Source organism: Ptychodera flava, chromosome 17 (assembly GCF_041260155.1).
Source record: "Ptychodera flava strain L36383 chromosome 17, AS_Pfla_20210202, whole genome shotgun sequence".
NCBI classification, from domain to species: Eukaryota; Metazoa; Hemichordata; class Enteropneusta; family Ptychoderidae; genus Ptychodera; species Ptychodera flava.
In genome coordinates this window covers 29,440,000-29,512,088 of record NC_091944.1, presented here as the reverse complement: position 1 = coordinate 29,512,088, position 72,089 = coordinate 29,440,000, and the positions used below count along the sequence as shown (strand labels likewise).

General features: G+C 37.3%; 2 protein-coding genes across 4 annotated transcripts; both read left to right on the top strand.

Annotated features, from left to right (window-relative positions):
- The first annotated feature begins 45,418 nt into the window (after positions 1 to 45,418).
- On the top strand, positions 45,419 to 53,307 carry LOC139116009 (short transient receptor potential channel 4-like). 3 transcript variants are annotated; one of them, XM_070678502.1, is made up of 9 exons: positions 45,419 to 46,123; positions 46,979 to 47,088; positions 48,737 to 48,844; positions 49,510 to 49,689; positions 50,254 to 50,490; positions 51,095 to 51,282; positions 51,762 to 51,952; positions 52,531 to 52,623; positions 52,960 to 53,115. In XM_070678502.1, exons 1-9 carry the CDS (start codon positions 45,952 to 45,954, stop codon positions 52,974 to 52,976), a joined length of 1,296 nt encoding a protein of 431 aa, XP_070534603.1. In that variant the 5' UTR covers positions 45,419 to 45,951; the 3' UTR covers positions 52,977 to 53,115. The 3 variants fall into 3 exon arrangements, with proteins under 3 accessions (XP_070534603.1, XP_070534602.1, XP_070534600.1); XM_070678499.1 differs by having other exon boundaries at positions 45,421 to 46,123; positions 52,531 to 52,670; positions 52,960 to 53,307; XM_070678501.1 differs by lacking the exon at positions 48,737 to 48,844 and having other exon boundaries at positions 45,420 to 46,123; positions 52,531 to 52,670; positions 52,960 to 53,307.
- LOC139116010 (short transient receptor potential channel 4-like) lies at positions 53,296 to 58,482 on the top strand. Its single transcript, XM_070678503.1, has 6 exons — positions 53,296 to 53,619; positions 54,257 to 54,452; positions 54,946 to 55,128; positions 55,548 to 55,586; positions 56,706 to 56,830; positions 57,571 to 58,482. The coding sequence occupies exons 1-6, from the start codon at positions 53,456 to 53,458 to the stop codon at positions 57,749 to 57,751; spliced, it is 888 nt and encodes a 295-aa protein (XP_070534604.1). The 5' UTR covers positions 53,296 to 53,455; the 3' UTR covers positions 57,752 to 58,482.
- The last annotated feature ends 13,607 nt before the right edge of the window (positions 58,483 to 72,089 follow it).

Sequence of the window (72,089 nt, the reverse complement as noted above, 5' to 3'; positions counted from 1 at the left end):
GGGCCTGAAAATTACCCGAAGTCCCGGACCAGTGATTTTTTATCCCGAACCAGTACTAATTACCCCTAAAAAGTCCGCAGACCAATACAAAAAAGGAGCCAATTTATTTTGCAAGGGAATGTCCAGTGCTTTTCCCAGATTGTGTTTTAGTGTCTTTTGACGAAAAATTAGAAACTACGTCCCCCCAAAATACCGAAGTTACTGAAACCAAGGAGGTAGCAGAGACGCACTAAAGCCAGTTACACTAAAACCAAGAGGCCCATTCCATTGAGAGACTACGTCTTTTAGCTACAAAATTACAATAATTATCGCGTCTTTAGTCAATCAAACATTTAAAATTTAGTCTATTTCTTTCATCACAACATAAACTCCAAAGGAAAATCAGTTACTCTATTACAGTTTGCGATTCATGATATGAGCCAAGCGATGAGCGTCCACTAGCCACTGCACTGCAAAAATCAAATGACGGGCCACGTACTCATTTTACATGTAAAATTTAATGTGGTAAAAACCAGACCATAGCCTCAGCTAAAAATATCAGCAACCCCAAATTGTGTGAAAATATTATATCTCTGTCTATCAAAGTAGTATTTTGCAGTAAAATTCTCTGGAAGGAGTCTCATTACAACTTTCCGATCGTCCGTGGCAAGCAAGCTTCTGAATTTAGAAGGTCACCATGCTGAATTCCTTATATAGTCAAGACCCCCTAACTCGATTGTAGTTGACCTTAACAAGAACCGCCTAGCTTGTCAAAACAGCGTTATGGCAATTTAATATTGCTATCAAAGGAAAAAGAAGTCCCTCTCAGATATTTGGTGTTTTAAACCTATTTTTACAATTTAAATTGGAAAGAATCAACCGCTGGGCAATTATAAAAATGAAGTGAACTTTATAGCAATAGTAAAAAAACATGTTAAGTATGTGGTGCAAGAACTTGAGAAAATTACCAAGTAAATGTTTATGCAGTGTGTCTATATTAAAAAGATTGGCAGTTTATGCTGTATGTAAATCCCAAGCAAATCTGATAGAAATGCATATATAACATGAGTATGAGAAATGAATCATTCTTGTATTGTTATGCAAATTTTTGAGGACAGTGGATTTTACCTTTGGACCAGTGAAAAAAAAACCAGGTCACTGGTCCTGGGACCAGTGGGAAAAACAGAAATTTTCAGGCCCTGGTAATGGTATGTTGTTGTTCAGAGCGGTAGCATGGCGAAAGGTGGCTGTCAAGGCCATGTGGGCCGGTAAGCAGCTTTTCAACTGGCTATTGATGAACGCGATGCAGCAATATTCAGAGGTGTGCATGAAAGTATATTTGTGATTGATGGCTTAAATATCGATAACTAAATAAATGATTTTCATCCGCCGTGTATTCTTATTTTTTGGAAAACTGAACATACCATACGCAAAATTTCCCACATTTTCCCACGTGAGCGTGACATTTCGGATGTTCACGATGCCTCATCGACATGGTCCAGCACTAAAAAGACCTCCGGGTCAACTCTATTTTTGATAAAGCTTAAAGGGACAAAGTCAGCCATTTTTCATGAATTTTGTTTGATGCGATATACTACTTATTTTGTTTGACATGTTGAAAGATACTGAATGAATGAGTGACCATACATATATTCGACCCCAGTTTTAGGCCAAAAAAAAAAGAAATGTTTCTGGTCAGGCCTTTCTTTCAAAAATGGTGCGGCGACGCGGGGATTTTTTTTCCCCCTTTTTTCTCCTCCTCAAGGGAGGGAGGAGGGTCAGATAAAGCGCCAAAGCGTAGCGGTAATTTGCATAATCATTTGCATATCATTATTTTATATTTGCATATGGATGTAAGCTTGCACATGCATCCACACATACATTACACTCACAACAAAATGCAATGGTAACACACAAGTGTGCAGTTTGAACATCATGGAAACTCTTTATTACACTTAAATAAATCACCACAGTATTGTAATTCCAATTGCAATTAAAATAGAAGATTCAGATTGAAACTTTGAGAGCAAGAAATGGTTCGTCTGATTAGAGTTTCATTATAAGCTTACATATATTGCTCATAAATTGTCACAAAACTTGCCAACAAAGAGGAAAATTCACAAGTTTAAGCTTTACACAATTCAAATATAATTGAGTTTATATCATTTTTGAATGACAAACATCGCGAATAATTTTTCATCACGGGGATAGATTTCAACCAGCGGCCCCCCCCCCCCCCCCCCATACTTCAACTGCCACTGGACATCGTCGTTCGATTCATACATACAGTATACATACAGTATTCAGTATACATACAGGTTCGTATTTTAAAAATACCACCAAGATGATCACAAGACATGAACTAAGTACGACTAGAATCCCTCGAAAATCAGGTGTAAAATATTTCAGAGGACGTGTCAGAGTGGCACCACACGCGACGCCAGTATCAATGTCAACAAGTTATAAACCCGTCGACCAGCATGGCCGCCGCCATATTGAAATTTATGCAATGTGAACTCGATCGCGATCGTGATCGTACTAGGACAAAACTCATCGTTGTATCATGGTTGTACAATCATAATCAACCTCACCAGTTAACTCTTGTTTCTTTTGCGATCCATTTCGTTGATCAAAGCATGAGAATGTGATCAAAGGACCTGCTAGTGCTACACCGCCTACCTCTGTGAACACTTGTCCGCGATGTATACTGAGTATTAAAGGTCTTTGTTGGTCGTAATAGTCGTTCTGGAATGAAAATTTGTGAACAACCCAGCCGATTCTTCTATTGTTTTAAGGTTCCCCCTCAACACTTACGGACAACTTATCTGATGCATACCATACTTCACACCTTCCACCAGGTTGAAAGTTGCAGCGAGCGCTAATGTGTAGACAATGCATGCATCAGCTGGTAGCTACGCAGAGCGTGTGAACTAAAGGATGGCGGGACTATTTGAAAGCGTAACGGGGAGAATCAAAGCGTAGCGGGGGGGGGGGGGGAGGCGAAAGCGTAGCGGGACCGCTATGGTCTGGGGATAACACTGAGTTTTATAGTTTTATCGATATATTAACATTTAAATTGTTCATGCAGTCACTGATCATGTGCCCCAAAGAATTTTCTCTTTCTCTTCAGCCGTTTTGGTTTGGTGTTACAGTAATCAGTATGTAGTTTGCCACAGCCGCCGGCCACAAACCAGGAAAAAAAAGGGTGACGCGCTGTTGTTCAAGTGACGCGCGCGCTGACCAGAAACATTTTTTTTTTTGGCCTTATACAAATTAAGTAAAACCATCGCGAAAACGAATTAATGGTCATGACCATTAATTCATCATTTCGTGATGGTTTGCATGTATCGTGTCTAAAACCGGGGTCGAATATAGCAGGGTCACCCATTCATTCAGTATCTTTCGACATGTCAAACAATATAAGTAGTATCTCACATCAAACAAAATTCATGAAAAATGGCCCTTTAAATTGCTTGTGTATTTGGAAAACATGTTCGGTCACGACGGGATTCCTTTTTATGTCCGCTAAATGTATTATCAAATTTATTCATGATGACCCATATAGCTAGGGAAACAGTTCTGTTTCATCAGTGTGATCATTCTGATCATCTGTTCTGTTGAGTTTTACACAGTATCTTTGTGGTGTGTTTTGTGATGAATAAACACGGACCATTGTGAATTTTCATTCCTCTGCTTGTTTTAAATCAGTGCATGACTGATGTAGAATGTGTCATTGTGCTTGTAGCATGAGAGCGAGAAGACAAAACTGCACTTGTGAGATTGGACATCATGTATCTTGTTTAATTATCAGCTTTAATTAGTTTATTGAGGCGACAGGTCTTGTATGATACATCTGGTGTTTTGATCTAATTGTTTATGCCTGACAACATACAAGCAAACTAGACTGAAAAATATTGTAAATTTTTGCTCCAAAATAGGTGACGTGACAGTGACACCTAAACACTTAAAGTCACAGTATAAGTGGCTGAAAAACAAATGCGAAAAGTATGTCATTATCCTGGATCTATTTGTGTTGATTGTGATAGACATTTGTGAACAGCATAAATGTCGCAAAACCCTGTTTTAAATGATTAAAATTGTTCTGAAGTCGAACATGAACTTTTTATATTGATGCAGGTTGTTTACGACATGAAAATTCCAAAGAGTGGTTGTGTGTAGGAATTTACAAATTCCCCACCCCCGTATGTGGGGGATTTACTTGGTTTAGGTGGGGATTTTCCAGGTTGTCTTGCCCCAGGGGGTGGGGCATTTGGCAGATTTCACAGGACTAATTTCCAAATCCCCCACTAAACCCCGAGGTGGGGGGTGGGGGTGGGGGTTTACATTGACTGGCGCATAAGTTGCCGTATCACGCCCAGGCACACTTTGCCCAAATAAGGTAGTGTGCGCGCTTTTTCGAACTTTTTCGTTGTCGTTGCCACGTCCGTTGCTATCCACGTACATTCCATTCGAAAGCACGTCAGCGCGAGATTCGAACCCGTTTCTATGCGCTTCGCTCGTTGTTTTGAAGCAAATTGTAGACAGTTCGAATCTTATTCCGATCAAAATTGGTTTAAAACAAGTGCTTGATAGTCTCCTCTCAATGTTTTGCTGAGAAAGTGTATTTTAACGAGCAGGATCAACTACTCATCTGTGCTCATTCTGTAGTGACATTTGCGTTCGCATAGAACAAGCTCGTGACGCGTTCACAACAGAACAAATGGCAACATCGTACATATTAATCCGCAAAGTTGCGTGGCTCATGTTTTTTTTTAATTTACGCCCATAACTTTAACAAAATTTTATTGATAAATACTGAAACATATCACAACCGTTCAATAAGGTATATGATAAAACCTTTCGGTCCTAATACGGGTTTTGCGGACCTCCGTCGTACGGCGTACGGGCCCTCGCATGCTCGGGCCCTTCCGCCGTACAACCTCGGTCCGCAAAACCCGTATCAGGGCCGTAAAGATTATTAATGCATGGAGATCATTTTCTGTTCATTCGTGGCTGTTGTAAATCTTCTATACATGGACTATTAACGGCAATGCCAAGGTCCTGCCCAATATAATATGTTGAATGTTGTGGATCATGTGGATGATAGCATGATAACTCAGAATGTTTTTCTGCAATTTCACTGGAATCTTGTGTTTCTTGATGTTGTGTATTAGGAGCAACAATTGTTGATGAATTTGCATCATTGTCATTGTTTTCTAAGTCCTGCATTGCTTGATTTAGCGCTTCAGCATTATGTTGGTACTGAGACTTTTTTGTATCAATTTGTCTTTTCAAATGTATGTAATGTTCTTGGGATGAATCATACTGTCCTATAAGATCATTTTCAGATTTCCATGGTAAGAACAGCATGAGTAGTTGCCTATTATGTTTTTCTTTGTCTTTTTCTTTGTGGAAATTCACATATCTGATGATTTTTGACTTTGATCGTTTCTTGTATATTAGGCAAAAGACTCTGTATATACCTTTAGGTGTATTTGTCATTTCGTTTAGACTGCTCGGTGGGTCATTAATATCATCTGTATTGTCTTTGTAGTTGTCATTTGAGTGTGTTTGTTCGTTGTTATCCCAGTAAAAATCAAACCAAGCTGCAAAATCTGCAAGACACCATGACAGTAAGGCTTTGGGCCGGCGTTGGTACTTTTTGATCAGACTATCACTTTCAATATTAGTACTTTGAGGTGGCATACCTTCAATCTCAATTAATGGTTTCAGTAGACGTATACCATTTAGGACATAAATTTGTGTCCTAAACCCCAGCGTCGCTCACGTTGATTGGTAGGTCTTATGTCCCTATGTCCCATCTGCGTTCATTCATTGGCTGCCTTTATGTCCTCAAGTCTCATTAATATTTACTGTTCCGAATGCAACTCATTCATTGGCCGCCATATGTTCCATGCCTCACTTTCGAGTGTTCCTTGTCTCGTTCTGCCATGTGCTCATTACTGTAATATACAAATGTATCTGCGCGCTTAGCAAAGCAGTCCCAAACTCCAGGTGTTTCATCCATCACTTTCGAACAATGACTGACAGTAGCCTTTGTGAAGCCGCCAATTATGATGGATTCAAACACAACGTATCGCCATGACGATCTTAGGTCAAATATAGTACCTCTTTACGATTGCTAAATGGTCATATAATCCATCCCCGTCTTTGTTTGTCTCTGTGGTTACCGCAGCTCCTCTACCAAAAGCATGGTTAACATTCGCCAGAAATTAAAAAAAGAATTCCTCCGTTGAAGGTATCGTGTTCTTTTTAAAAGTCTCGTTTATTCGGGAAATGCGCGGCATCTAGCAGGGTTGTTTCTGATTGCCCGTAATTTTGTCAAAGTAACTTCAAACAGGTGCACAACAGGCGCATGAATTGCCCTCCACAGCTTATGTCTTGCAATTTTTGTTTCGCATCGATTGGATCAAAAGCAAATTTACCTTGCTCATTTCGATGATATATGTACACCAACATTGGATCTGTGGACGATTGCGAAAATAATCATCAACAGACGTGAATGTCCGAACTAACTATTTTTTTAAAGAGCTAGTCTTATTAAAGATGCTGACTACGTTATACAATCATGTACATGGATCATCTTGAATCAATGATGCAGTCCTTTACTACCATTTTCAGTAATAGAGCGCGAAGCCACTGCAGTGAACTGCAATAAAACTGCTCACACTAATTAGTTTCCGCTGTAGCCAGCTGGCAAAGTCGACAACATTGTATGTCCCATGCAGACAGTTTGTCTGGGGAAGTTGAAATAAAAAAGATTTGTACATGGACCAGTGCATGGTAATGTTACATTGTATCTTAATCTTGAACACAGGGTGCCAATCGTAAACTCTCATTTACAACTCGAGCCTCAGACAGAGCTAGTTTTGCCTTTGTACAAGCAGACTTTTTGGTCTTTATCAAGTAGCCTTGTTCAACACCAAAGTGGCCACGGCTACAGCTGAAACTAATTAGTACAAGCAGTTTTATTGCAGTTCACTGCAGTGGCTTCGCGCTCTATTACTGCAAATGGTTGTATTTTATCAATTCGGAATTAAAGAGACGTGAGCTGTAACTTCTGACTGTTTTTTCAGTATTATAGTTCTGTAAATCTATTATAGTTTCTCATCCTAATACCAGTGCTATGCTTATTTAAACTGTCCATTACTCTCAGACTGCTTGTCAACACACCCAGTACATGTGTAATGACCATTGTTGCTGTTGATAAATGAAATCTAGTCCGGAATTGAATACAGTATCAACAATAACGCCTGATTATATCCATTTAGACTACATCGATAAGAGATGCATTTGGTATTTATTTAATCATAGCCCAGGAATTAACACCAGAAACTGGAGTCAAAACGGAGAACAATACTGAAAAAGCTAAACGGGACAGCTAATGGAGCTTTAATACACAATCCGATGGCAAGCATTTTGTTGTACAAATGAATCTGTAGCTGAAGAGTGTAACTCCAAAGTTGTTTATTTGGTAAGAAGCAGCATATTTTTACTGAGAGAAATATTGACATCTAATAAGGACAATATTTCCACGTGTTGCATGTCCACGTGTCAGGGGAATGCAGACAACTTTAGATATTTGATGCCGGGGCTTCCTGACAATGAGATTAAGAGCAGCGCAGGTGCAAAGACAAATTTGTCTTCACAAACGTTGCGACTACGTTCTTAGCTGTCTGGTAATGATTGGCTGGGCTCGCAGATGCGTTACAGTAATGAGCACATGGCAGAACGAGACAAGAACACTCGAAAGTGAGGCATGGACAAGAACATATGGCGGCCAATGAATGAGTTGCATTCGGAACAGTAAATATTAATGAGACTTGAGGACATAAAGGCAGCCAATGAATGAACGCAGATGGGACATAGGGACATAAGACCTACCAATCAACGTGAGCGACGCTGGGGTTTAGGACACAAATTTATGTCCTAAATGGTATACGTCTAATAGGACTGTTCGCTCTTCTGGTGGTGATGTGTTTATGAATACAAAGTCTCGACTTGCTCTGCGTAAAGACATTTGTAGAACTAAATACACAGCCTCTTGAGCACTAACTTCAACATGATTGAGAAATGTATGTACACAGCAGTTGAGCTAGCTTTGCATGGGGTCGGCTGCTGCTGGTAGGTACCAACACTGTCACTCAACACATTACCCTGCCATGCAAAGGAAAGAAAGAGTCGTGCTCTCATGGAAATATCTCTAGATCAACACCAATTTGAAGGCGCATATGTAGACTAAAACAATCTAGGTTTGTGTTGTTACATCCCCAAACCGCCCATCTATTCATCATAGCGAGCTACCTGAGATCTTCTGGTTGATACCCAATGCGTTGACTACTGCTCACAGGGGATTGCTCTCAAAGGTGAACTACATCTGACGTCGTGCTACGTGACAAATACGCGGCGGATATGAACTGACAGGGTGAATTTTTCATAAGTTAAATACACTACTGTAGAAACAGTTGCCAATACAACGTTATGGATTTTTCTATATTAATGAATATCATTTTATGCGATTCAGTTACGTAAAGACATACAAAAATAGGTGAGATATACACTTTAACATCTAGACTAACACTTCTGACTTACACGTCTCTGCTTTCCAGAACGAAGAACTCATTAAAAACTGTACAGTAAGCTTTGAATTGATGAGAGTGGTACAGTGCATTTTCCTGATTTAAACATTGGTAAATATTCCCGTAACCAAACACCATTTTCTCTTATAATACATAATTTGTCGTCGCTTATCTTTGATGGCTACAATTCGAACAAAAATATCCAAGAAAGATGTAAAAGATATCGATCCTACAATAAATGTATAAATGTGATTTCTCGGTAAAGAGTACAGTGAACATCAGCATCAAATCATTACCATCTGGTTTAATGAAAAACCAAGTCTTATCCAGACGTTTGGTCATTGACAGGTAATTTGATGGTGTGCTGGTGATCCCTTCCATTGCTCTCTTCATCTTCGTTGCGTCTTTCAACTGATTTGACACAAAATTTCCTTATGACAACGGCCATCACAAATACTCCACCAATTACAGCCAGGGGTATTCCGATGAAGATGGAGTTATCAATCTTACTACCTGAAAAGTGTCCATTTAAAGCCATTAGTCTTTCATAATTACAAAACACACAGCAAAAATTTCATGTTATCATTTACCTATGCCCTGTATTGTGTCTGTACTGAGTTTAATGACATGATATATCATGTTGATTTGTACGTCTATAAAGTGTTACGCCCTGTTGGTTAGCATATGAAAGAAATGATTAACGCGTTTATCTTTCTTTCAATTGAATATTTGCATAATTTATGAAAAAGTGATAGGACCTGTTAATTTGCATAAGAAAGCCTGATGCAGCCGGTTGATTTGCATACCGGACTACTTGCACGGTGACGCCGTAATCAAAACAAACCATGGTGCCCGTCAATGATTTTGATTTTGACTACGATATTGTGTCCGATCTCCAAAAATGGGAGGGTTTTGAAGCATAGGGAAATGCGGGGTAACTAAAGAAAACACATGTATCGATAAAAGATTAAGGGGGCGCTGCACCCTACACAGCGTATTTTGCTCAAAAATTACATTTAAGTACAGACGCGTAAAAAGCAAGCAACAGTACTATCGTAGGACCGGCAAATTCAAATGCACAACTTTCATATATACCATGTATTCATGGTAAATGCGTTCGGAAAAATAATAACAGACACAACATTTGCATTTACCGTACCTATTTGGAAGTAAAATGAACTTTATCTTACATAATTTTCATCATCTGAAATATTTTAAGATTTGCATGAGACACCGGTATAAGACGGTCACTATAACAACAACCTTGCCATTCCACCATGTCTTTCAGCGAAAACCTATAAAAACTTTTTAGTATGTCAGATTTATTTGCTGCAGATGATGTTTTTGAAAATTTACCACCCAAACCCGAACAACATCATAAACGGTATGTAGAGTGTACTGATAGTGACCGGGAGGAGTTCGTCAATCTTCAAAAAAAGAAAAATACCGTGCGAAACACCAACACGGCTACCAAAGAATTTAAGCTATGAGATCTTTTGCTGCATGTATGTATGTATGTATGTATGTATGTATGTATGTATGTATGTATGTATGTATGTATGTATGTATGTATGTATGTATGTATGTATGTATGTATGTATGTATGTATGTATGTATGTATAATCATAGGCATATCAGTAAACTCAGTGGAGGAGCTGGGTGCGGAGCTTTTTGGATTCCTTATCAGTCTGCAGACAATAAAACAGACACGTTTAGGTAACACTAGGTCCTATAGCAAAGTGTTCATCTAAATTGGTGTGCCAATTACTGTTGTAAAACGCCATCTCAATCCTGGCAGCAGGGTGCCGATAGTGAACCTTACATTTATTGCACCGACCACAACGAATTTTCTGTCATACAAACAGAATCTCAGTTCAACTGGGCTTAATCAACAACGATGTCATCTTCTTCCATCGGAAAAGCTACATACAATCAATACTGCTTCAAACAAACGATCTACCTTGGCTTAAAAATGTCGCCACCATAACAATTATCATTAATCGAATTTCAACACCACCTGAGACGGTAGCAAAATCGTATGTCTGAACCATATAGATTATACGTGATCGATGTCTAATTATGAAAGCTTTCAATTGGATACCCAATATTTGGAATGTGTATGTACACAAAACACTAACAATGTGCAAAAAGCTTGGAAATGTAATAAAATCAATAAAGGCACGATAAAGATTTTTAAAGATTTGTAACTTAACCCCCAGTTTGAATGTTTCCTCACACAGTCAATTTATCTGAAAGATCCGGATTAAGGCCCATGTCCAAGGCATCACCTTTATTTAAATGTTCTGTTTCTGTGATATTTGTGCGTGTTTTCTCCACAGCATATTCGGAGAGGATTGAGTTTACTCATTTGAACAACATTAATCTGCAGTCTATAACCTGGACCACAAACTACAGAAACTCATATTCACTTTCTAATCAAAGGCCTGGCAGAGCACAAGCTACACTTTTAACATCGCACGATTTCTTCGTTCCTATTATTCAGTTTTAAATTCGTCTGACCTTCATGTTTAATTAACTGTTGAGATGAAAAATCTCTTTGGCAAAATGTTGCAATCGAAATATGTCCGATTGTAGACTTAACGCCTGCAAAGCCTCGAGGCTTTACGCTTTGTTCGGCGGTTGATTTTGTATAGTGGTGACAAGACTGCAAGTAGAGTGTTATCAAATTTTGCCGTTAGGCAACGAGTTCTACACGGGAGCAGGTTGAGGCATGGATAATCCTGGGACAAGGATGCCATCTAAATTTCCCATCGTTGGCTTCGGTTTTCGAGCGTTCCAACATGTATAGACCTTAGTCCATAAACCATTGTTCCAATCAGCCAATCTTTTACCAATAACATACACTGTAAAAATAGCGGACGCTAGACGCGTCTTTACGCGTTCAAAATGTACATGTCGGTGTTCAAATTTGAACGGTTAGTGTTCATATTGTTAACACCAGTGTTCATATTATTAACAATGATGTTCTAAACCTGAACACGTAGTGTTAACAACTATCTCCTTCAAGTGTTCAAAAACTCAGCATCACAGAAAGTTTACAATACTGTGAAACAATTAACAATCTTTTGTGTTTTTTACTTTACAATGGCTATATTAACTTTACTACTGCCTCGCTGTCCGGCATACGTACACGGATTTCGGTGTAACGAATTTCACAATAAGTGGAAAATATTTCCGGTCTACAATTGCTGAAAGCATGTTTTTTCTAAAAAAGGAAGTATGAAAAATAATTTTACACGTTTATTTCGGGTTGAAATTTTGAAATTTTGAAAAGAAAATCAAAAAACCACCATGAACGTTTTAATTTTAACATCGGCGTGCACGAGGCGTTCTACTTCTTAACACTTGGTGTTCAAGTTTGGTGCCTTTTCTTATCCCATGATGCATTAAAACGGAAGTTGCGACATTTTTCTTGTAAGCGCACGCTGAAGTCGTGATCGTGCGAAATCAAGACCAGAAAGGGTAAGTTTTCTCTCCAAAATATTAAAAGGTATTGGATTTTGAAGCATCTGTATTATTATCCTTCGAAATTAATTGTATTGTACTTTGAAAAAGCTTAACTACGTGAAGTCTGAAGAACACCTTTATTTCTTTCAGTGGCTGGTGGACCATACACTAGCTGTGAATACGCAGCAGTGTTTTGGGCCATGGGGTATCGATCGCACTCGGGTCAAGGGTCATCACTGGAGCGATGACCCTTGACCCGAGCGCGATCGATATGCCACATTACCGCTGCGTAATCACAGCTAACACATGTCTTTTAGTAACCACAATCGCATGTAAATTTAAAACTTTAGTTAAACATCGAAGAATATTGTTTAGCATATGAGAGTTGGCTTTGCTTTTACTTTTCATCAGTTGATGACACGAAGAAGCCAATATTTTGTAACATTGACGAAAAGAGGCACTGTATACAAAAGTCATTGTCTTTCATTGAAGTCTCATGTCGCCATATTATCTATTGTTGCATTATTTTCAGGATGTGAAAAGTTGGATGAACGTGAAATCGAAGAGTTATTACAGAAGCTATTGGTACAGAAATTGAAGAATATGATTGTACACATAGCTGTCTGGAAACAAGCTTGAGAACCTTAGTTCATCTCTGATGTAGATTTGAAATTTCGAGGGTTAGTAACTGAATTGATAAGTTTCTGTATTTTTGTTCTGAATTTATCTGAGCTATGTCCAGAACGCTATGATTAACTAAATGTTACTGGAGAATAAGCTTTCAAATACTTGTAGTCGCCCTTATCAGATGCAATGGTGGAATGAAGAATTAAAGCAGAAAGCCACAGAAAATTCACAGTGAAAAATGAACACTCTAAATTTCGGAATTTTCTGAAATTTCCACTCTGAATTTTCTGTCGCTTTCTGCTTCAAATCTTCATTGCACCCTGGCATCTGATGAAGGAGACTTCACGTCTTTGAAGGCTTATGCCAGTAACATTTAGTTGATCATAGCCTGCTACCAAATCTTTGATTATTTTATATTTTAGATCAAGACGTCTTTGTTCTCGGTTTGTTACTGATTTTAGCTTTGCTGTTAAGGACGCAGACCGTATATCATAGATGAATGTGTGGCATCATCCTCAAATGTTTACATCCCAAGCGTTTTCTTCAAAACGGCCAGTACGATTCATTTAATATTTGGAGTACAGGTTTCCGGAGATTTTCCTAATCATATATCTACAAGTTATGATGAAATACACAAAATTGTATTTTGAGACATTAAAGACATTTCAGACATTTTTAAGAAATAAGGAATTATCAAAATGTGATATATTCAAGTAAGCCAAATTTTTAACTTTTTCAAACAGATGTTTTCGTACGTTTTTGCAAGTTTGAACAAATATCGTAATCCACAATAAGAAAATCTGTTTTGTCACTACTTTGTTCATATTGTTTGAAAACGATCTACAGTGTATATGGGGATTTTCTTTGTTTATGTTTTGATAGGAAGGTGTTAATTAGCGTTGGTGTTTTCCTCTGACAAACTTTACAAAGTGGCCATATGGCCACTTTGTAAAGTTTGTCAGAGGAAAACACCAACGGTGTTTATGTGCCTAATTGACACTAAATAATTGTATTTTACTAAAGGAATTTTTGTGTATTTTAAATAAAATAATTTTACTGAATATAAGTGGTCTGTTTTGTTATTTCCAGGCTTGAACACCCCATGAACGCCCGAAATTAAAGGTGTTCAACAAGTGCATATCATGTGTTCTAACCTTTAACACACTTATCGTTGAACGGCGTCCATGCGTTCAAAAAGTGTTACAGCCCTTTGAACGCGTAATTGCGTTCAATTTTTTGAACGCATTTCATGTGCAACGTATGTTCAGATATGGAACACATGGTGTTCAATATAATGTCTGATGAACACGAAGTGTTCAAAATCTGCACACGTGTGTTAAAAAATTGAACATTGGTTGAACACGTAGTGTTAAATTTCTGAACGTCTAGACGCGTTCAAAAAGTGTTACAAAAAGGCGTTTAATTGGTGTTCTATCCTTTAACACTTAACTTTACAGTGTAGAATTTGCATCATAAGATATGTCCTCGCTGTATCCGAAGTCATTAACAAACTACCGATGTAAGGATTATCTTTACCTGTTTGCTTCCCTAAATCATTGTCACCATGGTCATTCTTACTCTTGAAAGATGACTCGTGATTGTCTTCCGGTAGTTTTATACCAGCAAGTTTCATTTTACCTACACGAATGAATGAATAAATAAGTCAAGAATGAATATATTAAACATTGAAGGATGGAAAAGGAGTGGATGTATGAATGAATTGTGACTGAACAGCTATAAGTTCTGGGTTTGAGGATGGGCGTTGGACGGTCCTGGAAAGAGATTGCCTTTTAGGTTTACTCTTGTTGGCTTTGACCAACGAGCGTTCCAGTGTGCATTGGCCGTAGTCCACAAAAACCTTGTTTCCATCAGCCAATCCTATACTAGTAACAAAGACAAGGGAATGCGTATCATAAAATATGTTCCGTTGTATCCAAAGTCATTAACAAAACGTACCGATGCAAGGTTTATCTTTACCTGTTTGCTTCCCTAAATCAGTGTCACCATCATCATTCTCACTCTTGAAGGTTGACTCGTGATTGTCTTCCGGTAGTTCTGTACCAGTAGGGTTGATTTTACCTACACAAATGAATGAATGACAAATTTAAAGAATGAATAAACTGAACATTGAGGGATAAAAAGCAGTGGATGTGTCCTTTAATTGTGACTGAACAGCTAGTGCTGTACTAGCAAGTTTGATTTCACCTTTAGATACGAATGAATCAATAAATGAGTCAGAAAGTTAACTACAATAGCCCGTAATAAGCGTGTGAACCATCATTTATAATTTTATATAAGGTCCAAGGTTGACCATTATATTTTTGATTAACCCCTGTAAGAGACATGCTTGGCGTTGCCGGTAGATATGTGCGGCCCTGCACTTAACATTCAACCAGTCAAGCGTTGATAAGTGTGCAATTGAGAAATAATGAAGCTTAATTCCACATTTTATCTGACGCCTCGACAAGATTTCTTTCTACCTCATAAATTATTGTGTAAAAATCAACCTATTTAATTCATAGTCGTCACGTAAAGGATTAATTTTTCTTACAAATTTACGAAATTCGCATGTTTCTCATTTGATCCTGCACTTCAATTCACCGTAGTGGGAATATTGAATTGTGTGAAAGTATACAAATGCCTTTCCCTAAAAAGCTGCCAGTCAGATTCATTTCAATTTTTTCATCAGCTACAAAGCTCCAACTTGGTCTAGTGAAATTTGTAATTAAAATTGAGACATTAACGAGACCCTGGCTGCAATATCAGATTTTTTAAAGTGCTCAAATTGAATCTAGGAAAATCTCCTATTCTAGAACCTAGAGTCCATTTCAACTGAAAGTTTGCTCATATTGTCATCGATGGGGGCATTTGAAGTTTCTAAAAGGCATAAAAACGGTCGCATGGTTTGACAGCCATATAGGCATTTACAAAATCAACGATAACTATCGAATAATAGCAACAAATCTTCTTCAAGAAAACAAACACACCAAATAGACAAGTAAGGCAAAAACATTTCTTGCCAATTTTTTTATTTCCTTCATTGAGCTTTGACCTACTTTCATGTAGCTCAGTAACCGCAAAGGGCTGAAGGTTCAGTTTTAACTTGAAGAAGACCAGTTTGAAACAAATGTTTTTTTCTTGAAAAGATGGAGCCACTTTCTTGAATCTCAATAACTACAAATACTACAAGTTTGATATGTTAATATAAACAAGTATTACGTTACATTTTCCCGAAATTTTTTGATGACCTTAGACCTGCTTCCCTGCTTTTTGCAAATTTAAACAATTACAGTTAAATTAAATGTAATTATATATATGAATTTAATGAATTCTTACGCTATAGAGTAGAATCTATCAGGAATTCATCAATATCCGGCAGTGGGAATCCAACAAATCAATAAACAATGGATTCCCTCTGGATTCCAAAGTGAAGCAAAACCGAAGACTAAATGTCAAAATTTAATGAAAATAAAATAAGATATTTCTTACCATGTTGTCGACATTGTGATAACAAACTGTATTTGAAAGTTATTTACGATCACGGCAAGTAACTACTGTTACCTTACAGGGACATATTTGATGTGTAGGAGCTAGGACAGTGAATAGCCCCTATAAAATTAAGCGAACATCTGCAAAATCTTTGTTGCAGTGCGAATGAACAAAAGCGAACTGAAAGCAACGACATTAAAAACTAATGAATATTACACCATTTCACTTAGTGTCACTTGCTGTCAATATCGAGGATTATAAAGATGGTGATGGTCACGATATTTCTTGGTAATGGTTGTGTTAGCAGTAGCTCTGTGGTGCTCTAGTAGTAATTCTTGGTGTTTTTTCGAACATTTATTTACACACATGAACAATTTTTTCTACACTGTAAACGTGGGAGCCTGTATTACAATAATAGTTAAACATCGGCAACGTTTTAGTCTCAAACACTATTATCTTTATAGAATAGTAAATGATGTTTTGAAGCCTGGATTTATGTAAGCATAGATACTGTACCTTTAAAGTAAATATTTCACTTTCATTTTTGTCGAAACAAGAAGCCCAAACGAATCCTAACAATGCCAATGACACATGTTAGGCGTATTATTTTCAGTGATTCCGAACTATCGTGTTTTCCAATTTACACAACATTTCCATGTATTTACAACCTTCTTGTTGCAATGTATGCGTTATTAAATAATTTGAAATTAATTCGATTTTAATGTACGCCATCAGACAGAGTAGGACTGAACACTTGGTGCATCACATATCGAGTCAGTTACGAATTGTTTTTTTGGCAGTGATGGCAATGGCAAATATATTTTGTACTAGCATTTTTATATTATAGGGATTTAATGGTGACTACCACTATTTGCTGGTCTCCTGCCCCTTGGACATACTAGTTAGTTCACGAAACAAGAGCGGAGATAATAATGCAGGATGTGACATTCAGTTCTAGGATGCCTGGTTGCCTGAAAGCTATACGTTGATGTTTGTTACGAATATGTTCTGGTAATCAATACTTAACTTTGGACAACTATGCGGGTTTGTCTACATTATGTAGTGTATACATTACCTTCAGAATCCACTCTTCCATGATAAGCTGATGCATGTGCTATTCCTATCCAGTTACTATCATTTGATATATAAACCAATTCATGGGAGGTGAGGTAGATGAGGTCACATACGCTGGGCCCATGGATGTGAGTAATTGGATGGGACCAGAATTGTTCACTGAATGTTGATGTAACAATTTCACGACCTCCTAGTTTAATGCCGAATAATACCGTTTTTCCAGCTCCGAATGTTATTTTCACGACACTACCACTGTTTGGAATCACTGTGCCCCAGGATAAGGTTTTGTCTGACCAAACATGTATCATGTAAGTATTTCCAACTCCAAGGAGCCCACCGCCTTCCGTAATAGCAATGCCAATCATACAACAAGATGAAGGTATGGCATTTGACCATCGATCATTGATCCTTACTTTCAACTTGCCTGTTAGGTCAATAGCAACAATTATTTCATTGCCATATACTTCAACGTCTGTAATTGCTTCCGTGTCTCGTAGTAAATTTATATTCCGAACGCCACTTGAATCAATAATACCTGAAGCGAGCTTATGGTCTTGAGTAACGAGAAATACATTCTCTGAAATCAAAAATAAAAGCACTTTTTAAATTCATCCTTACGAAATGCAGATGCGAATCATTTCATAATGCATCATCTAAGCTTCAGTGAATGATGTAGTTTTGCATAGAAAACAGATGCGTTTATTTTTGCGATTCGTTGGGCAGCGATTTTTAATAAAACGTTCCTTTAGTGCAGTGATGGTTTCAGAAAAATCAATTATTTCTAGAAGTTTACTAAAAAGCTTTGATTTTGCTTTGTTCGTTCATCTCTACCTTTTTGACAGGTAGCTTCTTAATATTATTTTTGTTTGGTAGCAAATTATCACACCTTTTCATGAAAGTAATCTGATGTTCCTTCTGCCACAGATTGTTTCCTACGCATACAAATTGACCTGTATATATTCTGATTGAGGACGGCATTATGGCCCACTCAAACGTTTTATATTTTCATCTCTGCTGGCTAAGGAATCTGATTTTGCTACCTTGAGTGAAATGCTTGATGCTTTTGCCCCTGTCATTCAATATACTCGTATTATGTACAATCTTACCTGAAACACAATAATATACTTTAAAGCATTTAGTTGGTGCATAAGATACGTGTTTTTCTGTCCGAATCAATTCATCCCGTCTTTCACATTTGGTATTTGTGATTCTTCGTCCTTTCTTATGCTATACTGTATGGATGTCTGCTTACTATCAAATTTCCATAGATCCCATTTTATCCTCTTTCTTTCATAATTGTATTTGTCTTTTACATTATCAAACAAAACCAAGCTTATCCAAATACAAGCTGTCATCTAATAATCTCCTTAAATTTCAAAACCCTTTCTCCTTATAGACGAATCCCCATTTAATTTCCCGACGCCGCTTTGATGATCGGACTTTTCTTATGTCACAAACTATCAAAAGTGTGTTTTTTCTGTGTTATAGCTGTCTTGTCTCTTGTCATTCTTATTGGTGGTTTTATCTGTCAGGTCCATGTACGTGTAAATAGAGGTGGTGAGATGGTAAGAATTCTACTGGAATCGCCCATCACCATGGTAGCAGTGCTGATCGTATAACAAAGTTACAGGATAGGGACCCGACCATACAATGCATATGAACTCTAGTCCATGCAAAGACAGACGGAAAACATAAGATGATGAGAAAACAGCCAGCAAAGAAATCACAAAAGTAAAAATAGCACTGAGGGATTGGAGTAAGTTCTGCTTCCTTGATGATAATTTGTATAGAGCCAGGACGCCATCCAATGGAGAAGTCTACTACCAGTTGTTGCCTCCACGCAAGTTTCGCCAGGAAGCCATGAAAGGGGTGCATGATGACTTTGGAAACCTTGGCCATTGATTTATTGAGAGCTAGGTTTTATTGGTCACTTATGTCAGCATATATGAAGAAGTACATTCGTATCATGTAATAGATGTACTCGAAGGACAGACGAGGCAGGATTGAAGACACGTGCTGCGATGGTGAGTGCTGACACTTCATAATCGCTAGAACTCGTCGGAATGGCCTTCTTGTGCCTTGGAAAACGTAAAGGAGGGATCAAGGACCTGCTGGTGATTGGTAGCGATACCTACTCGCAACCTGACAGTTAAAATGATAGCCAAGCACCTATCGAAAGATTTTATGCTACCATATGGATGCCCAGAACAACTTCACTCTGATGAAGGTCGGAACTTTTAGTCATGAGTCATACATGAATTGTGTCTATTGCTGAACTTCAAAAAGTCATTTTCCACGCCATGTCATCCTCAAGGGAATGAGCAGACTGAAAGATTCAATCGTACGCTCCTTGATCGTATGTCGGGCCCACTCGATAATGAACAGGGGGCTAACTTGAAGGATTATGTCAAGCCGTTGTTACATGCATGCAACTGCACTGTTTATGACACAACAGGTTTATGGCCATACCGCCTGTTTTTCGGAAGGCAAGCAAAGATAGCTTTGAATGTACGATTTTGAATATCACCTGAAAACAGAGATCTTACCACGCCGACAAAATATATTGCTGACTTGAAATCTAGAAGGAACAAGGTGTTCGAGTTTGCAAAAAGAGCTGCAGAAAGTCAGCCCAAGCAAGGAAAGAAAGCTATTACCTTTAAGTTTGAGAGGAGATGCTAAAAGAATGTGATCGAGTATTACCCCGAAATGTAAATGTAAGAGGTCAGCATAAAATCGCCAATTGGTGGGGGAAACTCCATATATTGTTGAGAGAAGACTCAGACCTGATCTGCCCATATACATTACACACTCAACGAAAACTTAGAAAACACACACTGTTCACAGGAATCTTTTGAAACATTGCTGTGATCTACCATTGTCGAGTTATAATGAAGACGAGATGAGTGTATGCCTTCAGCATAAGGCTTGACAGCAAGCAGATTGATTGGAGATAACGAAGTGTAACAGGTGAAGACCTTTAGTAATAAACAAGCGTAGCCACCAATGAAGATGCCGGAACCTTCGAAAAAGAAAACATGCCGATCATTTATATGGCTATACGTACACACACACAGACACAGACACATACACCTACACACACTGCAACTTTAGTCTTTTGCATAAAAGCACATTATGATTTACTCTCGTAAAAAGCATAATCTAATTCCCGGCAATTAAATTGGTAAGGTATTTATACCCATTAATGGATGTTTGAATTCTGGACAAATCTATGCTTATTTTATCTCTTTCTGAATATTCATAGTTATTCTTACCTCCGTTTATCATTTCTCCGAACAATCCATTGGGTAAAACAATTGCAGAAAGTGCGATATACATTGAGCGATCTTCCAACAATGTCAATAAGACATTGCGAAGTACAGTGAAGTCAATGACGTTGGTATGGGATCCCTCAGGTGATATGTCAAATGAATCAAATACACCAAACTCACTGTTTAGCATAAGTAAATTTTTACCATCAATTGATAGAGCAGCTATACCATAGACATGAGAGTAGAATATCGTGCGTATACCCATAATTTCGTCAAGCGTATGCCATCTTCTATTTATGGATATACGTTCAACAAGGACTGTATCCATATTTACGCCGAGAACACGTTGTCCAAACCAAGCCGCACTAGTAACACAACAACTCTCTGATATCAATGTCCAACCCTTTGTATCCAAAGACTCTTTTATCTGAAGTTCGTATGATGTGCTTACCCCTAGCAACACATCATCACCAACGTCTACGTCTATGGTTGCTAAAGAACCATCGAGAGGACCAATCATCGTATTTTCGCTACTGACTACAACAACTAGCTCAAATTCATTCGTCACGCCGATGAGGTCTGCATTCAAAGGAATCGTCGGAATAGATCGGGACAATCTACCATGCAGTTGCTTTGTGTGCAAGAGTCCGCCTGTGTTATTGCCTACAAAGTTAAGAAAATAAGTATTTAAATGCTTAAGTTGAGAAGGAAATATTAAATCAAAGAATAAATAAAAAAATAATAAATATATTAGTCGAGACGTTTGTTGTGTGTTATTGTAAATGCGACAATTCATAAGAAATGTTCGTGAAATATAAACATCACCCTGGTAGCTAATTGAAGTGACAGGGGCTTTTGTAGGATTAATACCTTTGGCAAGTTCATTTAAATTTAGAAACACATTTACAACGTATATCATTTAGTCCGCTTAAGGAAAATGATTATTTGCCATGCATAGTGTTCAGCCAGGTATCGAAACTGTATAACAAGCACTTGATTGCTTAGGTACTGAACGAGACAGGTGAAAAATAATTGTTAACACTAACTTAAAATGTTTCGGCGTAGAATCGATATAAGTACTCATTCGAAAGAAAGTGTCGTACATCTAAGTTTTATGCCATGTACTAATTTACGAAATCATGGTCGACGGGTAAAATTTCGGCGATTCTCAGACAGAGCAAAAATGTCGAAGCTATTAATTACTTATATATGCGACAATCACAAAACATTCACGCCTTACCATTCCATACTGTAGTATAAGTGTCTACCCCTACGTGGAACATTAATTACTAGCTCTCATACCGCCTGTTACAAGTTTCCAACTCTTTGAACATGACGCGAACTAATTTAAAGTCGGCTGCTCAGTATTACAATAATTATTACGTCTGATCCCGAGAAGTTAGGGGTATTGAAATTGATCAGATGTTGTAATCAGAGGCAATATTAATGCCACCAATATAGCCCAGAATTATAAAACATATAATCATTACAATTTTGGCAAAGTGATACCTTAATTTTGATGAAGCTTCATAAAATACTGCCATGAGTATATGATGAATAGATTATCCGAAATGATCACCGCTTGGTTTGGTCATACTGCCACCCTTGAGGATGCGGGCCGCATCACACTGGCCTTTGACCCGCCCTATACGTTCTGCATTCTCAATTGTAGCAATACGACCATATCAAGCGATAATACCATAGGTTAACCTCATATAATCGTACTCGGCTAAACAAAATGGATCACACAGAAGAATTTATAAATCACAGAATACACCGCCGTCGATATAAGATTCTTGCAGGGCAAAACAACATGTTTCATATTTTAGAATGTATACACTAATCAAATACTACTATTGGACATAACCATCTGTATTACCTTGACTTTTTGATTGCATTTTATTTGCTGTTGTCATCATTGCGATACAAACGAACAACAAAGTAAGCATTTGAAAGTTGGGACCGTCCATGATAGATCTTCTTTGGTAGGCTGCCGAGAAAGAATAAAATATGACTAATTTTTGTTTTGTTTTATATCATTCCGTCCGTGTCCAATTATAATTGTATATATAGTGAGTTTAAAACTAGCTTGGAATTACAACGTGCTTGGGTGATCAAAAAACGTTTCTGGCGATAGAAAATAACGCCAATTGCATCCATTGCAAACGCTCTCCTTTGGTTGACTTTGCAAAAATTTAACCCAATACGGTGTCCACATGTCCACTGTTACACTTACAGTACACGTTCAGTGTGGGAAATACCAATTTTTGTACCGACCCGTACACACTGCATCGAGAAATAAACCTGTCGTTAGCGTTCTGTACAGTTTCATCGCCGGGGAATGTGATACAGGCAATATAAGAATGTTCAAGCAGTCAACACTGACGATGTTGACTGTGACACAGTGAACGTCGTATTGGGTTAAATTGTTGCAAAATCCATCGAAGTAGAACGTTTGTAAAGAATGCAGATGGCGTCATTTCTATCGCAAGAAACGTGTTTCCTTATCACCAAAGCACGTTGTAATTCCAAGCTTCGTCAATCGTCAATCTCTTTCTTGTGAATTCAATACAGTAACACTGTACAGATAAATGAAAGTATACAGTAACCGTGCAATTATTTTAAGAAACTCCATTTATATTTTCCTTTCATCTAAGATGTTAACTGCTGTTCCAGCTTCATCATTAAACTGTTGAAACTTTCTCAGATACAACACAAGTATTAAAAGCCAAAAGCCACAGCATCAAAAACTAAGTTGAAAAATCCGCATTGATTAATTGATTAAAATTTTACAATTTGTAAAATTTCTCGTAAGGGACTGATATCTTTGAAAGAATCAGCCTTCAGTTGATGTGACTATATGTTCTCCCTGAACAAATTGTCACTGAAAAATCGTCTAACTTTGCGCCGGTAAAGACATGTAAAAAAATATTTAAATCTCTCAGATAGTAATGTTAACATGGTTCCTGTTCTCGCACAGAATTAAATGCGTGTTTCAAGCAAGAAGCAGAATGTTGTGTGTGTAATGCACTGTTATTGGTTAATGGGTTCAGTAAAAGCATTATGCCCTTCCTGTAGTGTTCATGATTTTTCTCTAAGGCTGTACATTGTTTTCTATAAGAGACATTCTTAAGGTTGCCGTTTGTTCCCTTGTCTAATATATTTAGTATGGTTGCAGTAGTTTACTAAAAGGATGTAGTTTATGTGTATTTGGGTTAAAAAACATCAATTTTGGTATTAATGTTCAACATTAATTTAAGTCAAAAACTTTACGCTATTTTCTGAAATGTAATATTTCACTTGAAAGAAGAGTATATGTAGAAAAAAACGACTATTTTATTTTGCATTATCTATCCTCATTCTAAAATGGCAAGGGTTGAAAGACTGACACTCAAAAAAGTGATTAAAATCATAATTAGCAAAATTAAAATGCCTCTTATTCAAAATGTAAGAACTTTATTGCAAAACAAAATAGTCGTTTTTATATAGCATTTAAAGAACATTATGTGAAAATTTCAGAAAATTTGACCCAGCTTGATTTCAGAAAATTTGATCCAGCCTGGGTGGAGTTAAATTCTTTGGATATTTTGCAATATGGAGGAAAAAGAAGACAAGAAATTGGGTGATTTGCATGCATTTGCATAAATTAACACTTCTATATCACGCAACTTACGACTGCTTGACAAGCTGAAAGGTGAACCCAACCAGTATTTTAACCTTTGATTAACAATTCATTGAAATTGTATGAATATTTGCAAAAAAGTGGTTTGAGCAAAATACGCTGTGTTGGGTGCAGCGCCCCCTTAACAGTCACTACACCAATGTAAACAATTAACACAAAGTACAAATCTAGGCTCTTGCAAATATCTAGCCTTCTGTGAGAATGTATACTTATATCAGTGTTACACTCTCAACTGTTGCCGAAAACTCGCTTTTGGAATGGCATACTACATATCGCGGAATGTTAAACGTTAATAATCAAACAGACAAAAACGAACGCGGGCTGTCTTTGAGTAAGTGAGATTCGCATTAAGGAATTTGCAAATTATTACTTGTCATATCAGTCTCGGGATTTAAACTTACCTGCGTATGTAAACATCAATATATTTATTTCCCATGTCAATTTTTCAATTATACCAAAATAAGTGTAACGAGGAAACGAAGAATAAGACAAAACGACAAAATGAAAAATTTTCTGAAATATTCTATATTCCACATGTCTAAATGTTTTGTATGCGTCTTAAGAATATTAGTCATATGCCTGCCTTTCGTAGTGAATTTCAAAACAACTTTGAGTTACAACGTGCTTGGGTGATTAGTAAAACATTTCTTGTGTGATAGAAGATAATGCCAACTGCATCAATTGCAAACTTTCTACCTTTGATAGATTTTACAACAATTTAACCTAATACGACGTCCACTGTTACATGCTCTCACGTACAGAACACGTTCAGTGTAGGAAATACCAATCGTTGTACCAGCCCGTACACATGTACACAGGAAAAACTAGTATCATTAGCGTTTTGTGCACTTTCATCGCCGGGAAATGTGATAAAAGCAATATTATAATAATGTTCAAGCGGAGAGTGTTCAGGTGAGTTTTTCACTTGGAGCGCGGCGACACCGTGACTGATGATGTTGACTGTGGCACAGTGAAAGTTGTATTGGGCGAAATTGTCCGAAAATCTCGAAAGAGAACGTCTGTAATGAATGCAGGAGGCGTAATTTTCTATCGCCAGTAACGTTTTTCTTATCACTCAAGCACATTGTAATTCCAAGCTATTTTGAAAAAAGCAAATGCAAAGAAAAAAACAACATTTTTTGGTAAGTCAAATTAACAAAACATGTTTGCACAGCTTTGCTTTTATCCGAGATGCAATAAACTACAGCATCCAGATGGTACCGATAGCGTAAAATTTTGTGGAAGCAAAGTATTCGAGTAAGTTTGCCATTGTAGCATAGATGAAAAAGCGTGAATTATGACAAACTTACATTTCGTGTACCGTTCGTCTTTGAGCCAGATTTTTAACTAAGTCTTCTTTGTAGTCGTCTGTTGGATTAGTTACTGATTGAAATGCCGAACTCCTCACGAATTTTGAAGCCTCAATGGTTGATATATGTGTGCCGCTCCTTTTAAGTGAATAAAAAGGCAGGCCAAAACAGAAATCCTTTGGCCCCAGAGAAACTTTATCGTTTCACAGATGTTTAAGATCACGAGATACAGTATCGAATGTGCAGTATATTGTCACAAAAAAGCAACAGCTTGTACTGCCCGAAGCATGCATCTCTACCTCAAGGAGGGTATTGATTCCATGTTTTTTGGTCCTCTTGCTGCTTCAGGGGAATGCACAGTTTAGCGTTTGAGTTCTGTTGTCAAAAGTTCTGTTATTTCCACAACATGGGCTATCGAAACACTGGCTTAACTTTCATTGTTATGTCTCCCTGGCGGATGGCGTAGACATTAAGCTGGGAAGTCTTTGCTCATTAATTGAGTGCGACTTTTTAACTCGCAAACCTTTGAATAATCAATTATTCAGTGAGCCTATAAAAGGCTTTATTAGTGGAATAGCGGATCATTAATGATTCTTTTGGTATTCCCAGTAATTTACAGATATTGCAAAGCTTGAACAGTTGAAAATGCGGCCATGTACAAAAACAAAAAAAAACAATCAAACAATTAGACAATTGAAACAGAAAAAACAATTTCACTTGTGCTGCCTATTACTGAAGTGCTTTATTTTTTTATCTGCGCACAAAGACTTTCTTGAACTTAAAAGGGAAGTCCACCAAGGCTGATTTTTTACATATGTGGTAGTTGTGGGTCGCTTATTCAAGATATGCCATTTTCGCCATTTATAACTCTCGCGATTCTTTACAAAAACAGATAAAATAGTGATGAAAGTTGCAGTTAAGGGCTTCATCAACTTAATGTATTTCGGATCATGGAAAAAAGCCTCGATCTTGGCGCTTACATCACTTGATATGGCAGGGGCAGTCTTTCGATAGGCACAGCGTTGTCAGTCACGTTCACACCAGGCTGTACATGGTCGCATAAATATTGTTCATGTTATGCAAATACGCACATCCTGGCGTGAATGTGAGTGAGTTGACAGTGCCATACTCATCAGAAGATGGGGCCTGCCATATAACGTGATGAAAGCGCCAAGCTTGGTGATGTTTCCCATCAAAATACATTAAGATGATGAATCCCTAAACTCCAACTTCTGCCACTATTTGCATCCGTTTTTTGTTAAAAAATCGCTCGAGTTATAAATGGCGAAAATGTTTTTTCCAGAAGCGACCCAAACATTAGCATATATACAAAAGTCAGCTTTGGTGAACTTCCCCTTTACAAATATAATATTTTGAAACTGATCGAAGGCTTGAAACTAGTCTCTCTTTAGTTCCCATATTTTCTTTGTTCATGATTATAATGGTTTGGTATCTACAAATGTACATGTATAGGCTCATGTTTACTTCTACCCAAAAGAGCTAAGCAATCACAAGATGTCTCTATTTCTAACAAAGATATACTATCGAATGAATACAGACTTTATTGTGTACCCTTTGCTCAATCATCTTCATTTTCCAGGAAAAGACAAATTTCAGTAAACCCATCATTAAACTAAAACTTGCTAATCTACATTTGCACTCACCTACTGATCTGCCTTACCAGTCAATTGAGCAATTATGAACACTATACTCTTTTTCAGTAAAAGAAACAGATGCCGAGTGCCCTTTGGTAGAAATACTTAAAGCTTAAGGGAAGGGAAGGGCACGAGTCTTAAGACAAAATATCAATCTGTGTGAGAAAAACAACTCATTTCATTACGTTCTCAAAATACGCCATTCATATCGATCCAAAGTCGTTAATTAAATGACTTAGCATAGCAACCCGACTGTTTTATGACGTAGGTGGCCCTGTGGCCTTTTTAAAGTATCGTCAGACTACTGTCTCAAACTTACTTCAAAAACAGAAACCCGAAGCAAACACAAACAACACTACTTTGTGACAGAATGAATAATTATACTGAATGTGGGTATCAGCAATATCATAGAAATAAGAATACATTGTTTGAATGAATGAATAAATAATAAGTGAACTATCATTTTAGTACCGTCGATGAATATAACATCGGCAAATCTCGGATGAAATTAGGTTATACATTGTTACATAGATCGGTCAATATTCATTGTCTTTGAGGTCACAAAAATCATTTAATGAAACAATAAAAACTCCATTACTTAATTTTAAATAGTGTACCAATATTTTATGCAATATTGAAAAAGGGTGAACGATAACGCTGTGCATACTTAACCCAAAAACATATGGACCGCTAATTCACATGAAGATATTCCAGTATGTTGGTATCTGCAATTTTTGAATCTTTTCAGTGGACTATAATTCCTCTTTAATGTTAAATGAAGTGTATTATTTCACTCCGCAAAAGCACATTAAGAGACATAGTGTTTCGCTTGTATACATCTGTCAACTGCATTGCCATTGTTGACAAGTGAATCCAAAAATAAACAATAAAACCGTGTATTTTACACGGGATAAGTTGTGTTGACAAAGTAAACACTTGTAGGCCGTGGGCTAGAGGGGGTCTACGTGCACCCCCCCCCCCCACAGGATAACAAACCTGTATTTTTCAGAACCCTTGGGATCCCTAGAATACGAAATGGAATTTTAACAGAAAAATATAGGGATGGAATAGCTGTTATGGTCATGTTTTGAAGGGTACCGCAAAATCACGATTTTTCAAGCCAAATGCATTTTCGTCAAATCTGTCTTCTTGTAAGTCATGTGCTGAGCTCATTTTTAACATAACCTCACTTGTTTGGTATCATTAGAAAGGGAATTTATTTTTCTTTAAGATGACATATTGCACTACGCAATATCTTCTACAGTTTTTGTCAAATATAACCAAAACTTACCCCTTACCCTAAAATTTAACATTGCAAATTACAGTAAATCTCAAATTCTACCAATTTTTTAGCTAGGCATAATAAAAAATGCAATGTTTTGTCTGAAATCTGTTTTATTTGATACAGGGACATGTCAGAAATATCAAATAGACTTTTAACAGAAAAAATATTGGGAATCTACAGCTGTAACAGTCATATTTTGAAGGGTACCGCAAAATAACAGTGTTGCAGATTTGCATGCATTTTTGTTAAAACTGTCTTCCTATAAGTTATCTGCTGAGCTTGTTTTTGAATATATTCTGGTGTGTTAGGTATCATTAGAAAGATAATTTACTAATCTTGAGAATGATATATTGTAACATGCAATATCTTCTATAGTTTTCATGATATATAACCAAAACTTACCCCATACCCCAAAGTTTACATTGAAAATTTCAGTCATAGCTAAAACCAAATTCTACAATTTTTTTAGCTAGACACAAAAAATCTGGCCGTTTTTGCTATTAAATCTATTTTATTTGGTACAGGGACATGTCAGAAATATCAAATAGACTTTTAACAGAAAAAATATTAGGAATCTACAGCTGTAACAGTCATATTTTGAAGGGTACCGCAAAATAACAGTGTTGCAGATTTGCATGCATTTTTGTTAAAACTGTCTTCCTATAAGTTATCTGCTGAGCTTGTTTTTGAATATAACCTGGCTTGTTAGGTATCATTAGAAAGATAATTTACTAATCTTGAGAATGACATATTGTAACATGCAATATCTTCTATAGTTTTCATGATATATAACCAAAACTTAGCCCATACCCCAAAGTTTACATTGAAAATTTCAGTCATAGCTAAAACCAATTCTACCATTTTTTCGGCTTGACACAAAAAATCTGGCCGTTTTTGCTATTAAATCTATTTTATTTGGTACAGGGACATGTCAGAAATATGAAATAGACTTTTAACAGAAAAAATATTGGGAATCTACAGCTGTAACAGTCATATTTTGAAGGGTACTGCAAAATCACAGTATTGTAGATTTGCATGCATTTTTGTTAAAACTGTCTTCTTATAAGTTATCTGCTGAGCTTGTTTTTGAATATAACCTGGTTTGTTAGGTATCATTAGAAAGATAATGTACTAGTCTTTAGAATGATATATTGTAACATGCAATATCTTGTATAGTTTTCATGATATATAACCAAAACCTACCCTTACCCCAAAGTTTACATTGAAAATTTCAGTCATAGCTAAAACCAAATTCTACAATTTTTTTAGCTTGACACAAAAACTCTGGCCGTTTTTGCTATTAAATCTGTTTTATTTGGTACAGGGACATGTGAGAAATATGAAATAGACTTTTAACAGAAAAAATATTAGGACTCTACAACTGTAGCGGTCATATTTTGAAGGGTACTGCAAAATAACAGTGTTGCAGATTTGCATGAATTTTTGTTAAATTTGTCTTCTTATAAGTTATCTGCTGAGCTTTTTTTGAGTATAACCTGGCTTGTTAGGTATCATTAGAAAGATAATTAACTAATCTTTCAAATGACATATTGTAACATGTAATATCCTGCATGGTTTTCATGAAATATGACCAAAACTTACCCCATACCCCAAAATTTACATTGAAAATTGCAGTCATAGCTAAAATCAAATTCTACCATTTTCTTTTCCTAGACATATAAAATCAGGCATTTATTTGTATGAAATCTATTTCATTCGGTAATTGGTCATGTCAAAATATCAAATAGACTTTTAACAGAAAAAAGATTGGAATTCTGTAGTTGTAACAGTCAGATTTTGAAGGGTACAGCAAAATCTCACTATTCCTGACTTGCGTGCATTTTTGTTGAATCTATCGACTTGTAAGTCATCTGCTGAGCTTCTTATAGAATATAACGTAAGTTGTTAGGTATCATTAGTAAGATTATTTACTAGTCTTTAAAATGACACATTGTAACATGCAATATCTTGTACAGATTTTTATGAATTATGACCAAAACTTACCCCATACCCCAAAATTTACATCGAAAACTACTGTCATAGCTAATGTCAAATCAAGCAATTTTTTTATGCAGACATAAAAAATTAGGCAATTTTTTGTATGAAATCTGTTTTATTTTGTACGTAGCCATATCAGAAATATGAAATGAACTTTTAACAGAAAAAATATTGGGATTCTATAGCTGTAACAGCTGTATTTTTAAGGGTACAGCAAAATCTAAGTATTCCTGATTCGCATGCGTTTTTGTTAAATCTGTCATCTTATAAGTCGTCTACTGAGCTTGTTATTGATTATAACCGGGTTTGTTTAGTATCATTGGAAAGGTAATTAACTGGTATTTACAATGAAATATTGTAACAGGCAATATCTTGTATAGTTTTCATTGAATATGACCAAAACGTACCCCATACCCCAAGGTTTATATTGAAAGTACTGTCAAAGATAACGTGATCTATTTCCGTAAATTTTTAGCTAGACATGACACAAATACCTCTGTTCGGTATTAAATCTGTTGTATATGGTACTGGGTCATGTAAGAAATGTGAAATAGACTTTTAACAGAAAAAATATTTGGACTGTATAGTTGTAACAGCCATATTTTGAAGGGAAATGCAAAATCGCAGTACCGCAAACTGGCACCTTTTTTGTTAAATTCTTCTTCTTGTAAGTCATCTGCTGAACTTATTTTGTGACACAACCTGGCTTGTGAGGTATCGTTAGTAGGCAATTTATTCTTCTTTAAGATGACATATTGTAATATACAATGTCATTCATAGTTTTCCTGGAATATGGTCAAACTTTACCCATACCCAAAAAGTTCAAATCGCAAATTACGGCTCATCTTAAATTCTACCATTTTTTGTTGCACATAATACAAAAGGCAATTCTTATAAAATCTGATTTATTTGTTACAAAGTATGTCACAAGTATAAAATTCACTTTTAACGGGAAGATAATACAATTTAGTAGCCACTTGGATCATTTTTGGAGGGGGAACCCATACATTGCAAATGTATGTGTTTTGGCAAATTTGCCCTGATACCTGGGTACCCTTCCAAATACGATCCAAAAGGCTACAAAATCATATTATGTTCCTGTTAAAAGTTATTTCATATTTGTAACATACTTTTTTAACAAAAACACAGATTTCATAGATTGCATACAAGCATTGCCTTTGGTATGTAAAGTTAATAAATTGTAAAAAAAGGTAGAGTTTCAGATTTGCAGTAATTTGCTGTGTAAACCTTGGGGTATGGGGTAAGCTTTGGTCCTATTTCATGAAACCTAAACAAAACATTCCATATTACAATATGTCATTTTAAAGACTAGTAAATTACCTTTCTATTGATACCTAACATGCATGTTATGTTGAAAATCAAGCTCAGCAGATGACTTATAAGAAGACAGATTTAACAAAAAAGCAAGCGAGTTTTCAATACTGTGATTTTGCGAGACCCTTCAAAATATGACTGTTACAGCTGTAGAGTCCCAATATATTTTCTGTTAAAAGTCTATTTCATATTTTTGACATTCCCCAGTACCAAATAAAAAGATTTTATATAAAGCATTGGCTTATTTGTTATGTCTAGCTAGAAAATTGGTAGAATTTGACGATAGCTACGAAAGTAATTTTCGATATAAACTTTTGGGGTAAGTTTTCGTCATATTCTATGAAAACTATATAAGATATGGCATATAACAATATGTCATTTTAAAGAGTAGTAAATAAGCTTTACAATGATACCAAATAAACATGGTTATGTTGTAAAATAAGCGCAGCAGATGACCTACAATGGGACAAAGTTACAAAAACACATATGAGTCTGCACTGCTGTGATTTTGCAGTACTCAACAGAATATGCCTGTTACAGCCATAGAATCCCAATATTCTTTCTGTTAAAAGTCTATTTCATATTTCTGACATGTTCCTGTACCAAATAAAATAGATTCAATAGCAAAAACAGGCAGATTTTACATGTCTACGTTAAAAATGGTAGAATTTGGTTTAGCTATGACTGAAATTTTCAATGTAAACTTTGGGGTATGGGGTAAGTTTTGGTTATATATCATGGAAACTATAGAAGATATTGCATGTTACAATATGTCATTCTAAAGATTAGTAAATTATCTTTCTAATGATACCTAACACACCAGGATATATTCAAAAACAAGCTCAGCAGATAACTTATAAGAAGACAGTTTTAACAAAAATGCATGCAAATCTGCAACACTGTTATTTTGCGGTACCCTTCAAAATATGACTGTTACAGCTGTAGATTCCAAGTATTTTTTCTGTTAAAAGTCTATTTGATATTTCTGACATGTCCCTGTACCAAATAAAATAGATTTAATAGCAAAAACGGCCAGATTTTTTGTGTCAAGTTAAAAAAATTGTAGAATTTGGTTTTAGCTTTGACTGCAATTTTCAATATAAACTTTGGGGTATGGGTAAGTTTTGGTTATATATCATGAAAACTATAGAAGATATTGCATGTTACAATATGTCATTCTCAAGATTAGTAAATTATCTTTCTAATGATACCTAACAAACCAGGTTATATTCAAAAACAAGCTCAGCAGATAACTTATAGGAAGACAGTTTTAACAAAAATGCATGCAAATCTGCAACACTGTTATTTTGCGGTACCCTTCAAAATATGACTGTTATAGCTGTAGATTCCCAATATTTTTTCTGTTAAAAGTCTATTTGATATTTCTGACATGTTTCTGTATCAAATAAAGCAGATTTCAGACAAAACATTGCATTTTTTATTATGCCTAGCTAAAAAATTGGTAGAATTTGAGATTTACTATAATTTGCAATGTTAAATTTTGGGATAATGGGTAAGTTTTGGTTATATTTGACAAAAACTGTAGAAGATATTGCGTAGTGCAATATTTCATCTTAAAGAGGAATAAATTCCCTTTCTAATGATACCAAACAAGTGAGGTTATGTTAAAAAATGAGCTCAGCACATGACTTACAAGAAGACAGATTTGACGAAAATGCATTTGGCTTGAAAAATCGTGATTTTGCGGTACCCTTCAAAACATGACCATAACAGCTATTCCATCCCTATATTTTTTCTGTTAAAATTCCATTTCGTATTTTAGGGATCCCAAGGGTTCTGAAAATACAGGTTTGTTATCCTGTGGGGGGGTGCACGTAGACCCCTCTAGCCCACGGACTATTGGTGTTCAACAGGATTTTGGAAGTAGAACAAGAACTTGAAATTGAGATCGTAAACAAACACATTGAAAAAGGTGCAGCTCTCAGATTTTAATGATTAATGATTTTCTTCTATTTGAATCCTGTTAGGCTTTTAAGATTCTGTTGTTTGGCGGTGAAAAAGTCCCGACCGGCTGTTCCAATTGTGGCATAATCCTAACTTACATTGGAATTATGGCATTGAAACTTTTGCACAACGCGAATAAACTGACATCAAGAACCCTCATGAATCAACTGAGTCCTGAAGTGATATCATATCGTATCCATATGGTATGAAACACCTTATTTTAGACACAATATTTTTGATCCAGAGTCACATTTGAAAAATCCTAAAATCAAACTGGTAAAAATATTATAATAAATGTAAACTGCAAAATGATAATGATATAATTGGATAAAACAACATAACTATAACAGGATGCTAAGTGGACCTGTTTTCCTGTCATTTACGATATTAAATGTTAACATTAAACGAAATGTGATATAAGTGCAAAATATTTTGTCATTAACATTAAAGGAAATTTTACCGCTCGAAGCAAAGATACAGACGTTAATGTGGTTTTATTTTGAAATAAAAACAATCGGCGAATATCCATACACAAACACATTCTCAAATGATGGTACAATAAGATGATAACGAAATAACGATACCGTTAAATGGAGAAAATCAATTTAATTGTTCTATTGAACTTTTTGGCGCGGATTTCCGTGTGACGGAACGGAAACTTGAAATATTTCCTGTTCAGGCTACGTATAAATATCAAAACGAAATATGTTGAAGTAATCAACATCTGCGGTAATCACGAAATTGAAGCAATACGCAGTACTCTGGCAGACTGTCGTGAAGATTGTAAGGTGTACACGATGCAAAGTAAATGTTACTACATCTAGTAACTGCTGTGTACGCCCGAGAAAAAAGAGGCAAGCTACTGCGGCTGTTGTGTGCTATGCATTCAGTGGACAAATAGCGCCATCCCATTCGGCATGAGTGAAAATTTATGAGCACAGCCCTTTTAACTTCAATCTAGGGAGTCTTGTCAACAACTTAGACATAAACATGCGTGCCTGGAAGTACTAGATGTTCCACTCATCATGATCGAAATGAGGCACTATATCAGTGCCGACGCAGATATGCATTTTTGTCCGTTGTTGCTAAGCATGCTTATGCCAAATTCCATCGTTACTAGGGGTCCTTGCTTGCCCTTCAGAGCAACATCGAATCGGTCCAGGTTAGCGGCGCTCTCCGAATATTCTTGGTTCAATTTTGCCCTGTGAGTTTGAGATCAAGTGTTTTATTGAACGTAATTTTAAGAATAATGGTTTCTAATCAAGGGTGACCGGTCATGCAGTGTTTCCTCCTTAAATGATTAAAATTTGACCAAAGAAAATGGATATTGCTAACGACAGTTGACTGCATTATCGGGAGAAAGTTGCCCGCAGTACATGACCTGCTTTCTGAAATTAACATTTCCGTCTCAAGGCCTTATCTTGAACATTTTCAGTAATTTTCGTACAATTTTATGGCAAGGAATAGATTTTGTGAATATCGCTTCTGGAGGTGGTCATTTGACAGTACGATAGTGTTTGAAATGCAGACACCTGAAAACCGGAAGTAAATTAACTTTACAAGCGATATCATAATTGACAACTTCGTTCGCAATATTCTCATTTGATATTACTATCATCCAGTTATTTGTTGGGGAGGCATTCAGTTGACAAACTTCTGTCGATTGTTTAATTCATAGTTGTGCAGAATAGTTATAACCGTTGCAGTATTTCACATACAATAACTTGCAATTAATCATCGAGCCACGCACAGTCGCTTATGGTTCGATACACTGCGATATGACCACTTTGGTATACATTGGAAATATAGGACGTTTGGAAATGGAATAGTCGCTATACGCACGTATCGCCGAGTTCGGAGACGGATTTCCCTCACAAAAAGCCACAGTTAACTTAAACCAGCATCGGAGGCTTCAAATACGTCTCTGAATTCATACCTGCTATAGTCTATCGTCAATTACGATCTTCTTTGCATTTAAGGTGCGATTTCCGACGGGCCCGCGCTTTGATTATTAAACAAACACTTCATTTCATGTTCAACAACAGCAGCTGATACACTTGACATAGATTTTGTTAAATTAAATCAATTCATTCTTCTCTTAGTGCCTGTACAATATGACGAAATGTAATGAAAAAAAAACAACTAAAGTCCCAATTCCATGACCTGTATCTTTAGCCATAGCAATGAATATTCACTTTAGCCTCACTTGTACACATAGTCTAGAGGGTAATATACTAAGCAGTATACTAAGCAGGTTTGAAGTTCATTTCAAGTATAGGGAGTCAATATGGAGTTCTGATGTGCATTAAGTTATTGAGGTCATATACAATGACAGCATAGTGATATTAAGTCAGAATATTCCACAGAACAGTTGATGTGCAAGAATGTTCTGAGATAGAGAATAATCCTTTGTTTTATATAACAGAATATCAGCTACTGACTTCTGTTAAAATACCATGCATGTATGTATATCCATTATAGAGACGATTTTCAAAGAGTGCCATTAATTATGAAAATACACATTAAAGTGATCTAAAAATTGACTGAGGACTTTATGAGTAATTAGTGATAATAAGTACTTTTAAAACATATGTTTAATTGATGTTAAATTTGTTGGCTTTTAATATGCATGTATACTAATAAGTGCTGTTAATTTATTCTTTCAGATTGACACTAAATGTACTTAGGCCAGCGAGCGTGATGCGTGACAAGACTGAAACATTTAAATTTCTTGTTGATATGTCATTACAACAATTATTTATTGCCAGAAATTAATAATTATTGAAATCTAGTTTAACTGCAATTTTTTATATATTTTGATTGAAAATGAACTCAACGAAGTGTATCAAATTATAAAGGATTTTTATAAATACGTATGCATTTGAGTTAGGTAAATGGCATAACCTCATCATTAATTAAATCTGTACTTTCAAAATATAATTGTTAGAAAATATTGAACTCAGGTATAGCCCTCAAGCTGTGATTCTCATTTTTTGTCTCTCTGGCTCAATGAGCAAGTTTGCATTTCAGAAACAATCGCTGTGTGTTGTAAATTTAAATTGACCACTTAAGAGATGCAAAGCTTCAGTGAATCGCCTCAATTTATGCTCAATTCTCTGCACTTTTATGGAGGAGCTACTTTCCCCACGCAACAAGTAGATTCTTGGGGAAGTGCTACAATGAGTTAGCTAAAAGATTGATATCTAATAAACGTAGATATGGACATACGGCCTTGTTGTGAAAACGTATTTTCAAAATATTCAAAAATCAATTAGAGTTTTTATTCAACCGAAAGAAGTCGATCGTTATATCAATCGCAGAAGCGTAAACTACAAAGCTATTCAGAGTTCCCCGAACCGCAATATTAGGTTTTGAAGATTGAAAGATTTACTGATCATTACAAGAAACAACAGATTGTAAGGGAGCCTTCAGTAATTACAGCGGGTGGGCCTGGGGAATTTTGCGCAAACCTATACCGTAAAATGTGACCCTTCCCCCTATCCTCCTGTCTAAAATGTGACCCTCCCCCTCTTCCGACATTCTAAAACTTGACCCTCCCCCAACCACTGCGGTTTTCTCACCAGAAATAACTGAAGCAGTATCAGTTTATTTACATAACAATTGGTTCAATTGTTATTTTAAGGACAAATTACAGAGGGGAGGGCTGGTGTTTTTGGTGGGATAGTCGCAATTTATCACGCAAGAAAGTTTGAAGAGATATGGTATTTCATACATTTGAGGAAGGGTCACCATATTTTGTGCAACTATAAGAAGGCAAGATGTGGCTAATTTAGTGCTTCATCCAAAAATATCAAATCATAGTACATGGAGTCTATCAGGCAAATTATTGACAATTTTCCCCCACAAAACATGCTATATCTGTATATTATATATTTTTGATAATATGTATTTAAATGTACTTTGCTTGAATTGGGAAGTAAATGTGCATTTGTGTACAAGAAATTGATTTTTGAATTTTATCTAAAAAGTTGGTTCACTATCCATGGTGTCTATGATGAAACTATGAATAGTTTTTCCAACACAAAATAGGTAAATATTTGCATTTGTGTACTCTTGATTATTGATATTAATGTTCTTGATTAGACTAGAGTGGTTACAAGTTTATGGTTGTGTAAGAAATTTGATTTTAGAATTTCACTGAAAAGTTGATATACTGTACATGGTAGTCTATGAGAGAACTATGCACAATTTTTTATAATAAAACTGACAAGATCTTTCCATTTATGTACACTTGATAATTGATATAGACTTTTCCACCTGTTGCATATGTTTTTGTCGCTTGTCTTTTATCAGTTTTAACTGTTCAAGGTGTTTAATGTAGGATACCACTGCATCTTCTTTGCTCGTGAAACTTGTGGATAATGTGTACGTACTTTGTTGGTGATTTCCTATTCTGGAAATATCACACGGACAATCAAAAGTTTTGGCCATAAAATCAGCTTCTGTCAAAAGTGACCCCTCCCCCAAGATAGGTTTATAAAAAGTGACCCTCCCCCTTGAGCTGTTTTCTAAAAAGTGACCCTCGCCCTAATTCCCCCGGCCAACCCCTCTGTAATTACTGAAGGCTTCCTAATGGCATTTTAAAGGAGACAGATTCAAGACAAAGTAAAAAGAAAATGCTTGAAAGAAGAAAAACCCACTTAGACGTTGCTATATCGTTTAATGGCTAATAGTTATGACTCTTACCCGTCAACTGATTGCAAATGATTGCAAAACCAAGAGGAATATTTTCCGATATACTCATTGTGGCCCGCAATTTTTGCAATTGAACTCAAGATGGCGCTGTCATGACAGAAACGAGGTCATTGAGAGTTCAAGGATTCACCATGCATCTGACATTCACGTACAGCGCTGTCATCTTGTACGTGAGTGATTTACTGTAATGCGGCCTCTCTCTGTGTTGCTTGATTCCGATCGCCGACAATCTCAGTGCAGCTGCATATACTACTAGGTAAATCTTTAGCTTTTAATCTCCGAACCACCTGACACTTTGTAGCATTTTGTCCACCACCAACACTGAGATCGATCGACTGGCGAAGCTCGGTGTTTCAAAATACGGAAGTACTATGCAAACGCCCAGTCGCGGCGGCGTGTCTTTATCACCTACATATGACGTACTGCGCGCGTGTGTACAAGTCTTAGAGGAAGCGAAAACCGCTTTGTATTTGTGATATCGCCTTTCTCTCCTTAATCGGTGTCCGACTCATTCTGTCCGCCACTGAGTGAAATATTACAGTCATATGTCCCTCTTTATTCACTCATTATCGGAGGTCGTATGCTGTCACAAGATGATTGATAAGCAAAGCTTTCTCATATAATTGCAACATCACATTGTCATAATATAATAATATTGTAATTATATAAGCAATGAATGTTAAAAGGATCAGGTAATTTACTCATTACCTCGTGACTTTACCGGCTTACCGTAAACACATCGGTATACATGCTCATTATGTGGGTTTAGTTAAGATATTGAAGTATTAGGCCATGAACACTAATGTTGCTGACAGGAAATCCGCTGATTTTGATACCCCATATTCTAAACTTGATGACTGAGATATAAGTCTTAGGGATTGGCCTAGCTGACCGAAAGGCTCGCAGCCTTTATGAAACTCACAGCTTACAAGCCGTGGATTTGAAAAGCCTCCGTAAAACTATCTGAATGACCTTGAGAGGCTGGAATCTTCTTTGTTTCGCATGCTCTTGCACATTGTGTCTGAACATGTATGCGTGTATGTAGGTCGGAGCGCCTTTCAACGAACTGCCAAGGCAGAGTACAATTGTCGCTGTTTGTTCTCTGGCTCAAGTTGATTTAGCTGTGGGTCCATAGCTGTGGTGTTTTCAGACGGGATTCCTGCCATTTACGGGCTGGTTTTGACTTTTACGATTTTAACCCCACATGAGACTGGCAACGTCCGTAGGACGAACGATGGTCATCGATGTCACACGATGAATTACTCAGTTTGTGTTTATAAGTTGAGAGGTCACCGCCAACGTCACTGCAGTGACGTTCCGCAGAGAGCTTCGACCAACAGTTTTACGCTAGCAAAATGGCGGGCTCCGGGTAGTCATGTCGGTTAAAGCTAGAAAAAAGGTGATATTTCAGTTAATTATAAGCGGATTTCTGGTCGTGATGAGTCCCTTATAACCAAGTGTCGATGAGTAAGCTTAGTGGCAATTTGTAATTTTGATTGAAACTTTTCGAAATATCGCCGAACAAAGTTGCGACAAGGGTGCTGTCGGGCGTAATACGTGGACGTTAGTTTACGCAGTTTCCCATAGCTGTGGTGGTGGAGTTAAAATCGTAAAAGTCTAAACCAGCCCGTAAAAGGCAGGAATCCCGTCTGAAAACACCACAGCTATGGACCCACAGCTAAAATTGATCTAGCTTTTGAAGTAGGAAAAAAGGGAGCGGAACAGTTGAAGGTCGCACCAAGAATTGCAAATAACATACATACATACATACATACATACATACATACATACATACATACATACATACATACATACATACATACATGCATACATGCATGCATGCATGCACACATACATACAAGCAGAAATGATATCCAACATATAGCATGATAATAAGGTAATTCATGATTCCTGACAAAATACCGAAATTTATGTCCTAGAACATCGCCTAATGGAGATATTGTCCGAGACGCATAGCCTCGAGGACAATATTACGGAATAGTGTGACATGCGAGGATATAAATCCCAGTATTTGTGAATAACATTATTGGTCTACACCTCTTCTAGTTGAATCTTACACAAAATATTGAAAGCATATTTTTCTGGCGATGACCTGTCGTACACACTTCAGTTCGGCAACATAAATTCACATAAATTTCATTATTCATTGCTTGAATTAGCAATTGTAAAATGTATTGTTTTTCGTTACAGGTACAGTGAAATGTGAAATATTTTTATTTTCCTGTGTTTACATGAAAATTTTTAGAGGTCAAAGGTCAAATTGTACTCCGCGTCAATGTCATTTCGTACTCGAAACCGAAACTTCCCCTGCAATGGAAGCTCCATAGGTTACAGACGTAATAAGTAGTAACAGGCGTTCATGCCGCAGAGGTACGCAAATGCAACAGCAATTGTGTCTATGTGTCTAATTAACATCAACGTATTCTATATGTTTCAGGGAAGTGTAGTCCGTACTGAAGGACAGCGTTACAAATATGGCCTGCACTTCAAAACATTTACCAGACCTCGTCTACTGTAACTTGACCGAAGACCGTATCGCTGAGGCAGCCGAACTAATGACTCGGGCGTTCACTAAGGGAGAGCCTATGACTGTGTGCATGCAGATACCATTCGAAGCCGAGCTCATGGTTAACATTGGAATCTGCAAAACATCTTGCAGTCACGGTCTCGCCAAGATCGCCATTGATCGACGTACTGATAAGTTGGTCGGTGTAACCACTGCATTTCTGGGTGGCAAGGTGAGGGAAGATACGAAAATTTTTGGAGGGGTGTCTTCAGATGTGCTTGAGTATTACAAACCAATTCACGCCCTCCTGAATGAATTGGAATCACTATTCCCTGACTATTCGGGTTACAAAAATAATCCTGATTGCATAATTATGGAAAGCGCGAAAATCGCCGTTCACGCAGACTACGCGGGACAGGGCATAGCAACAAAGCTTGCAGATCTGCGAATGGAACTTGCCAAGAAAGCTGGATGCGCGTTTGCCGTTGTTGAAGCGTCGGGCCCTTACAGCCAGAAGATGTATGCGAAACTTGGGTTTAAGACAATCGGAGAAATAAAATATAGCGACTTCAGTTATAGAGGTGAAACGCCTTTTAAGAAAATAACGGTTTGTGAGTCGATGAAACTTATGGTAAAGAAAGTTTAAGCTTTATGACGTTCTATATGAGCAGTTTTTTCAAAAGAATAAATTTCTCTGTGAGTACTTATAGTGTGGCAATTAATCCTGCACGTGCCGTGGACACTCCCTCCCTATTTGGCACAGATGTACCCTTGAGAGTTCGAACTACACAGAATTAGTAACGCAATTTTCATAATGCGTCAAATGGGTCAAATGTCAACATTAGCCAAATACTTCTGCAAAATGCTACAAAATGATTTGTAAAAAGTGCCTATTTCGGACCAAAAGCCTAGCTTTCATAAAAACACGAAACAGAGGGTCAAATATTTCAATTCAATGGCAAGTTCATGTCCTACTTAACACTTACATTTGATTCTAGTCCAGATCAAAATTCACATGCCAACAGCAACAATGCGGTTAAATATTTTAGAGATCGATTTGATGTGTCGTATACTGCATGTACATCTAAATATGCTTAAGGGAATTAAGTAGAGAAGAAACTGCTATGACTCTAAAAACAATGGAGATAAAATTGCAAAAATTACAGCTAGTGGACCTTTAGCAACTGCACGATCCATGCACTTTTAATGGTGTATATTTTTTAGACATAGCTATATAAGATACATCCTTCAATCTGCGTTTTATGTTATTACTATCTAACAGGATCATTTGCATCATTCTAGGACACACTGAAAGAATGTAACACCAGAAAAACTTTTCTTCTCATTGGGTAAGGTAATTATAATGATGGTATTATTTATACTTTTTGAAGCACCTTGAAATCCCTGTAGTGTTGCATTTTGTATAATTTCAGAAATACACGGAAAGGCTGAAATTTTGAAGGTTCTTGATAACAAAATGTTATTATATTGGATACTTTTGTCGCTGTTTTCTTCAAGTTTTTGCTGATCAGAAATGTATAGTATGCTGAAAGATCTAGGGTGGTTGAGAAATCATGCCTTGAGTTCAAACATCAGTGTCTGCCGCCGAACAGAGTACACAAGATGACATAAGTACTGGTATTCACTAGAACTTCATGCTATTTATCCGTTGGTCTGATCAGCCACCAAGAAACTCCAGTGAGTCATCATCATCATCGTCATCATCAGTAGTTGTAGTTGTAGTACAAGTATTACTAAAGTATGAAGTCGGTTTTATGATCATTGTTTATTTATCGCATCTTGTTGTACTTATTGACAAAATGTACAAAATGTACTGAGTCTTTGGAAGTATTTGATGTTTAATTAAGTCGTTCTTTTTTGCATATTTTCAGTACATACTTCAATTTTCATACACAATCGTACCTCATCAGAATTGTTACTTTACTTTAATATGAAATTTAATCGCTTGTTTTCGTTCAAATGTTTGTGAAATAAACAAATAATACAAAATACGTCGCTATTGACTTTAAATTTGAAAAAAATAGTATACTATTGTGACGTGCATCATGGCGGAAGAGCTTGTCCGGGAAAAAGATACGGATGCAGGACAAACATTGGGCCTTTCATGTTCCAAACAATGAATTCTCTGCAACAAAAACTAAGCTTGTATAGCCATTAAAGTCTATATTTTCTGTACGCCTAGATAGTTGAAAATGCTGTGATTTTCATTCTGTTATCATTATTTACATATTCCTCATGTGGCAGTAAATGTGAATAACCTCTCAAAAATCGGGTTTTTTTCCTTCCCATGCACAAACACTGTGATGCTTTCGGCTGAAATTAGCACCAACCATTGACATCATAATAAGGTTGAAAATATTGTCTCGGATTTCTTTTATTCGTCCTTGGTTGATTTTGTTAAGGACTGTTGATGATGTTAGACCAGGTATCGATCATCAGCTGGAACATTGTTGTAGCCACAGAAAACAATTTATAGTCTCAATAAATCGTAGATCCACTTTGTAACTAGCTTTTAAGATGGAGCTGCATGTTGCCAATACAGTTTTCATCACAGCAATATTTATCATCAAAGATGACAAGGAAACCCCCTCATACTATTAATTTTCAAAAAGCAGAGACTCTAAAGTATAGTCTTGTAGCAGTAGTTTACTCAAAGGATGAAGTAGGTGGATATGTGGGGTAAAAAACCTCAATTTTGGTATTCATGATGAAAATTAATTTATGTCAAAAACATGACGCTATTTTTCGAAACGTAATATTTCACTTGAAAGAAGAGTATATGTAGAAAAAAACGACTATTTTATTTACCATTATCTATCCTCATTCTAAAATGGCACAGGTTGAAAGACTGACACTCAAAAAAGTGATCAAAAACATGATTAGCAAAATTAAAATACCTCTTATTCAAAATGTAAGAAATTAATTGACAAACAAAGTCTTTTTTATATAGCATTTAAAAACATAATGTAAAATTTTCAGAAAATTTGACCCGGCCAGAGTGGATTTAAATTCTTTGGAAAGCTTGAAAAATTGGGAGAAAAAAGAAGCCAGGAAATCGAGGGATTTGCATATATTTGCATAAATTAACACTTCTTTATCGCGCAACTTATGACTGCTTGACAAGCTAAAAGGTAAACACAACCAATATTTTAATCTTGGGTTAATATATTAAGTAAAATTGAATGAATATTGCAAAAAATATTGATTTTTGAGCAAAATACGCTGTGCTGTTTGCAGCGCCCCTGTAATGTCGCAAATTTCTATCAGCAACACCACAGCGTTTGTACTGAAGAAGGAAACGGTTACAATTTTCTCTCACATTATCCTAGAGTAAAATATATTTATAGAGTAAAGGATATATATATATATATATATATATATATATATATATATATATATATATATATATATATATATATATATATATATATATATTTGCTTCATTTACTTACATGTATGTAAGCACCTGTATGTATATATATATATATATATATATATATATATATATATAAATTTGCTTCAGGTACTTACATGTATGTAAGCACCTGACAGATATATGTCGATCACATATAATTTTCACGACAGATCCAGATCCTTATTATCGACACTGTTCCTGCATACTATTTAGTACTATAAATTCAAGTTGCACAGCAAAATTAAAAGGAAGGACGCCTATGTTTCAACTCATCGAGGTGTCATGTGAAATGCATTGAAACGGAAATCTTTCTATGAGAAATTCGTATATTTAATTGAAGATTTCCATCGCTGCTCATTTGTGGACTCTACCTAATCATGATGGTTGATGTTTGTGTTACTTTGATACCAAAATCTCTTTTCTTTTCGTCCTATTTCATGCGAGCCTCAAAGGAGGCAGCGGTGCCACACGTCACCAAGTCGGCCCGAACAAGTCGTGAAGTCATTACAATTTTGAAAGGCTGAAGAGTCACAACCGTTCAAAGTGATAATAACCCGGTTCACTTGACCACGATTAGAGTAACCGTGATTTGACAAATGTGTAAGACGAGCGGCCAATAGAGTAACGGGCATGATTTGAAAAAACTGTCCGAAAGCCATATACCGACTTGACGTGGCTAATGTTTGTTTTCTGATCATACACTGCAGATGCTTTAAATCGGATTTGATAATTACGGCTGTTAGAAAAGCACTTTGGCGACAGTAGAGTGTGCATTGACATACACTGCTGCGTACCGTCGCATACAGGAGGACAATTCCATAGCAAAGTAATTGTGGTCTTTGTTCAGAAGCTTCCTTGAGCGTTTGTTTCTTGTGAGGTTGTTTTATTTGTTTATTATAATGATTTATTTTGTTTGATAACTCCTTGTGTATTTCCTTTCATTTGAACATTGTCTGTCCTTTTTGGGCTTCTTTTTTATTCAAGCGTTTATTTACAAGTTTATATTTCAAGGTTTAGGTTCCTGACATGTGTTGTGTGCTACTCCATCGAGGGAAAAATAGTTTTACGCAAAATAAGGTGAACAGAAATAAACGAGAGAAAACGATATACTTGAGTGAACAGTGGACGGTACAGGAGATATTCTCAAGTTTATTTAAAACGTGTACACCATTGCAAAACGTTGCCGATATTCATCAAAATGAAACGGGTCTGAGGGCAGCGCTGCCTCTCAAGACAACCTTACAGGCATCGGATTGTGTATAAAAGTAAAAGAGAGCTTTGAAACGGACAAAACTTGCCTGTAAGTACATTACGTAACGAAGAAGAAAAGAGAATCGATCAATAAGCACAAGTAAGCTACGGGCTGATGTTGTCATTTCATCAGAAGGCCACCGGCACATGTACAGGGCAACTGTGACAATTGTTGAAATGTGACGGTGGTCACACCGCCTTTGTAATCGCTGCTAAGTTATTGATTCCGCTGTCAACTCGCTCGTCACTCGATTTTTGAGCAGATTGAACACCCTGTATGAGAAGATGTCATCTACTAAGTCCAGCTTTGAGCGCGTTTATCTGAGCGCCGCCAGGAAGGGAGATATCCATGCACTGGAAAAGGTCCTTAACAAAGCCACTGAAGCGGATGACATCAATGTAAAAACTTCAAAAGGCCGGACTGCTCTTGAATTAGCCGTTGAAAACGGACGTTTAGGTATGTCAATTGTAACTCTGACGGGATCGTTTTATCGATTGGTCTTATGACGAGATCACGTCAGCGTTAGTGCAGTGAATTTGGCGTTGTTTGTGTTGGACGTCTGTATCTCACTACTCCTCTCACTTTCTACGAACATTGAAATTTAAATGGACGAATCGCTGTACATAGCTTGATGCGCTGCTTGAAAATATTTACCATTTATTGATACAGTGCTTTGTATTAGCTAACTCAGTGTTATCCATACTTGTACGTTCCTCACGTCGATGTGGTTATTAGCCAGGCATACGATTTTCGCAATTAAAAATAATTAGCATAGTTTTCATAACGATTACCTACGTTGTTCACAAGTCAATATAACAAAACATTTAACGTTCATATTTAAATTATATGTCCGCCATTCAATACTCTATGGCAATATTAATTTAATTACACAATTTCATTCGATGGAATATATAATCTGAGTTTGTTATAGAATATTGCGAAGAGGAGAATCGTCATAGAGAATTGTCATTTTCTGTTAAAAACCTAATAAATGGGAAAAGAGGGAAAGTTAGGGCGAGACAACTCTTAAGCCTATATCACCGTGAAGTTACACAAAAGAGTCTCAGACGTGTTGAAATATCATATCGAAATTATTTCCGACAGTTAATTCGACGCACTGACTGGGCAAAGTAAAAAAGAACTCATTGATGAAAAACGACGAACAACCAGCGATGTGCAATAAAATAGTCTCAGGCTGGAGTGTAAGAATGGGTTAATAGTCATTTACGCTATGTGTGTGTAATGAAAATCATTGACATTTGCCGTACTATTTCGGCTAAATCCAACTTTTGTTTTTTAATTTCTTTTCAGATGTTATTCAGGTACTTTTGCAACATGGAGTTGAAATTGGCGATGCCTTGTTGCTCGCTGTTGAAGCCAAATTCTTCAAGGCAGTACAGGCTATCCTCGAACTACCACAAGTAAGTCCGCGACGAGATTTTTTGTGTCACTTGAAACAATGTTCATTTGTATTTTAAAAGACAACTAGGGGTTCATTTTGTAGGTTCAAAAACGAAGTTGTGTCGTCGAAAAACATTATCATGGTGATGCTAAAATATGACTTTTTGGGAGTGTTGAATTCGCCATTGTCGTATAGAATTCATTTTATGGTTGTTTATAACGAGAAATGCTCTCCGAGGGGCGATAATGCAAACTAATTTTATTTTCGTACAAGCTTCAGACCGCAGTGAAAGCACGTAGCTGTACTTGCACACTGATACTGCGTGTCTCAAGGGTTGTTGTTAAGTATCTTTTTTTCGTTATATGTAGCATAACATTATCTCGATCGATATTTAAGTCTGGATTTGGATGAAAGAGCATTTTCCAGACCCTAACAGTACATAGCATAGACGTCGAATATCTGTGAAAGCTCCTCATGTTCAAGTTGACTATTTATGCTGAGCGAGCAATTTTTAGAGCCCCGAGTTCTTCTATGTTTAAAGTGATAGCTTTTGAGATAATTTTAATTTGTTACTGTGGTTTTAACTTGTTCCTGTTGTTTGGGTCATTAACGAACAAGTCTTCATGGTTTGATTCGCTGACACACGGTCCCTATATAGAGGGACCGTGGCTGACAAAAAGTCTTCTTTACGTGAGGCCATGGTTCGGGTTACAATGGCTCGGAGACAAACAAACTATTGTGGAAGACGATAGGTTTCTGAATAGCACCTGTCACATGCAAATTTCCCCGGCCGTGTTTTTGTTCATACTTAAGAATAATAGATCAACATATCATCCTCTTCCCCTACTACCAAATTCAAGTGTGTGTTACAGAAACGTTATCATGGTTACGTTGGTGGTTTTAACTTTATGTAAGCTATCGAAGGCACAGTCATCATCCATCTTTGAGAATACGAGGACAGTCAAACAGTGCAATGAAAAAGACATATAACAAAGGTTCGATCACAGACAGACCTTATCTACAGTGTCTATGGTTGGATAGACAAAAAGGGTTCAGACAAACAATCTTTGAGAGGGACCTGGGGCTAAAGGCATGAATGTACTAATCAATATCTGTCTTCAGGGGTGTAAATACGCTGAGTGTGCGCCACTTGGTCTGAAGAGTAAAAAACTAGCGCAGTCGTCTGTCATCTACCTGCAGACTGTGTAGTTTTACATAATTTTCACAAAACAACTTCCATGGAGGCAGGCAGCCTGTCTTTGGATCGAAACCATAATCTGACTTTAATATGTGATTTTCTCATTGATCTCGATAGCACCAGTAATAATAGGCAGACGTGGTTGTGTCTCAGGCTGTACTCATTATGAACTGTAATGCACTGTATAAACGCTATATGGTTCGCTAATGAATAAGAGTACACGGGTCGAAGTTGGGCCTGTTGTTACGTCTTGTTCAAATATTTGAGACTAGACATTGCACCTCTAATAGACATGCACAAATACAGACGAGCACACATTCGATCGTGGAAACATTTAACAACTTCAAAAGTGTCAATATCAATCAACATATGCATAGTCGTGATTGTGAAACACAATTGTTCGCGTACCTTTTCGAGGTTGTAATGACTGGCTTATCGTATTTGTTTCTTCTTATCTATCGTTGTCTAGGGCAAGGCATTGGTGAACGCCCATGCGTCAGAAAACAACGAAGACATTCACCCCGACATGACGCCAATAATTTTGGCAGCCCACCAGAATGACTATGATATCATCAAGGTGAACTTCAATAGGCGTAAAGTATTCAGGTCGATTTAGCATAAAGTGAAACTTAAATCATTTGATGTGGTAGCGTTTTATCTGGTGCACCGTCGAAACGTTTTCAGTTCCATTTGAATCTTTAGGAAACTAGACAATCTCGATGAAAAACGTGCACCTGTTGATCATAATATTTGATCACAATATGTTTACTGAAATGAATGTATCAATCGTCCGTTGGGTCTGTGTAAGCATTAGTGATTTCCACTCTGATCTCCAAGCAGATGAGTCCGCTTTCACCACATTGTGTAGACGACACAAATAGACTGAAAGCTGCAATATAAAGACAAGTGTATCGCAAAAAGAGAAAACCAGATTATCGTACATTTGCAGATTAAACCAACATTACCACGCTATCCAATTATCCCAAATTAGATCCAATCGTGTTCAAGTTTTTGAAATCCTATAAATACACATATACAGCATTAGGTTTATTGCAATCTCCTTTCAAAATTCATATCGTTTCAGAAATCATTTTTCATTTTCACATATATTTTGTGGTTTCTGAAACTTCATGTTGTCGGTAAATGCTTTATGCAATCTACAAGTATTTTTATGTTGTGACACGCTCACAATATGAACGGTCTCTGAATGGAAAACCTCTTGTGCACATTTTATTTCGACAGCTGTTGATGGAAAAGGGCGCGCCGCCAATCGAAATATCGGAATACAACACAGAGAAACACACAGTTCAACGTTCGGTGGGAACTTTGAATATTTACAAAGCACTGGCCAGCGAAGCGTACATTTCGTACATTGAAACTGAAAAGAAAGAGCGTTCCGATCCGTTTGGAAGGGCATTTGAGGTGGGTCAGTGTTTGTCAACTTTATCATCAAAATAAGTCTTGCAGGAACGTTTTTGTTTATTTGTTTGTTTGTTAGCTTGCGTGACATGTTCATTTACTTGTTTATTCTTTTGGTCTTTCACCGAAATAAGCTCTAGTCAACTTTTTATAATGTGCCCATTTCCCGAGCTAATTTTTGTATGTGCATGCATCGAGTGCATGGTACACTTTTTGTATGCAGCCGACATACATACATAATTTCCGGCAGATTTCATGAGAAAGAGATAACTGCATAGGGCGTGTGATGTGATTCAGTTCAGTATACATTGAATGCTATAAAATAGATAAGCAATTTCAAAATGTAGGCAACATGGAACGGTTTTCGCTATTCAGAATCTTCTTTGCAAGGCTATAGTCAACAGAGTATTAAAACTACTATTGCATTGGAACACGGATGAAGTGCACTCGAATCCATTTGAGCACTATTGGCAATATTCAGCGCACAGTATGTAAGTTCGAACTCTATTCATGGCTGTTATTTTTAAGATTCAGTGAGATGTAGGCCAATTCTTCCTCTTTTCACAGCTCGCAGTGGAATTAAGGACTCTGAGTTCGACCGAGTACGAATTCCGACAAGAGTATTCCGACCTGGCTGAAAAATGCGAACAGTTCGCAGCTGATCTCCTGGGGCAAACCCGCGAAGCTGAAGAACTCAGGACTGTATTGAATCACGACTCGTACCAAGGCATTGCTGCTGATGATAGCAGGACTAAGGATTTGCCGGCAAAAGTGATTTATGCGGTCAAAACTGATCAAAAGAAGGTGATGACATCGTAACTTGTATTGTTTGACACCCATACATACTGCCACCTGTGCACTTCGATTCTTTCGGACTATTAGACTTACTTTTTGTCTTGTGAAGAACGGGCGCTCACGTCTATGCTAAAAGGCCTGTTCTTGTCCAAGAGAAGCTTCTTTAAATTGCACGCACAAGCTCATCTTTGCCAATTCATAAGTATCTTCCTCTCTAATGTATGTGCGTTGCAATCCCTTATTTCTTGTAACTTGCCAACTTACCAGCGTGATAATCGAACTATGCCTTGATCGAAAAGTCGACATCGATGGCCCGGAGCAAGAGGGGTGTAACGGTTATCCCAAATTTGAAAACAAAGCTCTCTGATCTTTGACGTAATTGTACAGTGGACTGTATGTCGATCTGATGTTGACCGTATAGCTCTCAATGTCCGATATTTACCCCGGTCAGAAATATCTCACTGAATATAAGGGAAAGTATACAATGAAAAATCCCTTAGACAAGCGTTCATATACACAACTCGCCTTGAACTGTCGGCCAGATTCAATCTCACGAAACAGCATGTGTTATGCTCTCAGAATACTTAATATTTATTCAAATTTACTTTCACAGTTTGTAGCACACCCGTACTGCCAACAGGAACTCATAGAACGATGGTATAGCGGCTTAGCAGACTGGCGCGACCGAAATGCCATTCGTAACTTCCTGCTGTCGATACTTATCATGATCTTCTACCCAATTCTTTGCCTGATATACCTCATCGTACCGGTTGGCAAATTTCGTCGGTTTATGAGGACACCGTATGTATATTTGCAAGCGATATTAACGACCATTTTTAAAAACTCCAAAATGACCATGTAAACCTGTTAGATTAAAAGATTCAACCATGTGTAGGCCCTCCGACGCTCACGACGTTCGACCGAACTGTGCCAGGGCGCCCGCACACGACTGAGTCTCAACTCCAGCAAGATGTTTAACCTAAAAATCTCGACATTCTTCCTTTTCACTTTATAACAGGCAAATTTAAATGATTTACGATCAAACGGCGCAAGTAAGAATTTTTTTGTACTTATCGGGGCGGTGTAATAAAATCTTGCAGGATATACTTTTACTATATCATGTAATTAAAAGCGATCTTGGTCAAGTTGACAAACTATGATAAAGTGTGATGGACTGCGACCTCAAATCTAGTCGCATTACCATTTATGTATTAAACTCGATTGGCATTTGCGATATTGCAGTAGTAAAACACATGTATGCGTCCAATTTTTTTCTGAAGGTACATCAAGTTCCTCACACACACGGCATCCTACTTCTACTTCTTGTTCATCCTTATAATGATGACCCAAGATTTTCGCAGCTACGGAGAACGTAGTGAATTAGGCAAGTTATGGATGCGGCAGATGCAACACCAAGAGCGAGGACCGTTACCATCTCTCTTCGAGTATCTTCTCATAATATGGGTCGCAGGTTGGCACTGTTTCCGCAATGTGAATCTTGTTGATTTAAAAACCAAAACTGTGTTTACGACAACATACTTTTGAGTATCATTCCAAATAATATGTATGTATGTATGTAGGTAGGTAGGTAGGTAGGTAGGTAGGTAGGTAGGTAGGTAGGTAGGTATGTATGTATGTATGTATGTATGTATGTATGTATGTATGTATGTATGTATGTATGTATGTATGTATGTATGTATGTATGTATGTATGAATGTATGTATGTATGTATGTATGTATGTATGTATGTATGTATGTATGTATGTATTTATGTATGTATGTGCGTATGTATGTATGTATGTAGGTAGTAGGTAGGTAGGTAGGTAGGTAGGTAGGTATGTACATAATATGTATGTACGTATGTATGTCTATGTACGTATGTATGTATGTATGTATGTATGTATGTATGTATGTATGTATGTATGTATGTATGTATGTATGTATGTACGTGTACATATCTTTTGATTTAGGCTGCAGCGATGTGTTTATACTGAAGTGTATTTTCTATCAAGATACTTGAAATGAAATCTGTACATCATTTACTTCCAGGGATGCTATGGCGAGAAATGAAAGAACTGTGGAGTACAGGTTTCCGTCAATATTTCAGTGACGCCTGGAATTTCATCGACTTTATTCAATTAGGTCTGTATCTCTCCTGGATGGGCATCAGAACAGCTGCATTCATAAGGGTAAGCCTGTATCTGTATATGTCCGTTTCACTTTGCGCACAGACATGAATTTCAATTTTAAAGAACTTTTGTTCAAGTTTTCTTTTCCTTCACGCTTTTTAAACTGATTATGTACCTTGCAATTTCTTCGTCCGTAACTGTGCAACTTGCCCTGAATGAATATCGCTAGATTAGTCAAAGAGATAATTTATGTAAATTGACACATATTTCGCGCACATTTTTCTGACTTAATTATATCTTTTACATGAACCTTAGAATATTGTTTTCGACACATTTTTTGTCATCGTAGGTCAATCAAGAGCGTGACGCTTTCTCGGACTTTTCAAGAGAAGATTATACCACAGTAACTACCAAGCCGCTGTCCGATACTAGTGAGACAAACACTCCCCTTGTCACGGATTCACCTTTTCACTCAGTGTCGCCGACATTCGGAAGTGACGAGAATTCCACCGCAGCCATTTTACGACACATCTGGGCATCTGTGCAGTACGACCAGCAGTGCGTGGCAAATATCAGCAGGTTGCTGGATAGTCTGATTAATCAGGTACTTCTCAGAACAAGCACCGACCGAGGCGTCCCGGTTGGTCGACCGTATTGCCGTCGTCAATCTCAGCAGATTTGACGACATTTCATACGCCGTTCCTCGCGCTGAATGGCTGTCAAGTGATCCAACGCTCGTGGCGGACTGTGTCATCGCACTTGCAAACGTTATAAGTGTCATTAGATTCCTTCGTCTCGTGGTCATAAACGAATACGTAGGCCCTCTACAGATCAGCTTCAGTAAAATGATCAAGGACATCGTTCAATTCATCTTTATCTTCGGCGTCATCTGGCTTGCTTTCGCCCTTGGCATGACCGAAGTCTACTGGCTTTATGCTGCCACAGATAGAATAACCTGTCTACAGGCAGGCGGTTCAAATCACGACTGCGGCAAGCAGCCATTCGGAAGGTGAGTATATGTCGCATAGACCTTGCCAACACTTCATGGGATGCTCACCATGAAATGACATCGTTCTCAACTGCACGTATGATGCCGGTGTATTAAAGATGACATGTACTTACTTTGAAAATTAACATAATGTTAAACCTTTGCTTACACTCTGATCATGGAAACTTCAAACCTATTTCTTGTGTACTTAATTGAAAATTAGCGGTAAGATTGCTATTTTTTTAGATTCAAGGAAATCGAATTTACAAATAAGATATCTGACATTAGAAATGATAGTCATTCTTTTGCCAACACAAAAGGAAAAAAAAACATTTTTAACAATACAAGTCTGTGAAAAAAACTGTAAAAGTAAGGCCAAACTTTCAAAACGAGTCAACTTAAACATTTGAAAAATGTAAAATTGTAAGCTTTTTAGGGTCGGAAAACCTGAAATCCTACTTTTTCAACTTTAGATCTTCCATATAGTGTTCGTCTATGTATGTGTCATTAAACTTGAAGACCTATATATAATAGATACAATCATATAGCTACAATCAAGGGGTTCAAAATCTAAAAAGTGACCGATGTCGGAATCTGTTTTTTGGCGTTGCTTAATTTTTTTTGAAATGTTTATATTTTCAACAATGACCGGATTTAGCATTGGATCGTCGTTAGAGTCGTTGTTTTGGTCGTTGTATGGACTTGTCGACCTTGAGGTCTTGCACGTTGAGGCCGACCACACATCAACGGAAACGTTTGGTCGATTGCTGTTTGCAGGGTACAATGTTGCCGCTGTCATCATCCTTCTTAACCTTTTGATCGCTCTCATGGGAACTACCTACACCAACATATCGGTAAGTCATGCGATTACGCAGAAAAAATGCAACATTTGAGGTAAATACGCCTCGGTCGCTCAAATAATTCTTTTCTGATTTGTCGCTTATGTGGGCGCATTTTGAAGCTCTTTGAGTCAAAAGTTTTACCTTTTAAGTTTTGCAAAATCAAGAATTTGTTTCTCGTCCTAGCGTAAACACAGCGATAGCAGCCATTTTGAATTTCAAATATAGGTAAATGTTAGATAATTTTTTTCTCCGATAATGAAATTTGCATGATGATCCCTGACTTTGATTCTTGCTATATCGTTGAAGTTTCATTCAGGAAATTTTGAGCAAAAGTTTAAGGTTAGTCTTTTAATTTTTAGGCGCATATCACCGTATATATTCTTTTCATTCCAATTCCAACAAACAGTTAGAGTGTAATGTGATTTGATAAGCCATTGTGGCGAAACTTCGGTAATCAGGCCACTTGATTTGTGAAACGTTTTCCTTTCCACGTTTTCCTATAAAGGAACATGCTGATATGGAATGGAAGTTCTCTCGAAGCGAGATGTGGATGGATTATTTTCGGCACGGTGCGACTGTTCCAACGCCATTCAACATTATACCAACTCCGAAATCTCTCGTCAAAGTCATGCAATATCTAATCAACCATGTCTTATGCAAGATATGTTCAAAGAAAGTAAACTGGGTGGTAAGTTTTTCAGTAGTTTCAGACTTCTGACTAAGTGCACAGATTCAGACATGTGTAATGCGAATTATAATACTTTCTAAATTGTTCAGATTCCCTTCCGATAATTGCAACATTCAGCTATATGGCACCTAACACTTTTGAGAAATTTGCAAAATATGAAAATCCAATTATCCCAAATTAGTTCCAATCGTGTTAATTATTCGTTCTCATACTAAGTTTAAGGAACAAAGAAGGTAAACCACACGTTTAAGGGAAACAGATATTACTTGTCCGTGACTTGCGTACTGCTAGTTAATCAGGTTATATACATTTACACTACTGCACTACTGTCACGTGATGACTTGTACTCAGGTACGTATTTTCAAACCAGTCGGGCTTCAACCAAGATTATATAATCGATAATGCGCTTTGTCTTTCAGACGCCACGTAAAGCAAAAGTTGATGACGAGAAATATAAGGTTGGTACCAATGATTGCCATCCATAGTTCCGTTATTTATATTGTAATGACGTGACTGGCGGGTAAAAAGCATAACCAATTTGAAAGGACCACGCTCATTACTTGACGCAATTGGACAGAATATGCCACGTGACGAGGCGGCCTCTGGAAATTGGGATGTAGTTGCCGTAACGCACAGCAAATCAACTAATAGTAATACCACAGAGTGGCAACAGCTATTGTTTAAGGCGTGAAGCGGTTACGTAAGCAATCCATGTTTGCCTCGCCTCACGAAGCTCTTGGCTCTCTTTTCCGAAGAGTGCCGACCATGCACCCTTCGGTAATTTTCGGATTTTCACCAATTGTTAAGCGAAAGTATGTTCGACAAAGCTTGTGTTGTTGTTGTCGTGTGGTGCTGATCGGAATTGATGTGCTGGCGAAAACGGAAGTGTTTTGAGCTTCAGGAAAGTGGGTTTTACCGTTTTAAAAATTCCTCTCATATTTTTATGAATATATAATGAGTGTGTTTGAACCAAATTTGAAAGTCTTTTATCGATACTGTCTGGTTTTACTCAATGGTTTACGGTCAGTCATACCGTCTTTTACACGTGGCCAAGAAAGGACATGTTTATGAAACTGCTGGCGTGTTATGTTTTGATTGGCGTGAGGCAGTGTTTCTGGCCTGAGAGCTCACAAAGTAACTATGGTTGCTACGCGACTGGCAGTACGATGCCATCTCGTCGTATGTTTCGCATAATCTCGTGTAATTATCAACCACAAACCAAGCCTCCAAAAAGTTTAACACCTTTGAAGCTCATTTTAATATGAAAAGCCAATAGTCTACCGAGACGACCATGGAACAAAAGGCATGCAAGTGTTACCACTCTGTCTATGATATTACTCTGTGGTAATACACAGGCGCTATAGCCCTTGTGACTGGGTAAAAAGTGTTCACTTATGAGCCGAAAAATACACGACTGTGGGTAAACCATGCTTTCTACTTAAAACTAAAACACAGAGACATGGACAATATTTTTATACCAAGGGACAGGCAGGCAGGCAGACAGACCAACGTTCTAATGACAATGTTCACCAGTAAATAAAATATACTTTTATTATGATGTCTTAAACCTCTGTTAGGCCGTCTGCAAACAACTGGTGATGAGGTATGTGGCGGACAAAGCCAGCACAGATCGTGATTCGGGTCAGGACGGTGCGGTAAAGAAAGAACTCAGAGCGATCAAACAAGATTTGTCTGCTGTCAGGTATGAATTTGATAACCTTTGAAATGCAGATTCATGACTTTGTGCATTCAATACTTATGTATTGTCACTCAAGTATTAAAATGTGTGTCTTCATTATGAAGGTCAATAACACAACTAAAGCAGGCACAGTCATTCAGCAGGTGGGGGCTATTGGTTTACCAATCTGATTAAAATCAGATGTAGAAGTGGCGACGTTTCTATCTTTGCTTGTTCTTTGCCGTTCTCCTAATAGCTGATAGTCAACCACTGCATCTCACCCACGCATGCTGTCGTAGACGATGTCGTTCAAATCTCGCGCTTTTTAAGAGAAAATCGGGTTGCGCTTTTAGATTAAATGACACAAGTCGTAACAAGTGCCGATTGTGAGATTCTTACCGATTGGTCGGCTTTTGTGGCCGAAGAGCAAGATTAACCGCTATCTCCTATGGCAGTTGGTTCGACATAATGGGGCGACTATCAGCCAATGAGAATGGACAGGCAAAGGTGAAAACATCGCCACTTCTACTCCTGATTTCAATCATATTGTTCGTTTACGGATTGCCAATGTAGTACTATTTATCCAATCCGCAAATTTTCTATATCCCTTCTATCAAAGAGGAATTTAACCGATGAAGGAGTAATCATAGATGTAGGGCTATACCTTTTGCCATGAACTTGTGGCATGCTGGAGCTACAAGTTGATAACTCAATTGGTCACTCTAAATGATCAGTTCGTAGCTAATCACTATCAATTGTTACAGGTACGAAATGTACGGAATTGAGAGACGCGTCGATAAAGCTGTCGAAGACTTCAATAAGGGGAGCAATGCAATATCTGAAGGAATGAAACGAGTTGAGGCAGAAGTGGGTGGCAATAAACTCCATGATAACAATCTGTTGATGGAAACCAAAATGAGCTCATGGCCTCCACTGAACGAATGAATAACATTCTCCAGGTTCTACAACAGAGCCTGTCTCGTTTGGAACACAAACAGCAGCAACGGGCTCCGAAAGTAGACACTGAACAAACATTAAACGACGAAGGTTCTGAAGTCATTCGAATAATGAGAAGCGAACTTGCGAGAAAAGATGAGGTGATGCGAGGAATGATATCAACCCTGAACGAAAGACTGTTTGTTATGCACAAGAAGATCGCCAAACAGGAGCAAAAACGACATCACATGGCCGACAGCATCCACGAGCTGACGTCCGCAGTCGAAGCTCTCAGTTCACAGCTTGCGGCGCGGGATGACCGGCAGGCGTCGAAAGAGTTCAGGAAATCTGACATTGCTCAGAACCTGGATCATGATTACGATGATGGCGTTGATGACAGTGCAGCGATATATTCAGACATTGTTCCGTAGGATTGTCGACAAAAAAGAATACGAGTTCGATGAATGTAAAAGTCAGTCTTATCTTTACGAACAACCTTTTAAGGTCGCCAAACTATATCTTCTAGCGTTATGAGTATGAATGGATGGTTGAAATTTGTTTCGAAAGAAGAAAACAAAACGGAATGGTCGATAAAATATAAGAGATAAGATATGCTTGCACTAATTGTGACTAGTGAACTGATAAATACATGTATTTAGTTGTTAAGATCTACGATAAATATTCAGAAAAATGCAATGAGGAATGTCTGAGTTGGAAATAAAAATTAGTTGCATAGTTAACGAACGGGTTTCATGACTATGTCATGATTCTAAAGGTATGGCAGTGTTATTCTTACAGGGCTGAAAGTTAAAAACATATCTCCATTCGCATGGTATTTTTTCACGGAAATGTAATTGTGTGGGATTGTTTATGAAGCAGTGATCTTTTGAGTTCAAGTGATGGAGAAAGAGGCGGCAGCTCTATTTCTTCAAACTTTATTACTACAGCTACGATGAACTACTGCTACAATAATATAATGTATCAGTGGGTGGATAAGTGACGACCAGATCCAGTGGTGAGCGATGCGCTCTGAGTATACGCATACACATACACTATACTGTACATAAACATATACTAAAGTAAAGTGGTTGCCATTCAGGCTGTAATATAGCCGGTTTTGGCGAGAAATTAAGTAGTGTCTTTGACTTTGATTTGTCAGAGATGATTCACACGTCAGAAAGAATTAAAATTATGTGTAAACACAGGATATTGGAAGGAACTGAAGAGATGACAATCTGTCTTCATTGTCAAGGAATTAAGAAGTAGCTATCTTTGCATAACGTTTCTCAACGCTAATTAGTACAAATCTCTGCCCTTCATCTTGATATGTCTTGCTTTCCTTAAGATGAATACTATTTTTATTTAACATTATAACATCTGATTCAGCCTTTGATAAACCTTCAGAATGCCACTCCAATTTCTCATTGCTATTTATGAAATGAAAATGAGATTATGTCAAAAATTGTACATCGTATATTGTACGTCTACCAGTAAGGTAAATCATGTCATTGTGTGTTACTAAAATATATTTTAAAATATATTTTGCTCAACAATTTGAAAACTTATTGTCTTTCCATCAAAACTTTGTGTACATACCATTCATTTAGTCTGGCCAGGGCCAATCAAATCTGTCCTTGAGGTCACCTGACGACAATTTCAAAAACTATTGTTTACTCTTTGTAATCATGATATTTAATATAGTTTGTGAAATAAAACGTTTATTTTCAAGCAGTGTTGAGGTAGCTTCCATATCGAACGGGCTTTTCATTTTCAAAAAATTATGAATATTCATTCATTCCAATACGAAAGCAAAATATCTGAATAAACCGGTCTCTCATCCATCGCGAAAAAAATGCCCAAATAATCTAAGCTTGTCAAACAAATCCATTTCTTTCGATCCAAAGTTAAAACATTAATAGCGACGCTTGGCACCAGACAAAGTCGTACAACACACTTAAGCTTGACATAAATTTGGAGATTTACCATATTTTTCTAAACTATGCAGACCGTCGGCACAGTGATTTAACGGACAGGATAAATGCGGAGGAATCCACTGAAAGTGCTAATTAAGACGTAAGCGACTGTCTGTTTTTAGGATGGTGATTTCGAGACCTGGTTAGTCTTTGGTAACAGACTCACTATCGGGGAATGCTTAATGAGAATCAAGGAAGGCACCTTTCTCCTCATTCATTGATTGGGTGGGAAACGGGCACCTCATACTGTAATGTGGCTTTCTTACATTGAATGATGACTTATAGTATTGTGAAGTAAGTAGGGGGTGGGGTAGGGTGGGGTGTACTTTATTATCAGAGTTCTGTAGCATCTTTTTCAAGTCACAGTCGTCGCTGGTCTCCGTCGTTCAACGATAACAGATCTAGTCAGTCAACTAATTTATACTGTATAATCGACGTACATAACTTTAAATTAATCATCATTACACAATTAGCCATGGAGATTTCCGTCAATTTTATTTTCTTTAAGATGAATTATGATCACACTATTTCTAGTTTGTTCTTAACATTCGAGTATATTGCGTTATCTCCTTCTCTATCAAAGATCATATCTTATCAGTTGCTATTAAATCATATGTTACAGAAATTCGTGATCCTAGGTAAGGGAAATCTCTGTCGTGTTACTATAGGTAAAAGTCGTGGTCAGTATTTCGTAGCTAAATTCTTACTAAACAATTGGCCAATACAGTATATTGTAGTGTAAATCACTTGTATCCAAAATCAAAGATGTAGTCTATATATTGATTTGGTAAAACATTTTAACGTACACACATTACTGAAACATTAGGCAATAATCCTTGTATGCCTCCTTGCTGTGTTTGAAGCATGTATACCTTTATTACCTTTATCACTGGACATCTATGTTGTCAGTGTGTCTGTTTGTCATATTGCAATATGACCTTCATTTGTTTCTTTAATACAAGTAGTACGTTTCTGAAACCTCTTTGAAAAGCATCAAGGTGAAAATAATACCATGTTTGATGTTTGATTCGACTTTAGCTAAATGATTGAATCGCTAAAGCTCCATAAGCTGTATATTTTGGCTATTTTTTTCAGAACTTTTGTTTTGTGGTTTCCCTACACTTTCTGCATTTAATCCCTAAACTGTAATTTAACGCTAAGTATTTAGCATATCAACACAACTTATATGAGTATAATCTCCATTGTTATTGTTGTAAATTGTATTCAAGTCCGGCTAGAATTGATTTGTAAACAATAAACAATGATCACTACACACACACAAGCTGCGTTGACAAAAAGAATACTCGAAATTTCAGCACTGAAAACGGTAGTTGATGTACAGAAGTAGAAAACTTGCCACAAGTTACAGCTAACGTCACTTTAATATGGACACACTCATTGCTGTCATTTTCCAGTACGCCTTGTTGCGAAATGCTCAATATACAAAAAAGGCAAGTGCACTTTCTATGACATTGAACAAACTCGATCGTTAAAATTCCTGTACCGTAGACTAAAAAGTTATTCAGGGTTTCTCTGGCAATATCTGGATATGACGAGTGAAAGATTTACTGAAAATTACAAGAAAAACATGTGGAATCGAAGTCTGGCTAAGGGCATTTAAAAAGAGACAGAAAGACAAACAAAAACAAAATGGTAAAGTGAAAAAGACACAAAAGTGTTATTAAAGCGTTTAATGCCTAAGAGTGGGCCATCAAATGATTGCATCACGGTATAAAAGGGGTGTATTCTGTAACGTGTTCAGTCATCTGTGACTGTCAATTTTGAGGGTTGAACTCAAGATGGCGCTCATTATAAATAGGTCATTAAGAGTTGAAGGGTTCAATTTGCATTTTACATTGATCTATATAACAGCTGTCATCTTGTACGAGACTTACTGCAATGAAGCCTCTTCGTGTTGCTTGATTCCGGTCGCCGAGGACGATCTCAGATCAGCTGAAAGATAAACAGGTAAGGAACTCTATGTCGGAATTTTAATCTCCGGACGTCGACCACCAGAAACCTAGTGGCATCCTTGCCTGCCACAAACAGATCGACTGGCGAAACTGGGTGTTTTGAAAATGCAGAACTGTTGCGCGAACGATAAGTTAGTCAACTCGTGGCGGTGTCCTTGTCACAGATATATCAGACATACTGAATGTGTTATTTCAAGAGCAATCGGAAACCGCTGTGTATAAGCGCGATCTCCACGTTTGTTATTCGATGTCCACTAATTGCGTGAATTATTACAGTTGTAAGTCCTTCTTAATTCACACACTATCGTACGTTGTCCAAAAATGATTGCTAAAAATTCAAAATGCAAAGCATGCCCAAGCCATATGCATATTACTTTTTAATATTTAATGTTTGAAGTATAAGGTCATTCACTCAGATCTCTAGATGTTACTAGCTTATCATAAAATCAATCGGTATACATGTTCATTAAGTTTAATTTTAGTCAAGATAGTAAGTATAGGGCCATAAGCACTTATATCATTGACACAAAATCCGTTAATTGCGATGCCTCCGATTCTGAATTGATAATTGAGGTATTAGCCTTAGGCTCGCAGCCTTTATGAAACACACAGCCTACAAGCTACAAGCCATGGATTTGACTTATGAAACCATCGAATGGCTTTTTATAGGGACGTGAATGCAGGAGTCTTCTTCATTTCGACTGCTCTTGTACATTGCGTCTCAGTGTGTCTAAGTGTGTGTACATGTAGGTCAGTACGGGTGTATTGGTCAACTGCAAAAGCGTAGTATGCACTTTGCCAAGATATATCACGTCGTTCGTTCTCGGATTCGTTCCAGATTTCGAAGTGGAAAAAGGTCACGGTGCCCTTCAAGTTCCTTGAGGGATGGAACTTTGAAGGTCACACCTAGAACCGCAAACACACACGACACGCACACACATACATACATACATACATACATACATACATACATACATACATACATACATACATACATACATACATACATACATACATACATACATACATACATACATACATACATACATACATACATACATACATACATACATACATACATACATACATACATACATACATACATACATACAGACAGACAGACAGAAAGACAGAAAGACAAATACACAGACAGACAGACAGACAGACAGACAGACAGACAGACATGATGATATCCGTAATAGTGTACGATACCAAGATTACTCACAAAATACATCGAACAGCGGCGGTATTGTCCGGAACGCGTTGCGTGGAGGACTCCCGAAGCGTAAGATGTGCGAGGATTATCAGACACATTTTTTTCTGGAAAAATAGCAAGTATTGCGAGCCGATGGGGAACGTCGGGAACGCGTTCACCGCGTTTACGAAGTATATACAGAACGGAACTTAAACCTGCGCTGTGCAATTGACGTATATATGTGATAGAAATTGTAATTCGTCAACACCAATTCACATAAATTCACATGTTTTCAATTTACCAACATTCATTACTTGAATTAGTGATCGTTAGGTGTATATTTTTCTCGAAAGATAAAGAGAAATATTGTCTTGTTTTCTGTGTTTACATAACATGTTAATGGAGTCAAAGGTCAAAAATTAATGGACCGTCAATGTCATGGGACTCTGCGTCCCTTGTACAAACTTACAATGGGATGAAAACACCAAAAGTTTATACAGACGTGGGTGTATAATCACATGCGTTCATAAGTACCGACACGCAAATACAACAACAGCCGCGTCTGTGTCCAGGTATTTAACAGCAACGTTTTCTACATATTACAGTTATTTGCAGTTCGCCGTTACAACGATAACGTTACAGAGATGGCCTGCACTTCCAAAAAAATACCAGACCTCGTCTACTGTAACTTGACCGAAGACCGTATCGCTGAGGCAGCCGAACTAATGACTCGGGCTTTCACTAAGGGAGAGCCTATGACTGTGTGCCTGCAGATACCATTCGAAGCCGAGCTCATGGTTAACATCGGAATCTGCAAAACATCTTGTAGTCACAGTCTCGCCAAGATTGCCATTGATCGACGTACCGATAAGTTAGTCGGTGTAACCACTGCTTTTCTTGTTGGTAAGGTGAGGGACGATTCGAACATTTTTGGAGGAGTGTCTTCAGATGTGCTTGAATATTACGAACCAATTGACGCCCTCCTGAAGGAATTGGAAACATGTTTTCCTGACTATCAGAGCTTCAAAAATAATTCTGATTGCATAATGATGGAATGCGCCAAAATCGCCGTTCACGCACACTATGCAAGACAGGGCATAGCAACAAAGCTGGCAGACCTGGGAATGGAACTAGCCGAGCAAGCTGGATGCGCTTTCGCCATGGTTGAAGCGTCGGGCCCTTACAGCCAGAAGATGTATGCGAGCCTTGGATTTAAGACAGTTGGGGAAATAAAATATAGCGACTTCAGGTATAAAGGCAAAACGCCTTTTCAGAACATAACGGTTTGCGAGTCAATGAAACTAATGGTAAAGATAGTGTAAGCTTTATGACATATAAGTGCTTTCAACAAGGTTCAGATTTAAACTATATATATATATATATATATATATATATATATATATATATATATCGACAAAACTGACGTCAGAGGGTATTTGTGAAGAACTATATCCCTAGGGAAATTGTATTTGGCCAAATTTTGAAAAGGACCCGGTCAAGTGAGCATACGCGTAGTGTCGTCTGCTGCTTTGAAACAATAGCGGGTGACTAGAACATGATGAGCGACCAGGAGCGACAAACTCATCGAAGACAAAGATTCAGATTTTTTGAAAGAAAGTGGTACCACGTACAAAAAATATCGCCAAGTATTCTTGTTACCACGGATTGTTGCGGTACAAAATATCAAAACACATTAAAAACTGTAATACAATACGACATGAGCATGTGGAAACACCTATAGCCTGGTCTTTATACGGGCACATATAACGCACACATAGCTATACCCCTCGGCCGTTTTGGTAACACACGGCTCCTCGGGGTAATAGACGGGCGCTATAGCCCTTATGACCAGGTAATAGGTGTTATATATATATATATATATATATATATATATATATATATATATATATATATATATATATATATATATATATACTTCAAGTAAAAAGTAATAATATCTCAAGAACAAAGTAATAATTAATACTTTATAATTGCAGTAATTTGTTTTCTTATTGATAACGCTCTGCTTTAGCATCACTTCCCACGAGGACATCTGTATATATTACACACACACACACACACACACACACACATATGCGTGTGTGTGTGTGTATATATATATATATATATATATATATATATATATATATATATATATATTATATATATATATATATATATATATATATATATATATATTATATATATATATATATACATATATATATATATATATATATATATATATATATATATATATATATATATATAATATATATATATATATTAATTATGACTCTGAAAGGACAACGACTCTCCGTGGATGTCCCAGTCTTGTGTCTCAATTTCAGATTTAAGCAGGTCTGTTTTCATTTAACTAGTTCCGTCTCTGTATCGATAATAAGTCTATGTACATTTTGAATGTTCTCTAGAACGTAACCTTTGACCTGATTTTCACAAGTACACACACAACTTTGATGTCATTACTTCTTGGCATGCCAAAAGTACAATGTTGCCAGATTGCCCATTATCCAGAAACTGCCTCACGTCATCAGTAGCCTACAAGGCCACCGTTACTATAAACTATAATGCGTAACACTGCATTTTACGTACTTTAATACGGACTCACTTTCAAAACAAGATGTACATAAAATATTATATACAAATGCACATTCAAAACATCTGAACACAAAAACAGCGCGTAACTCACAAATAAATATTGATCCTCAAGGACAACAACACGAAATGCAACACAACATCACGTGGTCTATCATTGACAGAGCCCAGGCCTACTCAACCAAAGCTTTGCACCAAATTGGATATTACTCTGACTAGTCAACACTCCTGAACAATCGCGAAGAGTTTCTTTCTAAATGCAGACACAGAAGCTCTGCTGGTGGACAGAATTTTCCAAGGCTGTCCTTCGCCCAGTAAAGTGATGAATTCATTGCTTTGATAAAGTTTGTGAGCCAAGTGATAGTGAGTTTATGAACGTGACTGCTTTTGAACTCTACAACGTGTGGATGGTCCGTCACAGTCAGAAAAATTGTAACAACTATAAGCTCGCTTATTGAACCAATTAATCTTCTTTGTGATTGGTGATTTGGCCGAGCTGTTCTGTCTGTTGCTTCTCTGCTAGGTGATTGGATACCGTATGTTGTGAGTTCGAATCCGATTTGAAACACCGTAATTCCTTCTCATTAACACTTGAACGTACATGACAACCACCCATTTGCATACACACCAGACTCTATAATCAGACAATTGTAGATCATAATCGTTCGCAAAATGCGCTCGCTGTCTTAGTCTCATAACGATTTGTTGAGGGGTGGCCATATATTTCATTAACAGTGACTTTGCATCACCATGACAGCTTTAAATGGGATACTTCCATTTCCACACTTTGTTCATTCAGATGACAAACATGTGGACAAACCTCTCTTGTGAGCTTAACTTCATGAAATTAAAGAGATATAGCTTGCTACCATAATTAATTATTTGACAAATAACCAAGAGACCGACATTTCGTGTCGTACCGCTATATATTTGAACAAAGCCAAGACACTTTCATTAACATTTGCTGGCTTAAATTCAGTTAAAACCGAAGCAAATCAGGCAGTTCACAAGCGGCATTAATAGCTACGCCGCTCGAAAGTTATTTTCGGAAACAGGGCGATAGCATTGCTCAGGGGTGGATTTCGCACAGTATCTATGGAAACCAGCGGATTTGTCTTAGAAAACATGCAATAGGACCATACTGCTCCCTTCGGGTTATGTTTTCGCCATCTCGACCAAATTGTTAATTAGCTACCATTCACAAGATAGTTCAGTCACGTGAATATGTAACTTTTGATAAATATATCCAACGATCTTTATACTCAACTACCGAAAAAAAACGATATAAACCAAGGGTTGCAGTCACGTGTTCTGGACGTTCATGAAGAGAGAACATTGAAGAGTTTGTGGTGGATTTATTTTAACTAGTTTTTGGAACTTCAAAAATAGCCCGTCATCCTGAGTGTGCCCAACCATCGCTTATGAAATCGACTGAGTATGTAAACTGCGAGGTTTGAATTTCAAAATAGCTTTTAATTACAACGTGCTTGGGTGATAAGAAAAACGTTTCTGATAATAGAAAATGACGCCACCAGGTACAAACGTTCTCCTTCGATAAATGTTGCAACAATTTAACCCAATACAACGTTCACTGTGCCACAGTCGAACATCGTCAGAGTCTCCTCGCTCCTAATGAACACTCACCCGTTGACTGACTGCTTGAACATTCTAATATCGCCTTTGTCACATTTCCCAACTATGAAACTGCACAGAATACTAACGATATTTTTTCGGGGTACAGTGAGTACTGGTCGATACGACGATTTGTACCTCCTACACTGAACGTGTTCTGTAAGTGAGAACAATGGACGTCGTATTGGGTTCAAATGTTGCAAAGTCTATCAAAAGAGAACAATTTCGACAGATGCAGTTGGCATTATTTTTATCGCCAGAAACGTTTTTCTAATCACCCCAAAAAGTAGTAATTCCAAGCTTTTTGAAAATCAGTATAAATACATTTATTAATGAAGAAAGCGATGGCTTGGTTTTAGAATAATAACACCATCCCTTTCACGCCAAGGAAACTTATTTTATCGGAAGTTACGTCATGGCATTGTGGTTGACTTCTCCTGTGCCGACAAAACACGCCAATATCTATATTACGTTAAATACTCGGGAACATACTCCCTTTGAATTTCAAACATTGCATGAATATCATCAATTACTCATTCTGAGTGAATAGTTTTTTTATTTCATATTATACTTCTAATTCGGACTTTAATAAGTTTTCAGAATGCCGCTCAAATCCCTCGTTTTTATTCATGGAATGAAAGAGCAAATTATGTCAAAATGTCATTGTATATTTGAGTCTACTTGTGATGTAGATCGTATCATAGCGTTTACTAAAATATGTTTGGCGCTACGATGATTGGTATGTGATTGATCCACATAAACGATTTTGATGCGTATAGTTTTACCAAACAAATCAGGCAATGTGTCGACTTTATTTTTTTCTATAACATATCTGCTTTTATTGTTGCTCTAGGTAACTGATCATGAAAATCCCGAACTTACTGACCTTTGTTTGCAAAGTTGTGTGAATGTTTTTAGAAGGGAAACGTGTAATGTACTTAAAAGTACGTAATATCAACCATCATGAAATATATGTTGTATTATAAAAGTTACACAAAACAACATAAGAAGTGAAATTGTTTTTAATATTAAGCTGTTATTCATTATAAAAAAGGTATACAACCACCGCCATATTGAAATTATACAGATTCTATGTCACACAAACAATTAAATGGTAAAGTATATTTTTGACATCGTGCGGAAAGGGGTATACAGCAAGCCGCCATCTAGAAAATGCAAATATGTCATACAAACAATGAAATGGTGAGCTTTACTTTCTAAAATGTCTCTAACTATATCTTAGCGAAAAAACAATAAAAACGAATTTGAGTTATTCATTATAATGACCCGCGTATACAGCCGGCTGCCATCTTCGAATTATGACAAGTAGCATGTCGTACAAGCTAATAAATGGCAACACATAATATTCTGTTTGGTATTTAGCAAAATCACGAATGACACAATTACAGTAACAGACTATTTGATTCCTCTCTCTCACACAAAATGTTATGTACAGGAGGCCATTTTGATTATGCTAATTAAATCAAATTCCCCAATGCTGACAGAGTGCGAGTAACAATATTTTCTTTTGTTGGCTTGAAAAACTATATCAAGTTAGAAAAAACTTACGAAAGACAAAACCAGGTTTACCTCATCGACTGCCTAATAATAACACTGCACCAGTCACTGCACTGAAGAAAATAACGAATAGATAAGTACGTACAGTGCCCGATGCTGAAATCGGAGCGTTATAAACTTTCATAATAGCAAAAATTACATCAAGTACAAGATTGGCGATTGGTTCATGTTAGCCGAAATGACTCCAGAAACGTTGAATGGTGTTGATCGGTTTCGAAGAGCGTGAAGTTCGAACAATAGCAGCTCGCTAAATAACAGCTTGGAGTTTTTTACCTCCATAATCAGAGACACTTCAAATCTATATTCATACAAATGCAGGTATTTTATTTGTTTTGTCAACCAATCTTCTATTCGCTGTGTCACTCATTATCGGGATCACTTGATCAGAACATTCTGCGGCTATGTGCCCTTTCCGAGATCGAATGCTGACAAAAAAATTATAATATATTTGCGCTTGTGAATAGGACACCGAAGTGCTGTTGACGCCCAGGACATTAAAACGCCTCTGAAACGGCTCTGGTCCAATACTGGCGTAAAATGTTTCGTGTGGACGATCCCAAGTGGTTCTGAAACGTTTCAAACTTGAGACGGTATAGCGCGGCCAGACCTAAGTTGGTGTAGAGATTAACTCTATCTGCAACTAGCTGTTTCATGCGACAATTATTGTAATATGTAACAAACAACAACCAACATTCAATTTCCTTTCGTCATGGCTGCCGAAGAGAGCACTACACCCCGTGGCAATAATTGGTCTGACGATGAGCTTAGTCTGCTTATCTCAGTATGTGCAGACTAAAGTAAACAGAGAATGCTGAACGGAACCTACAGAGACAGCCTCGTTTACAACAAAAAATTGCTGAAAGGGCTCTACAAAAGGGTTTACGTGTAAGCAGGATAGCTGATCAGTGCAACCGCAAGATACATGTGAAGGAACTGAAACAGAAATACAAAGAAGTTGTTGACAGCAACAGTCAGTAAGTTCGTACGACATCAGTCATTTCAACCATCTTGTCACAGTATGCTCTATGCTCGGCCATATACATCTTTTGAAGTCGAGAGGGCGCATTAAGCCGGCTTAAACAACAAAACCAAGATTTAATTTTGTGTGCGTGGACACAAGCGGACTCAAATAATGAATCCCCTGTGTTTGCAAATCACGAATAGTGTCACAGAAACGTTTCTCTTTTTTTCCTGTCTGAACGTATTGCGAGATGCCGCAGCAGTCCCGACAGTCAAGTCGTGCTGTTGATAGTCTGTCGAAATGTTAGAGCTCATCCGTCAACATATTATGCATAATCCCATTCCGGGCACCCCCCCCCCCCCCCCCCAAAGTTTATAGAGTCATCGGCCACTGTGTATATTGTGCTCTTAAAGGAAACAGCACCGCTGAAAGTCATCCGCTTTAGCCTTATTTCATCCTTTGACAGTGATTTCAATGCCTGAATATACTATTTGGGTTAAATAGTTCTCTATCTTTTTTGGTGTTTTACCTGTGAAGTAAAATGTTATGGCTATTCAGAAGGAAAAAACCGAACCAATTCACTAAATTGCCTTTCTCTGGCTTCAGCATTTTGTCACATTGCAACACGCTCAAAATAGTTAAAGTGGCGAACGCGTGAACGGAAGTTCACCAGATTTTCACGGATGTTTGTCGAATAGGTTGTTTCTAAAAACTTTTCTAAGTTTGTAATTAAGATCTCTAGAGTCGAGTCGTTGCTTAATTATACGGCATTGTGAGACTAATCGGTCGATAAAATTTGACTCAACTATGTGAACAAACTAAGACCTTTTTCAAAATCTTAGACATCTTTTGTAACCAGTATTCTAAAGTGCAATTACTCGTTGACACCTAGACTAGAGCCCCCTTCCGCTCTGACTTAAACTTTTTTACGTCATTTAACCAAATTTCTTTACACTTTCACTAGAATATTCATAAAGATTGATCGCCTATAAATTTTCTTGATCAAATGAAAACAAAACTCATACAAATAGTTTTCAGGTGATATATAATACTTTGGAAAAAATACACAACCTGATGGAAAAATTCACAATACTTTGAAAAGAAGTTGTAGCAAAGGTGGATAGCTATCTTTAACCAGAATACAAACGCGATAACATAAAGTGAGACAACATATTCTCCGTTATACTATGCTTTGCTTGAATCTAGCCATCTGATTGGCAAGAGCCAGGGTTTACATCTAGAACTCCACGCTTGATTGGCAGTGGCATTGTGAAATTGTCGTCTGCACAACATGAGGAAGCTCGCGCAAGTTACGATATTCCTGCTGGAGAGCTATATCGATGATCAACACCTAACCATGTCGGACCAACAGCTTGAGGCCAATTTTGATCTAAATTTTAGTCCGGAGCAGCTCGATGAAGTCACGGACGAAGAGCTTGTACGAGCAGCGACGGGGATCGAACAACAACTTGCGTCGTCGTCGATACCATCAGTTGGAGAAGCACTGCCTACCGAACCTTGGGCTTCATGCCAAGAGAGAGCAAGACGATTCCCAGAAAAACAAACGAAACGGTGGAACAGTTGGCAGCGAAAATTAACGAAGCAAACACGAATACATCAAGTAAGTACGGAGTAAAATTACCGGTACAAAACCTTACTAGCTTACTGAGACAGTTTACCGCCGAAGTGAGAACACGAGAAGGCAACGATTACGACATTAGAAGCTATTGTGGAATTAGGCTGCTCTTTATCGACACATTACGAACGCACACTACCGTTAACATCTTGCGAGATAGGAAAAGTCACACAGCAAATAATGTGTTTATTGGACAAATCAAGAGTCTGAAGCGATAAGAAAACGAAAGAAAATGGTCCGTCTCATAACGCCAATTAGTAGGGGGGCTGAAAAAGATGTTTGCGAGGGGGGACATTGTCTTCGCATGGCTTGGTGATTATTTCCCGCCAAATATGCTACTTTTCACCCCCTAGGTCTTATACCCTCACTTGCCATTTATAAGTTCTAAATTTAAGATTGAGACTGACACCACACATGTATTATAAACCGACTGCTTCGTTCATGGAATCCCGACCACGAGATTTGCTCTCTTGTGCTTTCTTACTGAGAGACAGCCAGAGGACGAGAAACATGGCTAGTGCGCAGATCTTTAACACAATCTGGAATATCAATATTTTCAAGCGATAGTCGAAGAGGTCGTATATCCAACAGGTACTGAAAATGCTACATTCTGATACTCCCCAGAATAAACACGCCGAGTCGATGATGTACCCCATATAAACGGGCGTGGGCACCCAACCTGAAAGAAATTTACAAAAGATTAGAGCTGCATAATTCTTTGTGTAGTTTCGGGCATATTATCCGTTGTCTTTACAAATGTATAAAAAACGCATTCTGTTTTAA

Coding starts and splice junctions, on each gene's coding strand:
- LOC139116010 (XM_070678503.1), top strand. CDS start 53,456: ATGATCAAGGACATCGTTCAATTCATCTTTATCTTCGGCGTCATCTGG. Junction 55,587..56,705: donor TTGATGACGAGAAATATAAG/GTTGGTACCAAT, acceptor AACCTCTGTTAG/GCCGTCTGCAAACAACTGGT. Junction 56,831..57,570: donor CAAGATTTGTCTGCTGTCAG/GTATGAATTTGA, acceptor CAATTGTTACAG/GTACGAAATGTACGGAATTG.
- LOC139116009 (XM_070678499.1), top strand. CDS start 45,952: ATGTCATCTACTAAGTCCAGCTTTGAGCGCGTTTATCTGAGCGCCGCC. Junction 50,491..51,094: donor TCAAAACTGATCAAAAGAAG/GTGATGACATCG, acceptor TTACTTTCACAG/TTTGTAGCACACCCGTACTG. Junction 51,283..51,761: donor CGTCGGTTTATGAGGACACC/GTATGTATATTT, acceptor TTTTTTCTGAAG/GTACATCAAGTTCCTCACAC.